This window comes from Eurosta solidaginis, chromosome X, assembly GCF_040869045.1.
Source record: "Eurosta solidaginis isolate ZX-2024a chromosome X, ASM4086904v1, whole genome shotgun sequence".
Lineage (NCBI taxonomy): Eukaryota > Metazoa > Arthropoda > Insecta > Diptera > Tephritidae > Eurosta > Eurosta solidaginis.
In genome coordinates this window covers 84,725,187-84,797,275 of record NC_090324.1, presented here as the reverse complement: position 1 = coordinate 84,797,275, position 72,089 = coordinate 84,725,187, and positions in this window count along the sequence as shown.

Below are 72,089 nucleotides of genomic sequence, written 5' to 3'. Positions count from 1 at the left end.
GACTCTAGAATGTTTGTACGATATGGGTATCAAACGAAAGGTGTTACTGAGCATTTTAAGAGGGAGTGGGCATTAGGTCTATAAGTGGACGCCTTTTCGAGATATCGTCATTAGGGTGGGCCAGGGGTGACTCTAGAATGTGTTTGTACGATATGGGTATCAAACGAAAGGTGTTACTGAGCATTTTAAGAGGGAGTGGGCATTAGGTCTATAGGTGGACGTCTTTTCGAGATATCGCCATTAGTGTGGGCCAGGGGTGACTCTATAATGTTTGTGCGATATGGGTATCAAACGAAAGGTGTTACTGAGCATTTTAAGAGGGAGTGGGCATTAGGTCTATAGGTGGACGCCTTTTCGAGATATCGCCATTAGGGTGGGCCAGGGGTGACTCTAGAATGTGTTTGTACGATATGGGTATCAAATGAAAGCTGGTAATGAGTATTTTAAAAGGGAGTAATCCTTAGTTCTATATGCGGACGCCTTTTCGAGATATCGCCATAAAGGTGGACCAAGGGTGACTCTAGAATGTTTGTACGATATGGGTATCAAACGAAAGGTGTTACTGAGCATTTTAAGAGGGAGTGGGCATTAGGTCTATAGGTGGACGCCTTTTCGAGATATCGCCATAAAGGTGGACCAAGGGTGACTCTAGAATGTTTGTACGATATGGGTATCAAACGAAAGGTGTGACTGAGCATTTTAAGAGGGAGTGGGCATTAGGTCTATAGGTGGACGCCTTTTCGAGATATCGCCATTAGGGTGGGCCACGGGGACTCTAGAATGTTTGTACGATATGGGTATCAAACGAAATGTGTTACTGAGCATTTTAAGAGGGAGTGGGCATTAGGTCTATAGGTGGCCTTTTCGAGACATCGCCAATAGGGTGGGCCAGGGGTGACTCTAGAATGTTTGTACGATATGGGTATCAAACGAAAGGTGTTACTGAGCATTTTAAGAGGGAGTGGACATTAGGTCTATAGGTGGACGCCTTTTCGAGATATCGCCATTAGGGTGGGCCAGAGGTGACTCTAGAATGTTTGTACGATATGGGTATCAAACGAAAGGTGTTACTGAGCATTTTAAGAGGGAGTGGGCATTAGGTCTATAGGTGGACGCCTTTTCGAGATATCGCCATTAGGGTGGGCCAGGGGTGACTCTAGAATGTGTTTGTACGATATGGATATCAAATTAAAGGTATTAATGAGGGTTTTAAAAGCGAGTGGCCCTTAGATGTATATGTGAAGGTGTTCTCGCGATATCGACCAAAATGTGGACCAGGTGATCCAGAAAATCATCTGTCGGGTACTGCTAATTTATTTATATATGCAATACCACTAACAGTATTCCTGCCAAGATTCCAAGGGCTGTTGATTTTGCCTTGTAGAACTTTTTCATTTTCTTCTACTTAATATGGTAGGTGTCACACCCATTTTACAAAATTTTTTCCAAAGTTATATTTTGCGTCAATAAACCAATCCAGTTACCATGTTTCATCCCTTTTTTCGTATTTGGTATAGAATTATGGCATTTTTTTTCATTTTTCGTAATTTTCGATATCGATAAAGTGGGCGTGGTTATGGTCGGATTTCGGCTATTTTTTATACCGAGATAAAGTGAGTTCAGATAAGTAGGTGGGCTAAGTTTAGTAAAGATATATCGGTCTTTGCTCAAGTTATTGTGTTAACAGCCGAGCGGAAGGACAGATGGTGGGCTGTGTATAAAAACTGGGCGTGGCTTCCACCGATTTCGGCCATTTTCACAGAGAACAGTTACCGTCATAGAATCTATGTACCTACCAAATTTGAGAAGGATTGGTAAATTTTTGTTCGACTTATGGCATTAAAAGTATTCTAGACAAACTAAATGAAAATGGGCGGAGCCACGCCCATTTTGAAATTTTCTTTTATTTTTGTATTTTGTTGCATCATATCATTATAGGAGTTGAATTTTGACTTAATTTACTTATATACAGTAAAGATATTAAATTTTTTGTTAAAATTTGAATTAAAAAATTTTTTTTTTTAAAAAGTGGGCGTGTTCTTCATCCAATTTTGCTAATTTTTATTTAGCACATATATAGTAATAGTAGCAGCGTTCCTGCCAAATTTCATCATGATATCTTCAACGACTGCCAAATTACAGCTTGCAAAACTTTTAAATTACCTTCTTGTAAAAGTGGGCGGTGCCACGCCCATTGTCCAAAATCTTACTAATTTTCTATTCTGCGTCATAACGTCAACCCATCTGCCAAGTTTCATCGCTTTAATTGCCTTTGGCAATGAATTATCGCATTTTTTCGGTTTTTCGAAATTTTCGATATCGAAAAAGTGGGCGTGGTTATAGTCCGATATCGTTCATTTTAAATAGCGATCTGAGATGAGTGCCCAGGAATCTACATACCAAATTTCATCAAGATAGCTCAAAATTTACTCAAGTTATCGTGTTAACGGACGGACGGACGGACGGACGGACGGACATGGCTCAATCAAATTTTTTTTCGATCCTGATTATTTTGATATATGGAAGTCTATATCTATCTCGATTCCTTTATATATGTACAACCAACCGTTATCCAATCAAACTTAATATACTCTGTGAGCTCTGCTCAACTGAGTATAAAAATAGGTAGGTAATCTGTGTGAGGATGCAAAGCTTCACGTTTTTTGTGGTCTGCATGTAAAAAACTATGGCTACGAATCACGTATTTCAAAAATATATGACGTAAACTTAACTATTTGATGAAATTTAATGAATCTTGAAGCTTCTAGCCGTAAAAAAGGGGTCAATATGACAGTTTATATAAAGTATATAATATATATACCACCGATCTCTATGATTTTTTCAGACAACAATATATGCTATATACGAAAGCATTTTGTGAAATTTGAAGCTTCTAACTGTTAAAACGGGGCAGAAATTGCGCAAAGTTTCTTATCTGAACAATCGGTTGTATGAGATATATACTATGTATATGACCGATCTCAATGATTTTTTCAGACATCAATATATGCTATACACGTAAGCAGTTGGTGAAATTTGAAGCTTCTAGCTGTTAAAATGGGGTAGAAATTGCGAAAAGTTTCTTATCTGAACAATCGGTTGTATGAGATATATACTATATATACAACCGATCTCTATGATTTTTTCAGACAACAATATATGCTATATAAGTAAATATTCGGTGAAATTTGAAGCTTATAGCCGTAAAAAAGGGGTCAATATGACAGTTTATATAAAGTATATAATATATATACCACCGATCTCTATGATTTTTTCAGACAACAATATATGCTATATACGTAAGCAATCGGTGAAATTTGAAGCTTATAGCTGTTAAAATGGGGTAGAAATTGCGAAAAGTTTCTTATCTGAACAATCGGTTGTATGAGATATATACTATATATACAACCGATCTCTATGATTTTTTCAGACAACAATATATGCTATATAAGTAAATATTCGGTGAAATTTGAAGCTTATAGCTGTTAAAATGGGGTAGAAATTGCGAAAAGTTTCTTATCTGAACAATCGGTTGTATGAGATATATACTATATATACAACCGATCTCTATGATTTTTTCAGACAACAATATATGCTATATACGTAAGCAGTTGGTGAAATTTGAAGCTTCTAGCTGTTAAAATGGGGTAGAAATTGCGAAAAGTTCCTTATCTGAACAATCGGTTGTGGGGGATATATACTATATATACGACCGATCTCATAAATTTTTTCAGGCAACAATATGTTCAATATACGAAAGTATATGGTGAAGTTTGAAGCTTCAATCTGTTAAATTGGGTAAAATCCTCTTTTTCTGAAAAATCGGTTGTATGGAGGATATATGCTATAGTGGTCCGATCCGGTCGGTTCCGACAAATGTCTAATCGGACACCCAAATACACCTGCTCACCAAATTTTATCAATATATCTCAAAAATTGAGGGACTAGTTTGCATACAAACAGACAGACGGACAGACGGACAGACGGACATGGCTAAAACAACTCAGCTCTTCAACCTGATTATTTCGGTATACTTAATGGTGGGTCTATCTATTTTCCTTTAAGGACTTACAATTTTCGGTTTCGTGACGAAATTAATATACCATTTCATTTTCATGAAAGGTATAAAAACGGGTAGGTACTTTGTGTGAGGATGCAAAGTTTCAGGTTTTTTGTGGTCTGCGTGTAAAAACTATGACTACGAATCACGTATTTGACACAACAATACATACTATATACGTAAGCAATCGGTGAAATTTGAAGCTTATATACTGTTAAAATGGGGAAGAAATTGCGCAAAGTTTCTTATCTGAACAATCGGTTGTATGGGATATATATTATATATACCACCGGTATCTATGATTTTCTCAGACAACAATATATGCTATACACGTAAGCATTTGGTGAAATTTGAACATATCTAAACGATTTTTAAGATAAATATAAAATAAACAAGTAAGAACGGGACTGTCTTCGGCTGTGCCGAAGACTTCATACCTTTCATGAATGGGGCTGAACAATAATCTTATCCCGTTCGTAATCTCCGAATAATCGGATGTATAAGATAAGAAATATATAGTGAACAGATCTACATACCTTAACGATTTTTAAGATAAATATAAAATAAAAAACGGGTAGGTACTTTGTGTGAGGATGCAAAGTTTCAGGTTTTTTGTGGTCTGCGTGTAAAAACTATGACTACGAATCACGTATTTCAAAAATATATGACGAAAACGTAACTATTTGATGAAATTTGATGAGTTTTGAAGATTCTAGCCGTAAAAAAGGGGTCAAAATGACAGTTTATATGAAGTATATAATATATATACGACCGATCTCTATGATTTTTTCAGACAACAATATATGCTATATACGTACGCATTTTGTGAAATTTGAAGCTTCTAACTGTTAAAACGGGGCAGAAATTGCGCAAAGTTTCTTATCTGAACAATCGGTTGTATGAGATATATACTATGTGTACCACCGATCTCAATGATTTTTTCAGACATCAATATATGCTATACACGTAAGCAGTTGGTGAAATTTGAAGCTTCTAGCTGTTAAAATGGGGCCGAAATCGTAAAAAAAATATATATATACTATATATATATACTATATATACCATCATATATATATTATATATATCACCGATCTCTATGATTTTTTGACACAACAATACATACTATATACGTAAGCAGTCGGTGAAATTTGAAGCTTATAACTGTTAAAATGGGGAAGAAATTGCGCAAAGTTTCTTATCTGAACAATCGGTTGTATGGGATATATACTATATATACCACCGGTATCTATGATTTTCTCAGACAACAATATATGCTATACACGTAAGCATTTGGTGAAATTTGAACATATCTAAACGATTTTTAAGATAAATATAAAATAAACAAGTAAGAACGGGACTGTCTTCGGCTGTGCCGAAGACTTCATACCTTTCATGAATGGGGCTGAACAATAATCTTATCCCGTTCGTGATCTCCGAATAATCGGATGTATAAGATAAGAAATATATAGTGAACAGTTCTACATACCTTAACGATTTTTAAGATAAATATAAAATAAAAAACGGGTAGGTACTTTGTGTGAGGATGCAAAGTTTCAGGTTTTTTGTGGTCTGCGTGTAAAAACTATGACTACGAATCACGTATTTCAAAAATATATGACGAAAACGTAACTATTTGATGAAATTTGATGAATTTTGAAGATTCTAGCCGTAAAAAAGGGGTCAAAATGACAGTTTATATGAAGTATATAATATATATACGACCGATCTCTATGATTTTTTCAGACAACAATATATGCTATATACGTAAGCATTTTGTGAAATTTGAAGCTTCTAGCTGTTAAAACGGGGCAGAAATTGCGCAAAGTTTCTTATCTGAACAATCGGTTGTATGAGATATATACTATGTGTACCACCGATCTCAATGATTTTTTCAGACATCAATATATGCTATACACGTAAGCAGTTGGTGAAATTTGAAGCTTCTAACTGTTAAAATGGGGCCGAAATCGTAAAAAAAATATATATATACTATATATATATACTATATATACCATCATATATATATTATATATATCACCGATCTCTATGATTTTTTGACACAACAATACATACTATATACGTAAGCAATCGGTGAAATTTGAAGCTTATAACTGTTAAAATGGGGAAGAAATTGCGCAAAGTTTCTTATCTGAACAATCGGTTGTATGGGATATATACTATATATACCACCGGTATCTATGATTTTCTCAGACAACAATATATGCTATACACGTAAGCATTTGGTGAAATTTGAACATATCTAAACGATTTTTAAGATAAATATAAAATAAAAAATAGGTAGGTAATCTGTGTGAGGATGCAAAGCTTCACGTTTTTTGTGGTCTGCATGTAAAAACTATGGCTACGAATCACGTATTTCAAAAATATATGACGTAAACGTAACTATTTGATGAAATTTGATGAATCTTGAAGCTTCTAGCCGTAAAAAAGGGGTCAATATGACAGTTTATATGAAGTATATAATATATATACCACCGATCTCTATGATTTTTTCAGACAACAATATATGCTATATACGAAAGCATTTTGTGAAATTTGAAGCTTCTAACTGTTAAAACGGGGCAGAAATTGCGTAAAGTTTCTTATCTGAACAATCGGTTGTATGAGATATATACTATGTATATAACCGATCTCAATGATTTTTTCAGACATCAATATATGCTATACACGTAAGCTGTTGGTGAAATTTGAAGCTTCTAGCTGTTAAAATGGGGTAGAAATTGCGAAAAGTTTCTTATCTGAACAATCGGTTGTATGAGATATATACTATATATAGAACCGATCTCTATGATTTTTTCAGACAACAATATATGCTATATGCGTAAGCAATCAGTGAAATTTGAAACTTATGGCTGTTAAAATGGGGTAGAAATTGCGAAAAGTTTCTTATCTGAACAATCGGTTGTATGAGATATATACTATATATACAACCGATCTCTATGATTTTTTCAGACAACAATATATGCTATATACGTAAGCAGTCGGTGAAATTTGAAGCTTATAGCTGTTAAAATGGGGTAGAAATTGCGAAAAGTTTCTTATCTGAACAATCGGTTGTATGAGATATATACTATATATACAACCGATCTCTATGATTTTTTCAGACAACAATATATGCTATATAGGTAAATATTCGGTGAAATTTGAAGCTTCTAGCTGTTAAAATGGGGTTAAAATATGCGAAAATATATATATATATACTATATATATATACTATATATACCACCATATATATACTATATATACCACCGATCTTTATGATTTTTCCAGACAACAATATATGCCATATACGTAAGCATTCGCTGAAATTTGAAGCCTCTAGCTCTTAAAATAGGGCAGTAATTACGAAAAGTTCCTTATCTGAACAATCGGTTGTGAGGGATATATACTATATATACGACCGATCTCATAAATTTTTTCAGGCAACAATATGTTCAATATACGAAAGTATATGGTGAAGTTTGAAGCTTGAATCTGTCAAATTGGGTAAGATATTACAAAAATCCTCGTTTTCTGAAAAATCGGTTGTATGGAGGATATATGCTATAGTGGTCCGATCCGGTCGGTTCCGACAAATGTCTAATCGGACACCCATATACACCTGCTCACCAAATTTTATCAAGATATCTCAAAAATTGAGGGACTAGTTTGCATACAAACAGACAGACGGACAGACGGACAGACGGACATGTCTAAAACAACTCAGCCCTTCAACCTGATTATTTCGGTATACTTTATGGTGGGTCTATCTATTTTCCTTTAAGGACTTACAATTTTCGGTTTCGTGACGAAATTAATATACCATTTCATTTTCATGAAAGGTATAAAAACAGGTAGGTACTTTGTGTGAGGATGCAAAGTTTCAGGTTTTTTGTGGTCTGCGTTTAAAAACTATGACTACGAATCACGTATTTCAAAAATATATGACGAAAACGTAACTATTTGATGAAATTTGATGAATTCTGAAGATTCTAGCCGTAAAAAAGGGGTCAAAATGACAGTTTATATGAAGTATATAATATATATACGACCGATCTCTATGATTTTTTCAGACAACAATATATGCTATATACGTAAGCATTTTGTGAAATTTAAAGCTTCTAACTGTTAAAACGGTGCAGAAATTGCGCAAAGTTTCTTATCTGAACAATCGGTTGTATAAGATATATACAATGTGTACCACCGATCTCAATGATTTTTTCAGACATCAATATATGCTATACACGTAAACAGTTGGTGAAATTTGAAGCTTCTAGCTGTTAAAATGGGGCCGAAATCGTAAAAAAAATATATATATACTATATATATATACTATATATACCATCATATATATATTATCTATATCACCGATCTCTATGATTTTTTGACACAACAATACATACTATATACGTAAGCAATCTGTGAAATTTGAAGCTTATAACTGTTAAAATGGGGAAGAAATTGCGCAAAGTTTCTTATCTGAACAATCGGTTGTATGGGATATATACTATATATACCACCGGTATCTATGATTTTCTCAGACAACAATATATGCTATACACGTAAGCATTTGGTGAAATTTGAACATATCTAAACGATTTTTAAGATAAATATAAAATAAAAAATAGGTAGGTAATCTGTGTGAGGATGCAAAGCTTCACGTTTTTTGTGGTCTGCATGTAAAAACTATGGCTACGAATCACGTATTTCAAAAATATATGACGTAAGCTTAACTATTTGATACAATTTGATGAATCTTGAAGCTTTTAGCCGTAAAAAAGGGGTCAATATGACAGTTTATATGAAGTATATAATATATATACCACCGATCTCTATGATTTTTTCAGACAACAATATATGCTATATACGAAAGCATTTTGTGAAATTTGAAGCTTCTAACTGTTAAAACGGGGCAGAAATTGCGCAAAGTTTCTTATCTGAACAATCGGTTGTATGAGATATATACTATGTATATCACCGATCTCAATGATTTTTCCAGACATCAATATATGCTATACACGTAAGCAGTTGGTGAAATTTGAAGCTTCTAGCTGTTAAAATGGGGTAGAAATTGCGAAAAGTTTCTTATCTGAACAAACGGTTTTATGAGATATATACTATATATAGAACCGATCTATATGATTTTTTCAGAAAACAATATATGCTATATACGTAAGCAATCAGTGAAATTTGAAGCTTATAGCTGTTAAAATGGGGTAGAAATTGCGAAAAGTTTCTTATCTGAACAATCGGTTGTATGAGATATATACTATATATACAACCGATCTCTATGATTTTTTCAGACAACAATATATGCTATATACGTAAGCAATCGGTGAAATTTGAAGCTTATAGCTGTTAAAATGGAGTAGAAATTGCGAAAAGTTTCTTATCTGAACAATCGGTTGTATGAGATATATACTATATATACAACCGATCTCTATGATTTTTTCAGACATCAATATATGCTATATAAGTAAATATTCGGTGAAATTGGAAGCTTCTAGCTGTTAAAATGGGGCTAAAATTTGCGAAAATATATATATATATACTATATATATATACTATATATACCACCATATATATACTATATATACCACCGATCTTTATGATTTTTTCAGACAACAATATATGCTATATACGTAAGCATTCGCTGAAATTTGAAGCCTCTAGCTCTTAAAATAGGGCAGTAATTACGAAAAGTTCCTTATCTGAACAATCGGTTGTGGGGGATATATACTATATATACGACCGATCTCATAAATTTTTTCAGGCAACAATATGTTCAATATACGAAAGTATATGGTGAAGTTTGAAGCTTCAATCTGTTAAATTGGGTAAGATATTACAAAAATCCTCTTTTTCTGAAAAATCGGTTGTATGGAGGATATATGCTATGGTGGTCCGATCCGGTCGGTTCCGACAAATGTCTAATCGGACACCCAAATACACCTGCTCACCAAATTTTATCAAGATATCTCAAAAATTGAGGGACTAGTTTGCATACAAACAGACAGACGGACAGACGGACAGACGGACATAGCTAAAACAACTCAGCTCTTCAACCTGATTATTTCGGTATACTTAATGGTGGGTCTATCTATTTTCCTTTAAGGACTTACAATTTTCGGTTTCGTGACGAAATTAATATACCATTTCATTTTCATGAAAGGTATAAAAACAGGTAGGTACTTTGTGTGAGGATGCAAAGTTTCAGGTTTTTTGTGGTCTGCGTGTAAAAACTATGACTACGAATCACGTATTTGACACAACAATACATACTATATACGTAAGCAATCGGTGAAATTTGAGGCTTATAACTGTTAAAATGGGGAAGAAATTGCGCAAAGTTTCTTATCTGAACAATCGGTTGTATGGGATATATACTATATATACCACCGGTATCTATGATTTTCTCAGACAACAATATATGCTATACACGTAAGCATTTGGTGAAATTTGAACATATCTAAACGATTTTTAAGATAAATATAAAATAAACAAGTAAGAACGGGACTGTCTTCGGCTGTGCCGAAGACTTCATACCTTTCATGAATGGGGCTGAACAATAATCTTATCCCGTTCGTAATCTCCGAACAATCGGATGTATAAGATAAGAAATATATAGTGAACAGATCTACATACCTTAACGATTTTTAAAATAAATATAAAATAAAAAACGGGTAGGTACTTTGTGTGAGGATGCAAAGTTTCAGGTTTTTTGTGGTCTGCGTGTAAAAACTATGACTACGAATCACGTATTTCAAAAATATATGACGAAAACGTAACCATTTGATGAAATTTGATGAATTTTGAAGATTCTAGCCGTAAAAAAGGGGTCAAAATGACAGTTTATATGAAGTATATAATATATATACGACCGATCTCTATGATTTTTTCAGTCAACAATATATGCTATATACGTAAGCATTTTGTGAAATTTGAAGCTTCTAACTGTTAAAACGGGGCAGAAATTGCGCAAAGTTTCTTATCTGAACAATCGGTTGTATGAGATATATACTATGTGTACCACCGATCTCAATGATTTTTTCAGACATCAATATATGCTATACACGTAAGCAGTTGGTGAAATTTGAAGCTTCTAACTGTTAAAATGGGGCCGGAATCGTAAAAAAAATATATATATACTATATATATATACTATATATACCATCATACATATATTATATATATCACCGATCTCTATGATTTTTTGACACAACAATACATACTATATACGTAAGCAATCGGTGAAATTTGAAGCTTATAACTGTTAAAATGGGGAAGAAATTGCGCAAAGTTTCTTATCTGAACAATCGGTTGTATGGGATATATACTATATATACCACCGGTATCTATGATTTTCTCAGACAACAATATATGCTATACACGTAAGCATTTGGTGAAATTTGAACATATCTAAACGATTTTTAAGATAAATATAAAATAAACAAGTAAGGAAGGCTAAGTTCGGGTGTAACCGAACATAACATACTCAGTTGAGAGCTATGGAGACAAAATAAGGAAAATCAATCTGGAGTAACCCTGGAATGTGGTTGTATAACATGTGTATCAAATGAAAGGTATTAAAGAGTATTTTAAGAGAGAATAGGCCATAGTTCTATGGATGAACGCCATTTAGGGATATCGCCATAAAGGTAGACCAGGGCTGACTCTAGAATTTGTTTGTACGATATGGGTATCAAATGAAAGGTGTTACTGAGCATTTTAAGAGGGAGTGGGCCTTAGGTCTATCGGTGGACGCCTTTTCGAGATGTCCCCATTAAGGTGGACCAGGGGTGATTCTATAATGTGTTTGTACGATATGGGTATCAAATGAAAGCTGTTAATGAGTATTTTGAAAAGGAGTGATCCTTAGTTCCATAGGTGGACGCCGTTTCGAGATATCGCCATAAAGGTGGACCAGGGGTGTCTCTAGAATGTGTTTGTACGATATGGGAATCAAATGAAAAGTGTTACTGAGCATTTTAAGAGGGAGTGGGCATTAGGTCTATAGGTGGACGCCTTTTCGAGATATCGCCATTAGGGTGGGCCAGGGGTGACTCTAGAATGTTTGTACGGTATGGGTAGCAAACGAAAGGTGTTACTGAGCATTTTAAGAGGGAGTGGGCATGAGGTCTATAGGTGGACGCCTTTTCGAGATATCGTCATTAGGGTGGGCCAGGGGTGACTCTAGAATGTGTTTGTACGATATGTGTATCAAATGAAAGGTGGTAAGGAGTATTTTAAAAGGGAGTAATCCTTAGTTCTATAGGTGGACGCCTTTTCGAGATATCGTCATTAGGGTGGGCCAGGGGTGACTCTAGAATGTGTTTGTACGATATGGGTATCAAATGAAAGGTGGTAAGGAGTATTTTAAAAGGGAGTAATCCTTAGTTCTATAGGTGGACGCCTTTTCGAGATATCGCCATAAAGGTGGACCAAGGGTGACTCTAAAATGTTTGTACGATATGGGTATCAAACGAAAGGTGTTACTGAGCATTTTAAGAGGGAGTGGGCATTAGGTCTATAGGTGGACGCCTTTTCGAGATATCGCCATTAGGGTGGGCCAGGGTGACTCTAGAATGTGTTTGTACGATATGGGTATCAAATGAAAGGTGGTAATGAGTATTTTAAAAGGGAGTAATCCTTAGTTCTATAGGTGGACGCCTTTTCGAGATATCGCCATAAAGCTGGACCAAGGGTGACTCTAGAATGTTTGTACGGTATGGGTATCAAACGAAAGGTGTTACTGAGCATTTTAAGAGGGAGTGGGCATTAGGTCTATAGGTGGACGCCTTTTCGAGATATCGCCATTAGGGTGGGCCAGGGTGACTCTAGAATGTGTTTGTACGATATGGGTATCAAATGAAAGGTGGTAATGAGTATTTTAAAAGGGAGTAATCCTTAGTTCTATAGGTGGACGCCTTTTCGAGATATCGCCATAAAGCTGGACCAAGGGTGACTCTAGAATGTTTGTACGGTATGGGTATCAAACGAAAGGTGTTACTGAGCATTTTAAGAGGGAGTGGGCATTAGGTCTATAGGTGGACGCCTTTTCGAGATATCGCCATTAGGGTGGGACAGGGGTGACTCTAGAATGTTTGTATGATATGGGTATCAAACGAAAGGTGTTACTGAGCATTTTAAGAGGGAGTGTACATTAGGTCTATAGGTGGACGCCTTTTCGAGATATCGCCATTAGGGTGGGTCAGGGGTGACTCTAGAATGTTTGTACGATATGGGTATCAAACGAAAGGTGTTACTGAGCATTTTAAGAGGGAGTGGACATTAGGTCTATAGGTGGACGCCTTTTCGAGTTATCGCCATTAGGGTGGGCCAGGGTGACTCTAGAATGTGTTTGTACGATATGGGTATCAAATGAAAGGTGGTAATGAGTATTTTAAAAGGGAGTAATCCTTTGTTCTATAGGTGGACGCCTTTTCGAAATATCGCCATTAGGGTGGGCCAGGTGTGACTCTAGAATGTTTGTACGATATGGGTATCAAACGAAAGCTGTTACTGAGCATTTTAAGAGGGAGTGGGCAATAGGTCTATAGGTGGACGCCTTTTCGAGATATTGCCATTAGGGTGGGCCAGGGGTGACTCTAGAATGTTTGTACGATATGGGTATCAAACGAAAGGTGTTACTGAGCATTTTAAGAGGGAGTGGACACTAGGTCTATAGGTGGACGCCTTTTCGAGATATCGCCATTAGGGTGGGCCAGGGGTTACTCTAGAATGTTTGTACGATATGGGTATCAAACGAAAGGTGTTACTGAGCATTTTAAGAGAGAGGGGGCATTAGTTCTATAGGTGGACGCCTTTTCGAGATATCGCCATTAGGGTGGGACAGGGGTGACTCTGGTATGTTTTTGTACGATATGGATATCAAATTAAAGGTATTAATGAGGGTTTTAAAAGCGAGTGGCCCTTAGATGTATATGTGAAGGCGTTCTCGTGATATCCACCAAAATGTGGACCAGGTGATCCAGAAAATCATCTGTCGGGTACTGCTAATTTATTTATATATGCAATACCACTAACAGTATTCCTGCCAAGATTCCAAGGGCTGTTGATTTCGCCTTGTAGAACTTTTTCATTTTCTTCTACTTAATATGGTAGGTGTCACACCCATTTTACAAAGATTTTTCCAAAGTTATATTTTGCGTCAACAAACCAATCCAGTTACCATGTTTCATCCCTTTTTTCGTATTTGGTATAGAATTATGGCATTTTTTTCATTTTTCGTAATTTTCGATATCGATAAAGTGGGCGTGGTTATGGTCAGATTTCGCCCATTTTTTATACCAAGAAAAAGTGAGCTCAGGTAAGTACGTGGGCTAAGTTTAGTAAAGATATATCGGATTTTGCTCAAGTTATTGTGTTAATGGCCGAGCGGAAGGACAGACGGTGGACTGTGTATAAAAACTGGGCGTGGCTTCCACCGATTTCGCCCATTTTCACAGAGAACAGTTACCGTCATAGAATCTATGCTCCTACCAAATTTGAGAAGGATTGGTAAATTTTTGTTCGACTTATGGCAATAAAAGTATTCTAGACAAACTAAATGAAAATGGGCGGAGCCACGCCCATTTTGAAATTTTCTTTTATTTTTGTATTTTGTTGCATCATATCATTACTGGAGTTGAATTTTGACTTAATTTACTTATATACAGTAAAGATATTAAATTTTTTGTTAAAATTTGAATTTAAAAACATTTTTTTTTAAAAAGTGGGCGTGTTCTTAATCCAATTTTGCTAATTTTTATTTAGCACATATAGAGTAATAGTAGTAACGTTCCTGCCAAATTTCATCATGATATCTTCAACGACTGCCAAATTACAGCTTGCAAAACTTTTAAATTACCTTCTTGTAAAAGTGGGCGGGGCCACGCCCATTGTCCAAAATCTTACTAATTTTCTATTCTGCGTCATAACGTCAACCCATCTACCAAGTTTTGTCGCTTTATCTGTCTTTTGTAATGAGTTATCGCACTTTTTCGGTTTTTCGAAATTTTCGATATCGAAAAAGTGGGCGTGGTTATAGTCCGATATCGTTCATTTTAAATAGCGATCTGAGATGAGTGCTCAGGAACCTACATACCAAATTTCATCAAGATACCTCAAAATTTACTCAAGTTATCGTGTTAACGGACGGACGGACGGACGGACGGACGGACGGACGGACATGGCTCAATCAAATTTTTTTTCGATCCTGATTATTTTGATATATGGAAGTCTATATCTATCTCGATTCCTTTATATATGTACAACCAACCGTTATCCAATCAAACTTAATATACTCTGTGAGCTCTGCTCAGGTAGGTAATCTGTGTGAGGATGCAAAGCTTCACGTTTTTTGTGGTCTGCATGTAAAAACTATGGCTACGAATCACGTATTTCAAAAATATATGACGTAAACGTAACTATTTGATGAAATTTGATGAATCTTGAAGCTTCTAGCCGTAAAAAAGGGGTCAATATGACAGTTTATATGAAGTATATAATATATATACCACCGATCTCTATGATTTTTTCAGACAACAATATATGCTATATACGTAAGCATTTTGTGAAATTTGAAGCTTCTAACTGTTAAAACGGGGCAGAAATTGCGCAAAGTTTCTTATCTGAACAATCGGTTGTATGAGATATATACTATGTATATCACCGATCTCAATGATTTTTTCAGACATCAATATATGCTATACACGTAAGGAGTTGGTGAAATTTGAAGCTTCTAGCTGTTAAAATGGGGTAGAAATTGCGAAAAGTTTCTTATCTGAACAATCGGTTGTATGAGATATATACTATATATAGAACCGATCTCTATGATTTTTTCAGACAACAATATATGCTATATAAGTAAATATTCGGTGAAATTGGAAGCTTCTAGCTGTTAAAATGGGGCTAAAATTTGCGAAAATATATATATATATACTATATATATATATTATATATACCACCATATATATACTATATATACCACCGATCTTTATGATTTTTTCAGACAACAATATATGCTATATACGTAGCCTCTAGCTCTTAAAATAGGGCAGTAATTACGAAAAGTTCCTTATCTGAACAATCGGTTGTGGGGGATATACACTATATATACGACCGATCTCATAAATTGTTTCAGGCAACAATATGTTCAATATACGAAAGTATATGGTGAAGTTTGAAGCTTCAATCTGTTAAATTGGGTAAGATATTACAAAAATCCTCTTTTTCTGAAAAATCGGTTGTATGGAGGATATATGCTATAGTGGTCCGATCCGGTCGGTTCCGACAAATGTCTAATCGGACACCCAAATACACCTGCTCACCAAATTTTATCAAGATATCTCAAAAATTGAGGGACTAGTTTGCATACAAACAGACAGACGGACAGACGGACAGACGGACATGGCTAAAACAACTCAGCTCTTCAACCTGATTATTTCGGTATACTTAATGGTTCCTTTTCCTTTAAGGACTTACAATTTTCGGTTTCGTGACGAAATTAATATACCATTTCATTTTCATGAAAGGTATAAAAAAGGGTAGGTACTTTGTGTGAGGATGCAAAGTTTCAGGTTTTTTGTGGTCTGCGTGTAAAAACTATGACTACGAATCACGTGTTTCAAAAATATATGACGAAAACGTAACTATTTGATGAAATTTGATGAATTTTGAAGATTCTAGCCGTAAAAAAGGGGTCAAAATGACAGTTTATATGAAGTATATAATATATATACGACCGATCTCTATGATTTTTTTAGACAACAATATATGCTATATACGTAAGCATTTTGTGAAATTTGAAGCTTCTAACTGTTAAAACGGGGCAGAAATTGCGCAAAGTTTCTTATCTGAACAATCGGTTGTATGAGATATATACTATGTGTACCACCGATCTCAATGATTTTTTCAGACATCAATATATGCTATACACGTAAGCAGTTGGTGAAATTTGAAGCTTCTAGCTGTTAAAATGGGGCCGAAATCGTAAAAAAAATATATATATACTATATATATATACTATATATACCATCATATATATATTATATATATCACCGATCTCTATGATTTTTTGACACAACAATACATGCTATATACGTAAGCAATCGGTGAAATTTGAAGCTTATAACTGTTAAAATGGGGAAGAAATTGCGCAAAGTTTCTTATCTGAACAATCGGTTGTATGGGATATATACTATATATACCACCGGTATCTATGATTTTCTCAGACAACAATATATGCTATACACGTAAGCATTTGGTGAAATTTGAACATATCTAAACGATTTTTAAGATAAATATAAAATAAACAAGTAAGGAAGGCTAAGTTCGGGTGTAACCGAACATAACATACTCAGTTGAGAGCTATGGAGACAAAATAAGGAAAATCAATCTGGGGTAACCCTGGAATGTGGTTGTATAACATGTGTATCAAATGAAAGGTATTAAAGAGTATTTTAAGAGAGAATAGGCCATAGTTCTATGGATGAACGCCATTTAGGGATATCGCCATAAAGGTAGACCAGGGCTGACTCTAGAATTTGTTTGTACGATATGGGTATCAAATGAAAGGTGTTACTGAGCATTTTAAGAGGGAGTGGGCCTTAGGTCTATCGGTGGACGCCTTTTCGAGATGTCCCCATTAAGGTGGACCAGGGGTGATTCTATAATGTGTTTGTACGATATGGGTATCAAATGAAAGCTGTTAATGAGTATTTTGAAAAGGAGTGATCCTTAGTTCCATAGGTGGACGCCGTTTCGAGATATCGCCATAAAGGTGGACCAGGGGTGTCTCTAGAATGTGTTTGTACGATATGGGAATCAAATGAAAGGTGTTACTGAGCATTTTAAGAGGGAGTGGGCATTAGGTCTATAGGTGGACGCCTTTTCGAGATATCGCCATTAGGGTGGGCCAGGGGTGACTCTAGAATGTTTGTACGGTATGGGTAGCAAACGAAAGGTGTTACTGAGCATTTTAAGAGGGAGTGGGCATGAGGTCTATAGGTGGACGCCTTTTCGAGATATCGTCATTAGGGTGGGCCAGGGGTGACTCTAGAATGTGTTTGTACGATATGGGTATCAAATGAAAGGTGGTAAGGAGTATTTTAAAAGGGAGTAATCCTTAGTTCTATAGGTGGACGCCTTTTCGAGATATCGTCATTAGGGTGGGCCAGGGGTGACTCTAGAATGTGTTTGTACGATATGGGTATCAAATGAAAGGTGGTAAGGAGTATTTTAAAAGGGAGTAATCCTTAGTTCTATAGGTGGACGCCTTTTCGAGATATCGCCATAAAGGTGGACCAAGGGTGACTCTAGAATGTTTGTACGATATGGGTATCAAACGAAAGGTGTTACTGAGCATTTTAAGAGGGAGTGGGCATTAGGTCTATAGGTGGACGCCTTTTCGAGATATCGCCATTAGGGTGGGCCAGGGTGACTCTAGAATGTGTTTGTACGATATGGGTATCAAATGAAAGGTGGTAATGAGTATTTTAAAAGGGAGTAATCCTTAGTTCTATAGGTGGACGCCTTTTCGAGATATCGCCATAAAGCTGGACCAAGGGTGACTCTAGAATGTTTGTACGGTATGGGTATCAAACGAAAGGTGTTACTGAGCATTTTAAGAGGGAGTGGGCATTAGGTCTATAGGTGGACGCCTTTTCGAGATATCGCCATTAGGGTGGGCCAGGGTGACTCTAGAATGTGTTTGTACGATATGGGTATCAAATGAAAGGTGGTAATGAGTATTTTAAAAGGGAGTAATCCTTAGTTCTATAGGTGGACGCCTTTTCGAGATATCGCCATAAAGCTGGACCAAGGGTGACTCTAGAATGTTTGTACGGTATGGGTATCAAACGAAAGGTGTTACTGAGCATTTTAAGAGGGAGTGGGCATTAGGTCTATAGGTGGACGCCTTTTCGAGATATCGCCATTAGGGTGGGACAGGGGTGACTCTAGAATGTTTGTATGATATGGGTATCAAACGAAAGGTGTTACTGAGCATTTTAAGAGGGAGTGTACATTAGGTCTATAGGTGGACGCCTTTTCGAGATATCGCCATTAGGGTGGGTCAGGGGTGACTCTAGAATGTTTGTACGATATGGGTATCAAACGAAAGGTGTTACTGAGCATTTTAAGAGGGAGTGGACATTAGGTGTATAGGTGGACGCCTTTTCGAGTTATCGCCATTAGGGTGGGCCAGCGTGACTCTAGAATGTGTTTGTACGATATGGGTATCAAATGAAAGGTGGTAATGAGTATTTTAAAAGGGAGTAATCCTTAGTTCTATAGGTGGACGCCTTTTCGAAATATCGCCATTAGGGTGGGCCAGGTGTGACTCTAGAATGTTTGTACGATATGGTTATCAAACGAAAGCTGTTACTGAGCATTTTAAGAGGGAGTGGGCATTAGGTCTATAGGTGGACGCCTTTTCGAGATATTGCCATTAGGGTGGGCCAGGGGTGACTCTAGAATGTTTGTACGATATGGGTATCAAACGAAAGGTGTTACTGAGCATTTTAAGAGGGAGTGGACACTAGGTCTATAGGTGGACGCCTTTTCGAGATATCGCCATTAGGGTGGGCCAGGGGTTACTCTAGAATGTTTGTACGATATGGGTATCAAACGAAAGGTGTTACTGAGCATTTTAAGAGAGAGGGGACATTAGTTCTATAGGTGGACGCCTTTTCGAGATATCGCCATTAGGGTGGGACAGGGGTGACTCTGGTATGTTTTTGTACGATATGGATATCAAATTAAAGGTATTAATGAGGGTTTTAAAAGCGAGTGGCCCTTAGATGTATATGTGAAGGCGTTCTCGTGATATCCACCAAAATGTGGACCAGGTGATCCAGAAAATCATCTGTCGGGTACTGCTAATTTATTTATATATGCAATACCACTAACAGTATTCCTGCCAAGATTCCAAGGGCTGTTGATTTCGCCTTGTAGAACTTTTTCATTTTCTTCTACTTAATATGGTAGGTGTCACACCCATTTTACAAAGATTTTTCCAAAGTTATATTTTGCGTCAACAAACCAATCCAGTTACCATGTTTCATCCCTTTTTTCGTATTTGGTATAGAATTATGGCATTTTTTTCATTTTTCGTAATTTTCGATATCGATAAAGTGGGCGTGGTTATGGTCAGATTTCGCCCATTTTTTATACCAAGAAAAAGTGAGCTCAGGTAAGTATGTGGGCTAAGTTTAGTAAAGATATATCGGATTTTGCTCAAGTTATTGTGTTAATGGCCGAGCGGAAGGACAGACGGTGGACTGTGTACAAAAACTGGGCGTGGCTTCCACCGATTTCGCCCATTTTCACAGAGAACAGTTACCGTCATAGAATCTATGCTCCTACCAAATTTGAGAAGGATTGGTAAATTTTTGTTCGACTTATGGCAATAAAAGTATTCTAGACAAACTAAATGAAAATGGGCGGAGCCACGCCCATTTTGAAATTTTCTTTTATTTTTGTATTTTGTTGCATCATATCATTACTGGAGTTGAATTTTGACTTAATTTACTTATATACAGTAAAGATATTAAATTTTTTGTTAAAATTTGAATTTAAAAACATTTTTTTTTAAAAAGTGGGCGTGTTCTTAATCCAATTTTGCTAATTTTTATTTAGCACATATAGAGTAATAGTAGTAACGTTCCTGCCAAATTTCATCATGATATCTTCAACGACTGCCAAATTACAGCTTGCAAAACTTTTAAATTACCTTCTTGTAAAAGTGGGCGGGGCCACGCCCATTGTCCAAAATCTTACTAATTTTCTATTCTGCGTCATAACGTCAACCCATCTACCAAGTTTCGTCGCTTTATCTGTCTTTTGTAATGAGTTATCGCACTTTTTCGATTTTTCGAAATTTTCGATATCGAAAAAGTGGGCGTGGTTATAGTCCGATATCGTTCATTTTAAATAGCGATCTGAGATGAGTACTCAGGAACCTACATACCAAATTTCATCAAGATACCTCAAAATTTACTCAAGTTATCGTGTTAACGGACGGACGGACGGACGGACGGACGGACATGGCTCAATCAAATTTTTTTTCGATTCTGATTATTTTGATATATGGAAGTCTATATCTATCTCGATTCCTTTATATATGTACAACCAACCGTTATCCAATCAAACTTAATATACTCTGTGAGCTCTGCTCAACTGAGTATAAAAATAGGTAGGTAATCTGTGTGAGGATGCAAAGCTTCACGTTTTTTGTGGTCTGCATGTAAAAACTATGGCTACGAATCACGTATTTCAAAAATATATGACGTAAACGTAACTATTTGATGAAATTTGATGAATCTTGAAGCTTCTAGCCGTAAAAAAGGGGTCAATATGACAGTTTATATGAAGTATATAATATATACCACCGATCTCTATGATTTTTTCAGACAACAATATATGCTATATACGAAAGCATTTTGTGAAATTTGAAGCTTCTAACTGTTAAAACGGGGCAGAAATTGCGCAAAGTTTCTTATCTGAACAATCGGTTGTATGAGATATATACTATGTATATCACCGATCTCAATGATTTTTTCAGACATCAATATATGCTATACACGTAAGCAGTTGGTGAAATTTGAAGCTTCTAGCTGTTAAAATGGGGTAGAAATTGCGAAAAGTTTCTTATCTGAACAATCGGTTGTATGAGATATATACTATATATAGAACCGATCTCTATGATTTTTTCAGACAACAATATATGCTATATACGTAAGCAATCAGTGAAATTTGAAGCTTATAGCTGTTAAAATGGGGTAGAAATTGCGAAAAGTTTCTTATCTGAACAATCGGTTGTATGAGATATATACTATATATACAACCGATCTCTATGATTTTTTCAGACAACAATATATGCTATATACGTAAGCAATCGGTGAAATTTGAAGCTTATAGCTGTTAAAATGGGGTAGAAATTGCGAAAAGTTTCTTATCTGAACAATCGGTTGTATGAGATATATACTATATATACAACCGATCTCTATGAATTTTTCAGACAACAATATATGCTATATAAGTAAATATTCGGTGAAATTTGAAGCTTCTAGCTGTTAAAATGGCGCTAAAATTTGCGAAAATATATATATATATACTATATATATATACTATATATACCACCATATATATACTATATATACCACCGATCTTTATGATTTTTTCAGACAACAATATATGCTATATACGTAAGCATTCGCTGAAATTTGAAGCCTCTAGTTCTTAAAATAGGGCAGTAATTACGAAAAGTTCCTTATCTGAACAATCGGTTGTGGGGGATATTTACTATATATACGACCGATCTCATAAATTTTTTCAGGCAACAATATGTTCAATATACGAAAGTATATGGTGAAGTTTGAAGCTTCAATCTGTTAAATTGCGTAAGATATTACAAAAATCCTCTTTTTCTGAAAAATCGGTTGTATGGAGGATATATGCTATAGTGGTCCGATCCGGTCGGTTCCGACAAATGTCTAATCGGACACCCAAATACACCTGCTCACCAAATTTTATCAAGATATCTCAAAAATTGAGGGACTAGTTTGCATACAAACAGACAGACGGACAGACGGACATGGCTAAAACAACTCAGCTCTTCAACCTGATTATTTCGGTATACTTAATGGTGGGTCTATCTATTTTCCTTTAAGGACTTACAATTTTCGGTTTCGTGACGAAATTAATATACCATTTCATTTTCATGAAAGGTATAAAAACAGGTAGGTACTTTGTGTGAGGATGCAAAGTTTCAGGTTTTTTGTGGTCTGCGTGTAAAAACTATGACTACGAATCACGTATTTCAAAAATATATGACGAAAACGTAACTATTTGATGAAATTTGATGAATTTTGAAGATTCTAGCCGTAAAAAAGGGGTCAAAATGACAGTTTATATGAAGTATATAATATATATACGACCGATCTCTATGATTTTTTCAGACAACAATATATGCTATATACGTAAGCATTTTGTGAAATTTGAAGCTTCTAACTGTTAAAACGGGGCAGAGATTGTGCAAAGTTTCTTATCGTTGTATGAGATATACACTATGTGTATCACCGATCTCAATGATTTTTTCAGACATCAATATATGCTATACACGTAAACAGTTGGTGAAATTTGAAGCTTCTAGCTGTTAAAATGGGGCCGAAATCGTAAAAAAAATATATATATACTATATATATACTATATATACCATCATATATATATTATCTATATCACCGATCTCTATGATTTTTTGACACAACAATACATACTATATACGTAAGCAATCGGTGAAATTTGAAGCTTATAACTGTTAAAATGGGGAAGAAATTGCGCAAAGTTTCTTATCTGAACAATCGGTTGTATGGGATATATACTATATATACCACCGGTATCTATGATTTTCTCAGACAACAATATATGCTATACACGTAAGCATTTGGTGAAATTTGAACATATCTAAACGATTTTTAAGATAAATATAAAATAAACAAGTAAGGAAGGCTAAGTTCGGGTGTAACCGAACATAACATACTCAGTTGAGAGCTATGGAGACAAAATAAGGAAAATCAATCTGGGGTAACCCTGGAATGTGGTTGTATAACATGTGTATCAAATGAAAGGTATTAAAGAGTATTTTAAGAGAGAATAGGCCATAGTTCTATGGATGAACGCCATTTAGGGATATCGCCATAAAGGTAGACCAGGGCTGACTCTAGAATTTGTTTGTACGATATGGGTATCAAATGAAAGGTGTTACTGAGCATTTTAAGAGGGAGTGGGCCTTAGGTCTATCGGTGGACGCCTTTTCGAGATGTCCCCATTAAGGTGGACCAGGGGTGATTCTATAATGTGTTTGTACGATATGGGTATCAAATGAAAGCTGTTAATGAGTATTTTGAAAAGGAGTGATCCTTAGTTCCATAGGTGGACGCCGTTTCGAGATATCGCCATAAAGGTGGACCAGGGGTGTCTCTAGAATGTGTTTGTACGATATGGGAATCAAATGAAAGGTGTTACTGAGCATTTTAAGAGGGAGTGGGAATTAGGTCTATAGGTGGACGCCTTTTCGAGATATCGCCATTAGGGTGGGCCAGGGGTGACTCTAGAATGTTTGTACGGTATGGGTATCAAACGAAAGGTGTTACTGAGCATTTTAAGAGGGAGTGGGCATGAGGTCTATAGGTGGACGCCTTTTCGAGATATCGTCATTAGGGTGGGCCAGGGGTGACTCTAGAATGTGTTTGTACGATATGGGTATCAAATGAAAGGTGGTAAGGAGTATTTTAAAAGGGAGTAATCCTTAGTTCTATAGGTGGACGCCTTTTCGAGATATCGTCATTAGGGTGGGCCAGGGGTGACTCTAGAATGTGTTTGTACGATATGGGTATCAAATGAAAGGTGGTAAGGAGTATTTTAAAAGGGAGTAATCCTTAGTTCTATAGGTGGACGCCTTTTCGAGATATCGCCATAAAGCTGGACCAAGGGTGACTCTAGAATGTTTGTACGGTATGGGTATCAAACGAAAGGTGTTACTGAGCATTTTAAGAGGGAGTGGGCATTAGGTCTATAGGTGGACGCCTTTTCGAGATATCGCCATTAGGGTGGGCCAGGGTGACTCTAGAATGTGTTTGTACGATATGGGTATCAAATGAAAGGTGGTAATGAGTATTTTAAAAGGGAGTAATCCTTAGTTCTATAGGTGGACGCCTTTTCGAGATATCGCCATAAAGCTGGACCAAGGGTGACTCTAGAATGTTTGTACGGTATGGGTATCAAACGAAAGGTGTTACTGAGCATTTTAAGAGGGAGTGGGCATTAGGTCTATAGGTGGACGCCTTTTCGAGATATCGCCATTAGGGTGGGCCAGGTGTGACTCTAGAATGTTTGTACGATATGGGTATCAAACGAAAGGTGTTACTGAGCATTTTAAGAGCGAGTGGGCATTAGGTCTATAGGTGGACGCCTTTTCGAGATATCGCCATTAGGGTGGGACAGGGGTGACTCTAGAATGTTTGTATGATATGGGTATCAAACGAAAGGTGTTACTGAGCATTTTAAGAGGGAGTGTACATTAGGTCTATAGGTGGACGCCTTTTCGAGATATCGCCATTAGGGTGGGTCAGGGGTGACTCTAGAATGTTTGTACGATATGGGTATCAAACGAAAGGTGTTACTGAGCATTTTAAGAGGGAGTGGACATTAGGTCTATAGGTGGACGCCTTTTCGAGTTATCGCCATTAGGGTGGGCCAGGGTGACTCTAGAATGTGTTTGTACGATATGGGTATCAAATGAAAAGGTGGTAATGAGTATTTTTAAAAGGGAGTAATCCTTAGTTCTATAGGTGGACGCCTTTTCGAAATATCGCCATTAGGGTGGGCCAGGTGTGACTCTAGAATGTTTGTACGATATGGGTATCAAACGAAAGCTGTTACTGAGCATTTTAAGAGGGAGTGGGCATTAGGGTCTATAGGTGGACGCCTTTTCGAGATATTGCCATTAGGGTGGGCCAGGGGTGACTCTAGAATGTTTGTACGATATGGGTATCAAACGAAAGGTGTTACTGAGCATTTTAAGAGGGAGTGGACACTAGGTCTATAGGTGGACGCCTTTTCGAGATATCGCCATTAGGGTGGGCCAGGGGTTACTCTAGAATGTTTGTACGATATGGGTATCAAAACGAAAGGTGTTACTGGAGCATTTTAAGAGAGAGGGGGCATTAGTTCTATAGGTGGACGCCCTTTTCGAGATATCGCCATTAGGGTGGGACAGGGGTGACTCTGGTATGTTTTTGTACGATATGGATATCAAATTAAAGGTATTAATGAGGGTTTTAAAAGCGAGTGGCCCTTAGATGTATATGTGAAGGCGTTCTCGTGATATCCACCAAAATGTGGACCAGGTGATCCAGAAAATCATCTGTCGGGTACTGCTAATTTATTTATATATGCAATACCACTAACAGTATTCCTGCCAAGATTCCAAGGGCTGTTGATTTCGCCTTGTAGAACTTTTTCATTTTCTCCTACTTAATATGGTAGGTGTCACACCCATTTTTACAAAGATTTTTCCAAAGTTATATTTTGCGTCAACAAACCAATCCAGTTACCATGTTTCATCCCTTTTTTCGTATTTGGTATAGAATTATGGCATTTTTTTCATTTTTCGTAATTTTCGATATCGATAAAGTGGGCGTGGTTATGGTCAGATTTCGCCCATTTTTTTATACCAAGAAAAAGTGAGCTCAGGTAAGTACGTGGGCTAAGTTTAGTAAAGATATATCGGATTTTGCTCAAGTTATTGTGTTAATGGCCGAGCGGAAGGACAGACGGTGGACTGTGTATAAAAACTGGGCGTGGCTTCCACCGATTTCGCCCATTTTCACAAAGAACAGTTACCGTCATAAAATCTATGCTCCTACCAAATTTGAGAAGGTTTGGTGAATTTTTGTTCGACTTATGGCAATAAAAGTATTCTAGACAAACTAAATGAAAATGGGCGGAGCCACGCCCATTTTGAAATTTTCTTTTATTTTTGTATTTTGTTGCATCATATCATTACTGGAGTTGAATTTTGACTTAATTTACTTATATACAGTAAAGATATTAAATTTTTTGTTAAAATTTGAATTTAAAAAAATTTTTTTTTAAAAAGTGGGCGTGTTCTTAATCCAATTTTGCTAATTTTTATTTAGCACATATAGAGTAATAGTAGTAACGTTCCTGCCAAATTTCATCATGATATCTTCAACGACTGCCAAATTACAGCTTGCAAAACTTTTAAATTACCTTCTTGTAAAAGTGGGCGGGGCCACGCCCATTGTCCAAAATCTTACTAATTTTCTATTCTGCGTCATAACGTCAACCCATCTACCAAGTTTCGTCGCTTTATCTGTCTTTTGTAATGAGTTATCGCACTTTTTCGGTTTTTCGAAATATTCGATATCGAAAAAGTGGGCGTGGTTATAGTCCGATATCGTTCATTTTAAATAGCGATCTGAGATGAGTGCTCAGGAACTTACATACCAAATTTCATCAAGATACCTCAAAATTTACTCAAGTTATCGTGTTAACGGACGGACGGACGGACGGACGGACATGGCTCAATCAAATTTTTTTTCGATCCTGATTATTTTGATATATGGAAGTCTATATCTATCTCGATTCCTTTATATATGTACAACCAACCGTTATCCAATCAAACTTAATATACTCTGTGAGCTCTGCTCAACTGAGTATAAAAATAGGTAGGTAATCTGTGTGAGGATGCAAAGCTTCACGTTTTTTGTGGTCTGCATGTAAAAACTATGGCTACGAATCACGTATTTCAAAAATATATGACGTAAACGTAACTATTTGATGAAATTTGATGAATCTTTAAGCTTCTAGCCGTAAAAAAGGGGTCAATATGACAGTTTATATGAAGTATATAATATATATACCACCGATCTCTATGATTTTTTCAGACAACAATATATGCTATATACGAAAGCATTTTGTGAAATTTGAAGCTTCTAACTGTTAAAACGGGGCAGAAATTGCGCAAAGTTTCTTATCTGAACAATCGGTTGTATGAGATATATACTATGTATATCACCGATCTCAATGATTTTTTCAGACATCAATATATGCTATACACGTAAGCAGTTGGTGGAAATTTGAAGCTTCTAGCTGTTAAAATGGGGTAGAAATTGCGAAAAGTTTCTTATCTGAACAATCGGTTTTATGAGATATATACTATATATAGAACCGATCTCTATGATTTTTTCAGACAACAATATATGCTATATACGTAAGCAATCAGTGAAATTTGAAGCTTATAGCTGTTAAAATGGGGTAGAAATTGCGAAAAGTTTCTTATCTGAACAATCGGTTGTATGAGATATATACTATATATACAACCGATCTCTATGATTTTTTGAGACAACAATATATGCTATATACGTAAGCAATCGGTGAAATTTGAAGCTTATAGCTGTTAAAATGGAGTAGAAATTGCGAAAAGTTTCTTATCTGAACAATCGGTTGTATGAGATATATACTATATATACAACCGATCTCTATGATTTTTTCAGACAACAATATATGCTATATAAGTAAATATTCGGTGAAATTTGAAGCATCTAGCTGTTAAAATGGGGCTAAAATTTGCGAAAATATATATATATATACTATATATATATACTATATATACCACCATATATATACTATATATACCACCGATCTTTATGATTTTTTCAGACAACAATATATGCTATATACGTAAGCATTCGCTGAAATTTGAAGCCTCTAGCTCTTAAAATAGGGCAGTAATTACGAAAAGTTCCTTATCTGAACAATCGGTTGTGGGGGATATATACTATATATACGACCGATCTCATAAATTTTTTCAGGCAACAATGTGTTCAATATACGAAAGTATATGGTGAAGTTTGAAGCTTCAATCTGTTAAATTGGGTAAGATATTACAAAAATCCTCTTTTTCTGAAAAATCGGTTGTATGGAGGATATATGCTATAGTGGTCCGATCCGGTCGGTTCCGACAAATGTCTAATCGGACACCCAAATACACCTGCTCACCAAATTTTATCAAGATATCTCAAAAATTGAGGGACTAGTTTGCATACAAGCAGACAGACGGACAGACGGACAGACGGACATGGCTAAAACAACTCAGCTCTTCAACCTGATTATTTCGGTATACTTAATGGTGGGTCTATCTATTTTCCTTTAAGGACTTACAATTTTCGGTTTCGTGACGAAATTAATATACCATTTCATTTTCATGAAAGGTATAAAAATAGGTAGGTAATCTGTGTGAGGATGCAAAGCTTCACGTTTTTTGTGGTCTGCATGTAAAAACTATGGCTACGAATCACGTATTTCAAAAATATATGACGTAAACGTAACTATTTGATGAAATTTGATGAATCTTGAAGCTTCTAGCCATAAAAAAGGGGTCAATATGACAGTTTATATGAAGTATATAATATATATACCACCGATCTCTATGATTTTTTCAGACAACAATATATGCTATATACGAAAGCATTTTGTGAAATTTGAAGCTTCTAACTGTTAAAACGGGGCAGAAATTGCGCAAAGTTTCTTATCTGAACAATCGGTTGTATGAGATATATACTATGTATATCACCGATCTCAATGATTTTTTCAGACATCAATATATGCTATACACGTAATCTGTTGGTGAAATTTGAAGCTTCTAGCTGTTAAAATGGGGTAGAAATTGCGAAAAGTTTCTTATCTGAACAATCGGTTGTATGAGATATATACTATATATAGAACCGATCTCTATGATTTTTTCAGACAACAATATATGCTATATACGTAAGCAATCAGTGAAATTTGAAGCTTATAGCTGTTAAAATGGGGTAGAAATTGCGAAAAGTTTCTTATCTGAACAATCGGTTGTATGAGATATATACTATATATACAACCGATCTCTATGATTTTTTCAGACAACAATATATGCTATATACGTAAGCAATCGGTGAAATTTGAAGCTTATAGCTGTTAAAATGGGGTAGAAATTGCGAAAAGTTTCTTATCTGAACAATCGGTTGTATGAGATATATACTATATATACAACCGATCTCTATGATTTTTTCAGACAACAATATATACTATATAAGTAAGTATTCGGTGAAATTTGAAGCTTCTAGCTGTTAAAATGGGGCTAAAATTTGCGAAAATATATATATATATACTATATATATATACTATATATACCACCATATATATACTATATATACCACCGATCTTTATGATTTTTTCAGACAACAATATATGCTATATACGTAAGCATTCGCTGAAATTTGAAGCCTCTAGCTCTTAAAATAGGGCAGTAATTACGAAAAGTTCCTTATCTGAACAATCGGTTGTGGGGGATATATACTATATATACGACCGATCTCATAAATTTTTTCAGGCAACAATATGTTCAATATACGAAAGTATATGGTGAAGTTTGAAGCTTCAATCTGTTAAATTGGGTAAGATATTACAAAAATCCTCTTTTTCTGAAAAATCGGTTGTATGGAGGATATATGCTATAGTGGTCCGATCCGGTCGGTTCCGACAAATGTCTAATCGGACACCCAAATACACCTGCTCACCAAATTTTATCAAGATATGTCAAAAATTGAGGGACTAGTTTGCATACAATCAGACAGACGGACAGACGGACAGACGGACATGGCTAAAACAACTCAGCTCTTCAACCTGATTATTTCGGTATACTTAATGGTGGGTCTATCTATTTTCCTTTAAGGACTTACAATTTTCGGTTTCGTGGCGAAATTAATATACCATTTCATTTTCATGAAAGGTATAAAAACAGGTAGGTACTTTGTGTGAGGATGCAAAGTTTCAGGTTTTTTGTGGTCTGCGTGTAAAAACTATGACTACGAATCACGTATTTCAAAAATATATGACGAAAACGTAACTATTTGATGAAATTTGATGAATTTTGAAGATTCTAGCCGTAAAAAAGGGGTCAAAATGACAGTTTATATGAAGTATATAACATATATACGACCGATCTCTATGATTTTTTCAGACAACAATATATGCTATATACGTAAGCATTTTGTGAAATTTGAAGCTTCTAACTGTTAAAACGGGGCAGAAATTGCGCAAAGTTTCTGATCTGAACAATCGGTTGTATGAGATATATACTATGTGTACCACCGATCTCAATGATTTTTTCAGATATCAATATATGCTATACACGTAAACAGTTGGTGAAATTTGAAGCTTCTAGCTGTTAAAATGGGGCCGAAATCGTAAAAAAAATATATATATACTATATATATATACTATATATACCATCATATATATATTATCTATATCACCGATCTCTATGATTTTTTGACACAACAATACATACTATATACGTAAGCAATCGGTGAAATTTGAAGCTTATAACTGTTAAAATGGGGAAGAAATTGCGCAAAGTTTCTTATCTAAACAATCGGTTGTATGGGATATATACTATATATACCACCGGTATCTATGATTTTCTCAGACAACAATATATGCTATACACGTAAGCATTTGGTGAAATTTGAACATATCTAAACGATTTTTAAGATAAATATAAAATAAACAAGTAAGGAAGGCTAAGTTCGGGTGTAACCGAACATAACATACTCAGTTGAGAGCTATGGAGACAAAATAAGGAAAATCAAACTGGGGTAACCCTGGAATGTGGTTGTATAACATGTGTATCAAATGAAAAGTATTAAAGAGTATTTTAAGAGAGAATAGGCCATAGTTCTATGGATGAACGCCATTTAGGGATATCGCCATAAAGGTAGACCAGGGCTGACTCTAGAATTTGTTTGTACGATATGGGTATCAAATGAAAGGTGTTACTGAGCATTTTAAGAGGGAGTGGGCCTTAGGTCTATCGGTGGACGCCTTTTCGAGATGTCCCCATTAAGGTGGACCAGTGGTGATTCTATAATGTGTTTGTACGATATGGGTATCAAATGAAAGCTGTTAATGAGTATTTTGAAAAGGAGTGATCCTTAGTTCCATAGGTGGACGCCGTTTCGAGATATCGCCATAAAGGTGGACCAGGGGTGTCTCTAGAATGTGTTTGTACGATATGGGAATCAAATGAAAGGTGTTACTGAGCATTTTAAGAGGGAGTGGGCATTAGGTCTATAGGTGGACGCCTTTTCGAGATATCGCCATTAGGGTGGGCCAGGGGTGACTCTAGAATGTTTGTACGGTATGGGTATCAAACGAAAGGTGTTACTGAGCATTTTAAGAGGGAGTGGGCATGAGGTCTATAGGTGGACGCCTTTTCGAGATATCGTCATTAGGGTGGGCCAGGGGTGACTCTAGAATGTGTTTGTACGATATGGGTATCAAATGAAAGGTGGTAAGGAGTATTTTAAAAGGGAGTAATCCTTAGTTCTATAGGTGGACGCCTTTTCGAGATATCGTCATTAGGGTGGGCCAGGGGTGACTCTAGAATGTGTTTGTACGATATGGGTATCAAATGAAAGGTGGTAAGGAGTATTTTAAAATGGAGTAATCCTTAGTTCTATAGGTGGACGCCTTTTCGAGATATCGCCATAAAGGTGGACCAAGGGTGACTCTAGAATGTTTGTACGATATGGGTATCAAACGAAAGGTGTTACTGAGCATTTTAAGAGGGAGTGGGCATTAGGTCTATAGGTGGACGCCTTTTCGAGATATCGCCATTAGGGTGGGCCAGGGTGACTCTAGAATGTGTTTGTACGATATGGGTATCAAATGAAAGGTGGTAATGAGTATTTTAAAAGGGAGTAATCCTTAGTTCTATAGGTGGACGCCTTTTCGAGATATCGCCATAAAGCTGGACCAAGGGTGACTCTAGAATGTTTGTACGGTATGGGTATCAAACGAAAGGTGTTGCTGAGCATTTTAAGAGGGAGTGGGCATTAGGTCTATAGGTGGACGCCTTTTCGAGATATCGCCATTAGGGTGGGCCAGGGTGACTCTAGAATGTGTTTGTGCGATATGGGTATCAAATGAAAGGTGGTAATGAGTATTTTAAAAGGGAGTAATCCTTAGTTCTATAGGTGGACGCCTTTTCGAGATATCGCCATAAAGCTGGACCAAGGGTGACTCTAGAATGTTTGTACGGTATGGGTATCAAACGAAAGGTGTTACTGAGCATTTTAAGAGGGAGTGGGCATTAGGTCTATAGGTGGACGCCTTTTCGAGATATCGCCATTAGGGTGGGCCAGGTGTGACTCTAGAATGTTTGTACGATATGGGTATCAAACGAAAGGTGTTACTGAGCATTTTAAGAGCGAGTGGGCATTAGGTCTATAGGTGGACGCCTTTTCGAGATATCGCCATTAGGGTGGGACAGGGGTGACTCTAGAATGTTTGTATGATATGGGTATCAAACGAAAGGTGTTACTGAGCATTTTAAGAGGGAGTGTACATTAGGTCTATAGGTGGACGCCTTTTCGAGATATCGCCATTAGGGTGGGTCAGGGGTGACTCTAGAATGTTTGTACGATATGGGTATCAAACGAAAGGTGTTACTGAGCATTTTAAGAGGGAGTGGACATTAGGTCTATAGGTGGACGCCTTTTCGAGTTATCGCCATTAGGGTGGGCCAGGGTGACTCTAGAATGTGTTTGTACGATATGGGTATCAAATGAAAGGTGGTAATGAGTATTTTAAAAGGGAGTAATCCTTAGTTCTATAGGTGGACGCCTTTTCGAAATATCGCCATTAGGGTGGGCCAGGTGTGACTCTAGAATGTTTGTACGATATGGGTATCAAACGAAAGCTGTTACTGAGCATTTTAAGAGGGAGTGGGCATTAGGTCTATAGGTGGACGCCTTTTCGAGATATTGCCATTAGGGTGGGCCAGGGGTGACTCTAGAATGTTTGTACGATATGGGTATCAAACGAAAGGTGTTACTGAGCATTTTAAGAGGGAGTGGACACTAGGTCTATAGGTGGACGCCTTTTCGAGATATCGCCATTAGGGTGGGCCAGGGGTTACTCTAGAATGTTTGTACGATATGGGTATCAAACGAAAGGTGTTACTGAGCATTTTAAGAGAGAGGGGGCATTAGTTCTATAGGTGGACGCCTTTTCGAGATATCGCCATTAGGGTGGGACAGGGGTGACTCTGGTATGTTTTTGTACGATATGGATATCAAATTAAAGGTATTAATGAGGGTTTTAAAAGCGAGTGGCCCTTAGATGTATATGTGAAGGCGTTCTCGTGATATCCACCAAAATGTGGACCAGGTGATCCAGAAAATCATCTGTCGGGTACTGCTAATTTATTTATATATGCAATACCACTAACAGTATTCCTGCCAAGATTCCAAGGGCTGTTGATTTCGCCTTGTAGAACTTTTTCATTTTCTTCTACTTAATATGGTAGGTGTCACACCCATTTTACAAAGATTTTTCCAAAGTTATATTTTGCGTCAACAAACCAATCCAGTTACCATGTTTCATCCCTTTTTTCGTATTTGGTATAGAATTATGGCATTTTTTTCATTTTTCGTAATTTTCGATATCGATAAAGTGGGCGTGGTTATGGTCAGATTTCGCCCATTTTTTATACCAAGAAAAAGTGAGCTCAGGTAAGTACGTGGGCTAAGTTTAGTAAAGATATATCGGATTTTGCTCAAGTTATTGTGTTAATGGCCGAGCGGAAGGACAGACGGTGGACTGTGTATAAAAACTGGGCGTGGCTTCCACCGATTTCGCCCATTTTCACAGAGAACAGTTACCGTCATAGAATCTATGCTCCTACCAAATTTGAGAAGGATTGGTAAATTTTTGTTCGACTTATGGCAATAAAAGTATTCTAGACAAACTAAATGAAAATGGGCGGAGCCACGCCCATTTTGAAATTTTCTTTTATTTTTGTATTTTGTTGCATCATATCATTACTGGAGTTGAATTTTGACTTAATTTACTTATATACAGTAAAGATATTAAATTTTTTGTTAAAATTTGAATTTAAAAAAATTTTTTTTTAAAAAGTGGGCGTGTTCTTAATCCAATTTTGCTAATTTTTATTTAGCACATATAGAGTAATAGTAGTAACGTTCCTGCCAAATTTCATCATGATATCTTCAACGACTGCCAAATTACAGCTTGCAAAACTTTTAAATTACCTTCTTGTAAAAGTGGGCGGGGCCACGCCCATTGTCCAAAATCTTACTAATTTTCTATTCTGCGTCATAACGTCAACCCATCTACCAAGCTTCGTCGCTTTATCTGTCTTTTGTAATGAGTTATCGCACTTTTTCGGTTTTTCGAAATTTTCGATATCGAAAAAGTGGGCGTGGTTATAGTCCGATATCGTTCATTTTAAATAGCGATCTGAGATGAGTGCTCAGGAACCTACATACCAAATTTCATCAAGATACCTCAAAATTTACTCAAGTTATCGTGTTAACGGACGGACGGACGGACGGACGGACGGACGGACGGACGGACATGGCTCAATCAAATTTTTTTTCGATCCTGATTATTTTGATATATGGAAGTCTATATCTATCTCGATTCCTTTATATATGTACAACCAACCGTTATCCAATCAAACTTAATATACTCTGTGAGCTCTGCTCAACTGAGTATAAAAATAGGTAGGTAATCTGTGTGAGGATGCAAAGCTTCACGTTTTTTGTGGTCTGCATGTAAAAACTATGGCTACGAATCACGTATTTCAAAAATATATGACGTAAACGTAACTATTTGATGAAATTTGATGAATCTTGAAGCTTCTAGCCGTAAAAAAGGGGTCAATATGACAGTTTATATGAAGTATATAATATATATGCCACCGATCTCTATGATTTTTTCAGACAACAATATATGCTATATACGAAAGCATTTTGTGAAATTTGTAGCTTCTAACTGTTAAAACGGGGCAGAAATTGCGCAAAGTTTCTTATCTGAACAATCGGTTGTATGAGATATATACTATGTATATCACCGATCTCAATGATTTTTTCAGACATCAATATATGCTATACACGTAAGCAGTTGGTGAAATTTGAAGCTTCTAGCTGTTAAAATGGGGTAGAAATTGCGAAAAGTTTCTTATCTGAACAATCGGTTTTATGAGATATATACTATATATAGAACCGATCTATATGATTTTTTCAGACAACAATATATGCTATATACGTAAGCAATCAGTGAAATTTGAAGCTTATAGCTGTTAAAATGGAGCAGAAATTGCGAAAAGTTTCTTATCTGAACAATCGGTTGTATGAGATATATACTATATATACAACCGATCTCTATGATTTTTTCAGACAACAATATATGCTATATACGTAAGCAATCGGTGAAATTTGAAGCTTATATCTGTTAAAATGGAGTAGAAATTGCGAAAAGTTTCTTATCTGAACAATCGGTTGTATGAGATATATACTATATATATAACCGATCTCTATGATTTTTTCAGAAAACAATATATGCTATATAAGTAAATATTCGGTGAAATTTGAAGCTTCTAGCTGTTAAAATGGGGCTAAAATTTGCGAAAATATATATATATATATACTATATATATATACTATATATACCACCATATATATACTATATATATACCACCGATCTTTATGATTTTTTCAGACAACAATATATGCTATATACGTAAGCATTCGCTGAAATTTGAAGCCTCTAGCTCTTAAAATAGGGCAGTAATTACGAAAAGTTCCTTATCTGAACAATCGGTTGTGGGGGATATATACTATATATACGACCGATCTAATAAATTTTTTCAGGCAACAATATGTTCAATATACGAAAGTATATGGTGAAGCTTGAAGCTTCAATCTGTTAAATTGGGTAAGATATTACAAAAATCCTCTTTTTCTGAAAAATCGGTTGTATGGAGGATATATGCTATAGTGGTCCGATCCGGTCGGTTCCGACAAATGTCTAATCGGACACCCAAATACACCTGCTCACCAAATTTTATCAAGATATCTCAAAAATTGAGGGACTAGTTTGCATACAAACAGACAGACGGACAGACGGACATGGCTAAAACAACTCAGCTCTTCAACCTGATTATTTCGGTATATTTAATGGTGGGTCGATCTATTTTCCTTTAAGGACTTACAATTTTCGGTTTCGTGACGAAATTAATATACCATTTCATTTTCATGAAAGGTATAAAAACGGGTAGGTACTTTGTGTGAGGATGCAAAGTTTCAGGTTTTTTGTGGTCTGCGTGTAAAAACTATGACTACGAATCACGTATTTCAAAAATATATGACGAAAACGTAACTATTTGATGAAATTTGATTAATTTTGAAGATTCTAGCCGTAAAAAAGGGGTCAAAATGACAGTTTATATGAAGTATATAATATATATACGACCGATCTCTATGATTTTTTCAGACAACAATATATGCTATATACGTAAGCATTTTGTGAAATTTGAAGCTTCTAACTGTTAAAACGGGGCAGAAATTGCGCAAAGTTTCTTATCTGAACAATCGGTTGTATGAGATATATACTATGTGTACCACCGATCTCAATGATTTTTCCAGACATCAATATATGTTATACACGTAAGCAGTTGGTGAAATTTGAAGCTTCTAGCTGTTAAAATGGGGCCGAAATCGTAAAAAAATATATATATACTATATATATATACTATATATACCATCATATATATATTATATATATCACCGTTCTCTATGATTTTTTGACACAACAATACATACTATATATGTAAGCAATCGGTGAAATTTGAAGCTTATAACTGTTAAAATGGGGAAGAAATTGCGCAAAGTTTCTTATCTGAACAATCGGTTGTATGGGATATATACTATATATACCGGTATCTATGATTTTCTCAGACAACAATATATGCTATACACGTAAGCATTTGGTGAAATTTGAACATATTAAACGATTTTTAAGATAAATATAAAATAAAAAATAGGTAGGTAATCTGTGTGAGGATGCAAAGCTTCACGTTTTTTGTGGTCTGCATGTAAAAACTATGGCTAGGAATCACGTATTTCAAAAATATATGACGTAAACGTAACTATTTGATGAAATTTGATGAATCTTGAAGCTTCTAGCCGTAAAAAAGGGGTCAATATGACAGTTTATATGAAGTATATAATATATATACCACCGATCTCTATGATTTTTTCAGACAACAATATATGCTATATACGAAAGCATTTTGTGAAATTTGAAGCTTCTAACTGTTAAAACGGGGCAGAAATTGCGCAAAGTTTCTTATCTGAACAATCGGTTGTATGAGATATATACTATGTATATCACCGATCTCAATGATTTTTTCAGACATCAATATATGCTATACACGTAAGCAGTTGGTGAAATTTGAAGCTTCTAGCTGTTAAAATGGGGTAGAAATTGCGAAAAGTTTCTTATCTGAACAATCGGTTGTATGAGATATATACTATATATAGAACCGATCTCTATGATTTTTTCAGACAACAATATATGCTATATACGTAAGAAATCAGTGAAATTTGAAGCTTATAGCTGTTAAAATGGGGTAGAAATTGCGAAAAGTTTCTTATCTGAACAATCGGTTGTATGAGATATATACTATATATACAACCGATCTCTATAATTTTTTCAGACAACAATATATGCTATATACGTAAGCAATCGGTGAAATTTGAAGCTTATAGCTGTTAAAATGGGGTAGAAATTGCGAAAAGTTTCTTATCTGAACAATCGGTTGTATGAGATATATACTATATATACAACCGATCTCTATGATTTTTTCAGACAACAATATATGCTATATACGTAAGCAATCGGTGAAATTTGAAGCTTATATCTGTTAAAATCGAGTAGAAATTGCGAAAAGTTTCTTATCTGAACAATCGGTTGTATGAGATATATACTATATATATAACCGATCTCTATGATTTTTTCAGAAAACAATATATGCCATATAAGTAAATATTCGGTGAAATTTGAAGCTTCTAGCTGTTAAAATGGGGCTAAAATTTGCGAAAATATATATATATATACTATATATATATACTATATATACCACCATATATATACTATATATATACCACCGATCTTTATGATTTTTTCAGACAACAATATATGCTATATACGTAAGCATTCGCTGAAATTTGAAGCCTCTAGCTCTTAAAATAGGGCAGTAATTACGAAAAGTTCCTTATCTGAACAATCGGTTGTGGGGGATATATACTATATATACGACCGATCTCATAAATTTTTTTAGGCAACAATATGTTCAATATACGAAAGTATATGGTGAAGCTTGAAGCTTCAATCTGTTAAATTGGGTAAGATATTACAAAAATCCTCTTTTTCTGAAAAATCGGTTGTATGGAGGATATATGCTATAGTGGTCCGATCCGGTCGGTTCTGACAAATGTCTAATCGGACACCCAAATACACCTGCTCACCAAATTTTGTCAAGATATCTCAAAAATTGTGGGACTAGTTTGCATACAAACAGACAGACGGACAGACGGACAGACGGACAGACGGACATGGCTAAAACAACTCAGCTCTTCAACCTGATTATTTCGGTATACTTAATGGTGGGTCTATCTATTTTCCTTTAAGGACTTACAATTTTCGGTTTCGTGACGAAATTAATATACCATTTCATTTTCATGAAAGGTATAAAAACGGGTAGGTACTTTGTGTGAGGATGCAAAGTTTCAGGTTTTTTGTGGTCTGCGTGTAAAAACTATGACTACGAATCACGTATTTCAAAAATATATGACGAAAACGTAACTATTTGATGAAATTTGATGAATTTTGAAGATTCTAGCCGTAAAAAAGGGGTCAAAATGACAGTTTATATGAAGTATATAATATATATATGACCGACCTCTATGATTTTTTCAGACAACAATATATGCTATATACGTAAGCATTTTGTGAAATTTGAAGCTTCTAACTGTTAAAACGGGGCAGAAATTGCGCAAAGTTTCTTATCTGAACAATCGGTTGTATGAGATATATACTATGTGTACCACCGATCTCAATGATTTTTTCAGACATCAATATATGCTATACACGTAAGCAGTTGGTGAAATTTGAAGCTTCTAGCTGTTAAAATGGGGCCGAAATCGTAAAAAAAATATATATATACTATATATATATACTATATATACCATCATATATATATTATATATATCACCGATCTCTATGATTTTTTGACACAACAATACATACTATATATGTAAGCAATCGGTGAAATTTGAAGCTTATAACTGTTAAAATGGGGAAGAAATTGCGCAAAGTTTCTTATCTGAACAATCGGTTGTATGGGATATATACTATATATACCACCGGTATCTATGATTTTCTCAGACAACAATATATGCTATACACGTAAGCATTTGGTGAAATTTGAACATATTAAACGATTTTTAAGATAAATATAAAATAAAAAATAGGTAGGTAATCTGTGTGAGGATGCAAAGCTTCACGTTTTTTGTGGTCTGCATGTAAAAACTATGGCTAGGAATCACGTATTTCAAAAATATATGACGTAAACGTAACTATTTGATGAAATTTGATGAATCTTGAAGCTTCTAGCCGTAAAAAAGGGGTCAATATGACAGTTTATATGAAGTATATAATATATATACCACCGATCTCTATGATTTTTTCAGACAACAATATATGCTATATACGAAAGCATTTTGTGAAATTTGAAGCTTCTAACTGTTAAAACGGGGCAGAAATTGCGCAAAGTTTCTTATCTGAACAATCGGTTGTATGAGATATATACTATGTATATCACCGATCTCAATGATTTTTTCAGACATCAATATATGCTATACACGTAAGCAGTTGGTGAAATTTGAAGCTTCTAGCTGTTAAAATGGGGTAGAAATTGCGAAAAGTTTCTTATCTGAACAATCGGTTGTATGAGATATATACTATATATAGAACCGATCTCTATGATTTTTTCAGACAACAATATATGCTATATACGTAAGAAATCAGTGAAATTTGAAGCTTATAGCTGTTAAAATGGGGTAGAAATTGCGAAAAGTTTCTTATCTGAACAATCGGTTGTATGAGATATATACTATATATACAACCGATCTCTATAATTTTTTCAGACAACAATATATGCTATATACGTAAGCAATCGGTGAAATTTGAAGCTTATAGCTGTTAAAATGGGGTAGAAATTGCGAAAAGTTTCTTATCTGAACAATCGGTTGTATGAGATATATACTATATATACAACCGATCTCTATGATTTTTTCAGACAACAATATATGCTATATACGTAAGCAATCGGTGAAATTTGAAGCTTATATCTGTTAAAATGGAGTAGAAATTGCGAAAAGTTTCTTATCTGAACAATCGGTTGTATGAGATATATACTATATATATAACCGATCTCTATGATTTTTTCAGAAAACAATATATGCTGTATAAGTAAATATTCGGTGAAATTTGAAGCTTCTAGCTGTTAAAATGGGGCTAAAATTTGCGAAAATATATATATATATACTATATATATATACTATATATACCACCATATATATACTATATATATACCACCGATCTTTATGATTTTTTCAGACAACAATATATGCTATATACGTAAGCATTCGCTGAAATTTGAAGCCTCTAGCTCTTAAAATAGGGCAGTAATTACGAAAAGTTCCTTATCTGAACAATCGGTTGTGGGGGATATATACTATATATACGACCGATCTCATAAATTTTTTCAGGCAACAATATGTTCAATATACGAAAGTATATGGTGAAGCTTGAAGCTTCAATCTGTTAAATTGGGTAAGATATTACAAAAATCCTCTTTTTCTGAAAAATCGGTTGTATGGAGGATATATGCTATAGTGGTCCGATCCGGTCGGTTCTGACAAATGTCTAATCGGACACCCAAATACACCTGCTCACCAAATTTTGTCAAGATATCTCAAAAATTGTGGGACTAGTTTGCATACAAACAGACAGACGGACAGACGGACAGACGGACAGACGGACATGGCTAAAACAACTCAGCTCTTCAACCTGATTATTTCGGTATACTTAATGGTGGGTCTATCTATTTTCCTTTAAGGACTTACAATTTTCGGTTTCGTGACGAAATTAATATACCATTTCATTTTCATGAAAGGTATAAAAACGGGTAGGTACTTTGTGTGAGGATGCAAAGTTTCAGGTTTTTTGTGGTCTGCGTGTAAAAACTATGACTACGAATCACGTATTTCAAAAATATATGACGAAAACGTAACTATTTGATGAAATTTGATGAATTTTGAAGATTCTAGCCGTAAAAAAGGGGTCAAAATGACAGTTTATATGAAGTATATAATATATATATGACCGATCTCTATGATTTTTTCAGACAACAATATATGCTATATACGTAAGCATTTTGTGAAATTTGAAGCTTCTAACTGTTAAAACGGGGCAGAAATTGCGCAAAGTTTCTTATCTGAACAATCGGTTGTATGAGATATATACTATGTGTACCACCGATCTCAATGATTTTTTCAGACATCAATATATGCTATACACGTAAGCAGTTGGTGAAATTTGAAGCTTCTAGCTGTTAAAATGGGGCCGAAATCGTAAAAAAAATATATATATACTATATATATATACTATATATACCATCATATATATATTATATATATCACCGATCTCTATGATTTTTTGACACAACAATACATACTATATATGTAAGCAATCGGTGAAATTTGAAGCTTATAACTGTTAAAATGGGGAAGAAATTGCGCAAAGTTTCTTATCTGAACAATCGGTTGTATGGGATATATACTATATATACCACCGGTATCTATGATTTTCTCAGACAACAATATATGCTATACACGTAAGCATTTGGTGAAATTTGAACATATTAAACGATTTTTAAGATAAATATAAAATAAAAAATAGGTAGGTAATCTGTGTGAGGATGCAAAGCTTCACGTTTTTTGAGGTCTGCATGTAAAAACTATGGCTAGGAATCACGTATTTCAAAAATATATGACGTAAACGTAACTATTTGATGAAATTTGATGAATCTTGAAGCTTCTAGCCGTAAAAAAGGGGTCAATATGACAGTTTATATGAAGTATATAATATATATACCACCGATCTCTATGATTTTTTCAGACAACAATATATGCTATATACGTAAGCAATCAGTGAAATTTGAAGCTTCTAACTGTTAAAACGGGGCAGAAATTGCGCAAAGTTTCTTATCTGAACAATCGGTTGTATGAGATATATACTATGTATATCACCGATCTCAATGATTTTTTCAGACATCAATATATGCTATACACGTAAGCAGTTGGTGAAATTTGAAGCTTCTAGCTGTTAAAATGGGGTAGAAATTGCGAAAAGTTTCTTATCTGAACAATCGGTTGTATAAGATATCTACTATATATAGAACCGATCTCTATAATTTTTTCAGACAACAATATATGCTATATACGTAAGCAATCAGTGAAATTTGAAGCTTATAGCTGTTAAAATGGGGTAGAAATTGCGAAAAGTTTCTTATCTGAACAATCGGTTGTATGAGATATATACTATATATACAACCGATCTCTATAATTTTTTCAGACAACAATATATGCTATATACGTAAGCAATCGGTGAAATTTGAAGCTTATAGCTGTTAAAATGGGGTAGAAATTGCGAAAAGTTTCTTATCTGAACAATCGGTTGTATGAGATATATACTATATATACAACCGATCTCTATGATTTTTTCAGACAACAATATATGCTATATACGTAAGCAATCGGTGAAATTTGAAGCTTATATCTGTTAAAATGGAGTAGAAATTGCGAAAAGTTTCTTATCTGAACAATCGGTTGTATGAGATATATACTATATATATAACCGATCTCTATGATTTTTTCAGAAAACAATATATGCTATATAAGTAAATATTCGGTGAAATTTGAAGCTTCTAGCTGTTAAAATGGGGCTAAAATTTGCGAAAATATATATATATATACTATATATATATACTATATATACCACCATATATATACTATATATATACCACCGATCTTTATGATTTTTTCAGACAACAATATATGCTATATACGTAAGCATTCGCTGAAATTTGAAGCCTCTAGCTCTTAAAATAGGGCAGTAATTACGAAAAGTTCCTTATCTGAACAATCGGTTGTGGGGGATATATACTATATATACGACCGATCTCATAAATTTTTTCAGGCAACAATATGTTCAATATACGAAAGTATATGGTGAAGCTTGAAGCTTCAATCTGTTAAATTGGGTAAGATATTACAAAAATCCTCTTTTTCTGAAAAATCGGTTGTATGGAGGATATATGCTATAGTGGTCCGATCCGGTCGGTTCCGACAAATGTCTAATCGGACACCCAAATACACCTGCTCACCAAATTTTATCAAGATATCTCAAAAATTGAGGGACTAGTTTGCATACAAACAGACAGACGGTCAGACGGACAGACGGACAGACGGACATGGCTAAAACAACTCAGCTCTTCAACCTGATTATTTCGGTATACTTAATGGTGGGTCTATCTGTTTTCCTTTAAGGACTTACAATTTTCGGTTTCGTGACGAAATTAATATACCATTTCATTTTCATGAAAGGTATAAAAACGGGTAGGTACTTTGTGTGAGGATGCAAAGTTTCAGGTTTTTTGTGGTCTGCGTGTAAAAACTATGACTACGAATCACGTATTTCAAAAATATATAACGAAAACGTAACTATTTGATGAAATTTGATGAATTTTGAAGATTCTAGCCGTAAAAAAGGGGTCAAAATGACAGTTTATATGAATTATATAATATATATATGACCGATCTCTATGATTTTTTCAGACAACAATATATGCTATATACGTAAGCATTTTGTGAAATTTGAAGCTTCTAACTGTTAAAACGGGGCAGAAATTGCGCAAAGTTTCTTATCTGAACAATCGGTTGTATGAGATATATACTATGTGTACCACCGATCTCAATGATTTTTTCAGACATCAATATATGCTATACACGTAAGCAGTTGGTGAAATTTGAAGCTTCTAGCTGTTAAAATGGGGCCGAAATCGTAAAAAAAATATATATATACTATATATATATACTATATATACCATCATATATATATTATATATATCACCGATCTCTATGATTTTTTGACACAACAATACATCTATATATGTAAGCAATCGGTGAAATTTGAAGCTTATAACTGTTAAAATGGGGAAGAAATTGCGCAAAGTTTCTTATCTGAACAATCGGTTGTATGGGATATATACTATATATACCACCGGTATCTATGATTTTCTCAGACAACAATATATGCTATACACGTAAGCATTTGGTGAAATTTGAACATATTAAACGATTTTTAAGATAAATATAAAATAAAAAATAGGTAGGTAATCTGTGTGAGGATGCAAAGCTTCACGTTTTTTGTGGTCTGCATGTAAAAACTATGGCTAGGAATCACGTATTTCAAAAATATATGACGTAAACGTAACTATTTGATGAAATTTGATGAATCTTGAAGCTTCTAGCCGTAAAAAAGGGGTCAATATGACAGTTTATATGAAGTATATAATATATATACCACCGATCTCTATGATTTTTTCAGACAACAATATATGCTATATACGAAAGCATTTTGTGAAATTTGAAGCTTCTAACTGTTAAAACGGGGCAGAAATTGCGCAAAGTTTCTTATCTGAACAATCGGTTGTATGAGATATATACTATGTATATCACCGATCTCAATGATTTTTTCAGACATCAATATATGCTATACGCGTAAGCAGTTGGTGAAATTTGAAGCTTCTAGCTGTTAAAATGGGGTAGAAATTGCGAAAAGTTTCTTATCTGAACAATCGGTTGTATGAGATATATACTATATATAGAACCGATCTCTATGATTTTTTCAGACAACAATATATGCTATATACGTAAGCAATCAGTGAAATTTGAAGCTTATAGCTGTTAAAATGGGGTAGAAATTGCGAAAAGTTTCTTATCTGAACAATCGGTTGTATGAGATATATACTATATATACAACCGATCTCTATAATTTTTTCAGACAACAATATATGCTATATACGTAAGCAATCGGTGAAATTTGAAGCTTATAGCTGTTAAAATGGGGTAGAAATTGCGAAAAGTTTCTTATCTGAACAATCGGTTGTATGAGATATATACTATATATACAACCGATCTCTATGATTTTTTCAGACAACAATATATGCTATATAAGTAAATATTCGGTGAAATTTGAAGCTTCTAGCTGTTAAAATGGGGCTAAAATTTGCGAAAATATATATATATATACTATATATATATACTATATATACCACCATATATATACTATATATACCACCGATCTTTATGATTTTTTCAGACAACAATATATGCTATATACGTAAGCATTCGCTGAAATTTGAAGCCTCTAGCTCTTAAAATAGGGCAGTAATTACGAAAAGTTCCTTATCTGAACAATCGGTTGTGGGGGATATATACTATATATACGACCGATCTCATAAATTTTTTCAGGCAACAATATGTTCAATATACGAAAGTATATGGTGAAGTTTGAAGCTTCAATCTGTTAAATTGGGTAAGATATTACAAAAATCCTCTTTTTCTGAAAAATCGGTTGTATGGAGGATATATGCTATAGTGGTCCGATCCGGTCGGTTCCGACAAATGTCTAATCGGACACCCAAATACACCTGCTCACCAAATTTTATTAAGATATCTCAAAAATTGAGGGACTAGTTTGCATACAAACAGACAGACGGACAGACGGACAGACGGACATGGCTAAAACAACTCAGCTCTTCAACCTGATTATTTCGGTATACTTAATGGTGGGTCTATCTATTTTCCTTTAAGGACTTACAATTTTCGGTTTCGTGACGAAATTAATATACCATTTCATTTTCATGAAAGGTATAAAAATAGGTAGGTAATCTGTGTGAGGATGCAAAGCTTCACGTTTTTTGTGGTCTGCATGTAAAAACTATGGCTACGAATCACGTATTTCAAAAATATATGACGTAAACGTAACTATTTGATGAAATTTGATGAATCTTGAAGCTTCTAGCCGTAAAAAAGGGGTCAATATGACAGTTTATATGAAGTATATAATATATATACCACCGATCTCTATGATTTTTTCAGACAACAATATATGCTATATACGAAAGCATTTTGTGAAATTTGGAGCTTCTAACTGTTCAAACGGGGCAGAAATTGCGCAAAGTTTCTTATCTGAACAATCGGTTGTATGAGATATATACTATGTATATCACCGATCTCAATGATTTTTTCAGACATCAATATATGTTATACACGTAAGCAGTTGGTGAAATTTGAAGCTTCTAGCTGTTAAAATGGGGTAGAAATTGCGAAAAGTTTCTTATCTGAACAATCGGTTGTATGAGATATATACTATATATAGAACCGATCTCTATGATTTTTTCAGACAACAATATATGCTATATACGTAAGCAATCAGTGAAATTTGAAGCTTATGGCCGTTAAAATGGGGTAGAAATTGCGAAAAGTTTCTTATCTGAACAATCGGTTGTATGAGATATATACTATATATACAACCGATCTCTATGATTTTTTCAGACAACAATATATGCTATATACGTAAGCAATCGGTGAAATTTGAAGCTTATAGCTGTTAAAATGGGGTAGAAATTGCGAAAAGTTTCTTATCTGAACAATCGGTTGTATGAGATATATACTATATATACAACCGATCTCTATGATTTTTTCAGACAACAATATATGCTATATAAGTAAATATTCGGTGAAATTTGAAGCTTCTAGCTGTTAAAATGGGGCTAAAATTTGCGAAAATATATATATATATATACTATATATATATACTATATATACCACCGATCTTTATGATTTTTTCAGACAACAATATATGCTATATACGTAAGCGTTCGCTGAAATTTGAAGCCTCTAGCTCTTAAAATAGGGCAGTAATTACGAAAAGTTCCTTATCTGAACAATCGGTTGTGGGGGATATATACTATATATATGACCGATCTCATAAATTTTTTCAGGCAACAATATGTTCAATATACGAAAGTATATAGTGAAGTTTGAAGCTTCAATCTGTTAAATTGGGTAAGATATTACAAAAATCCTCTTTTTCTGAAAAATCGGTTGTATGGAGGATATATGCTATAGTGGTCCGATCTGGTCGGTTCCGACAAATGTCTAATCGGACACCCAAATACACCTGCTCACCAAATTTTATCAAGATATCTCAAAAATTGAGGGACTAGTTTGCATACAAACAGACAGACGGACAGACGGACAGACGGACATGGCTAAAACAACTCAGCTCTTCAACCTGATTATTTCGGTATACTTAATGGTGGGTCTATCTATTTTCCTTTAAGGACTTACAATTTTCGGTTTCGTGACGAAATTAATATACCATTTCATTTTCATGAAAGGTATAAAAACAGGTAGGTACTTTGTGTGAGGATGCAAAGTTTCAGGTTTTTTGTGGTCTGCGTGTAAAAACTATGACTACGAATCACGTATTTCAAAAATATATGACGAAAACGTAACTATTTGATGAAATTTGATGAATTTTGAAGATTCTAGCCGTAAAAAAGGGGTCAAAATGACAGTTTATATGAAGTATATAATATATATACGACCGATCTCTATGATTTTTTCAGACAACAATATATGCTATATACGTAAGCATTTTGTGAAATTTGAAGCTTCTAACTGTTAAAACCGGGCAGAAATTGCGCAAAGTTTCTTATCTGAACAATCGGTTGTATGAGATATATACTATGTGTACCACCGATCTCAATGATTTTTTCAGACATCAATATATGCTATACACGTAAGCAGTTGGTGAAATTTGAAGCTTCTAGCTGTTAAAATGGGGCCGAAATCGTAAAAAAAATATATATATCCTATATATATATACTATATATACCATCATATATATATTATATATATCACCGATCTCTATGATTTTTTGACACAACAATACATACTATATACGTAAGCAATCGGTGAAATTTGAAGCTTATAACTGTTAAAATGGGGAAGAAATTGCGCAAAGTTTCTTATCTGAACAATCGGTTGTATGGAATATATACTATATATACCACCGGTATCTATGATTTTCTCAGACAACAATATATGCTATACACGTAAGCATTTGGTGAAATTTGAACATATCTAAACGATTTTTAAGATAAATATAAAATAAACAAGTAAGAACGGGACTGTCTTCGGCTGTGCCGAAGACTTCATACCTTTCATGAATGGGGCTGAACAATAATCTTATCCCGTTCGTAATCTCCGAATAATCGGATGTATAAGATAAGAAATATATAGTGAACAGATCTACATACCTTAACGATTTTTAAGATAAATATAAAATAAACAAGTAAGGAAGGCTAAGTTCGGGTGTAACCGAACATTACATACTCAGTTGAGAGCTATGGAGACAAAATAAGGAAAATCACCATGTAGGAAAATGAACTTAGGGTAACCTTGGAATGTGGTTGTATGACATGTGTATCAAATGGAAGGTATTAAAGAGTATTTTAAGAGAGAGTAGGCCATAGTTCTATGGATGGACGCCATTTAGGAATATCGCCATAAAGGTGGACCAGGGCTGACTCTAGAATTTGTTTGTACGATATGGGTATCAAATGAAAGGTGTTACTGAGCATTTTAAGAGGGAGTGGGCCTTAGGTCTATCGGTGGACGCCCTTTCGAGATATCGCCATTAAGGTGGACCAGGGGTGACTCTAGAATGTGTTTGTACGATATGGGTATCAAATGAAAGGTGGTAATGAGTATTTTAAAAGGGAATGGGCTTTAGTTCTATAGGTGAACGCCTTTTCGAGAAATCGCCATAAAGGTGGACCAGGGGTGACTCTAGAATATGTTTGTACGATATGGGTATCAAAGGAAAACTGTTAATGAGTATTTTGAAAAGGAGTGATCCTTAGTCCATAGGTGGCCGCCGTTTCGAGATATCGCCATAAAGGTGGACCAGGGGTGTCTCTAGAATGTGTTTGTACGATATGGGAATCAAATGAAAGATGTTTCTGAGCATTTTAAGAGGGAGTGGGCATTAGGTCTATAGGTGGACGCCTTTTCGAGATATTGCCATTAGGGTGGGCCAGGGGTGACTCTAGAATGTTTGTACGATATGGGTATAAAACGAAAAGTGTTACTGAGCATTTTAAGAGGGAGTGGGCAATAGGTCTATAGGTGGACGCCTTTTCGAAATGTCGCCATTAGGGTGGGCCAGGGGTGACTCTAGAATGTGTTTGTATGATATGGGTATCAAATGAAAGATGGTAATGAGTATCTTAAAAGGGAGTAATCCTTAGTTCTATAGGTGGACGCCTTTTCGATATATCGCCATAAAGGTGGACCAAGGGTGACTCTAGAATGTTTGTACGATATGGGTATCAAACGAAAGGTGTTACTGAGCATTTTAAGAGGGAGTGGGCATTAGGTCTATAAGTGGACGCCTTTTCGAGATATCGTCATTAGGGTGGGCCAGGGGTGACTCTAGAATGTGTTTGTACGATATGGGTATCAAACGAAAGGTGTTACTGAGCATTTTAAGAGGGAGTGGGCATTAGGTCTATAGGTGGACGTCTTTTCGAGATATCGCCATTAGTGTGGGCCAGGGGTGACTCTATAATGTTTGTGCGATATGGGTATCAAACGAAAGGTGTTACTGAGCATTTTAAGAGGGAGTGGGCATTAGGTCTATAGGTGGACGCCTTTTCGAGATATCGCCATTAGGGTGGGCCAGGGGTGACTCTAGAATGTGTTTGTACGATATGGGTATCAAATGAAAGGTGGTAATGAGTATTTTAAAAGGGAGTAATCCTTAGTTCTATATGTGGACGCCTTTTCGAGATATCGCCATAAAGGTGGACCAAGGGTGACTCTAGAATGTTTGTACGATATGGGTATCAAACGAAAGGTGTTACTGAGCATTTTAAGAGGGAGTGGGCATTAGGTCTTTAGGTGGACGCCTTTTCGAGATATCGCCATAAAGGTGGACCAAGGGTGACTCTAGAATGTTTGTACGATATGGGTATCAAACGAAAGGTGTGACTGAGCATTTTAAGAGGGAGTGGGCATTAGGTCTATAGGTGGACGCCTTTTCGAGATATCGCCATTAGGGTGGGCCAGGGGGACTCTAGAATGTTTGTACGATATGGGTATCAAACGAAATGTTTTACTGAGCATTTTAAGAGGGAGTGGGCATTAGGTCTATAGGTGGCCTTTTCGAGACATCGCCAATAGGGTGGGCCAGGGGTGACTCTAGAATTTTTGTACGATATGGGTATCAAACGAAAGGTGTTACTGAGCATTTTAAGAGGGAGTGGACATTAGGTCTATAGGTGGACGCCTTTTCGAGATATCGCCATTAGGGTGGGCCAGAGGTGACTCTAGAATGTTTGTACGATATGGGTATCAAACGAAAGGTGTTACTGAGCATTTTAAGAGGGAGTGGGCATTAGGTCTATAGGTGGACGCCTTTTCGAGATATCGCCATTAGGGTGGGCCAGGGGTGACTCTAGAATGTGTTTGTACGATATGGATATCAAATTAAAGGTATTAATGAGGGTTTTAAAAGCGAGTGACCCTTAGATGTATATGTGAAGGTGTTCTCGCGATATCGACCAAAATGTGGACCAGGTGATCCAGAAAATCATCTGTCGGATACTGCTAATTTATTTATATATGCAATACCACTAACAGTATTCCTGCCAAGATTCCAAGGGCTGTTGATTTTGCCTTGTAGAACTTTTTCATTTTCTTCTACTTAATATGGTAGGTGTCACACCCATTTTACAAAATTTTTTCCAAAGTTATATTTTGCGTCAATAAACCAATCCAGTTACCATGTTTCATCCCTTTTTTCGTATTTGGTATAGAATTATGGCATTTTTTTCATTTTTCGTAATTTTCGATATCGATAAAGTGGGCGTGGTTATGGTCGGATTTCGGCTATTTTTTATACCGAGATAAAGTGAGTTCAGATAAGTAGGTGGGCTAAGTTTAGTAAAGATATATCGGTTTTTGCTCAAGTTATTGTGTTAACAGCCGAGCGGAAGGACAGACGGTGGACTGTGTATAAAAACTGGGCGTGGCTTCCACCGATTTTTTGTTAAAATTTGAATTTAACAATTTTTTTTTTAAAAAGTGGGCGTGTTCTTCATCCAATTTTGCTAATTTTTATTTAGCACATATATAGTAATAGTAGCAGCGTTCCTGCCAAATTTCATCATGATATCTTCAACGACTGCCAAATTACAGCTTGCAAAACTTTTAAATTACCTTCTTGTAAAAGTGGGCGGTGCCACGCCCATTGTCCAAAATCTTACTAATTTTCTATTCTGCGTCATAACGCCAACCCATCTGCCAAGCTTCATCGCTTTAATTGCCTTTGGCAATGAATTATCGCATTTTTTCGGTTTTTCGAAATTTTCGATATCGAAAAAGTGGGCGTGGTTATAGTCCGATATCGTTCATTTTAAATAGCGATCTGAGATGAGTGCCCAGGAATCTACATACCAAATTTCATCAAGATAGCTCAAAATTTACTCAAGTTATCGTGTTAACGGACGGACGGACGGACGGACGGACGGACATGGCTCAATCAAATTCTTTTTCGATCCTGATTATTTTGATATATGGAAGTCTATATCTATCTTGATTCCTATATATATGTACAACCAACCGTTATCCAATCAAACTTAATATACTCTGTGAGCTCTGCTCAACTGAGTATAAAAACGGGTAGGTACTTTGTGTGAGGATGCAAAGTTTCAGGTTTTTTGTGGTCTGCGTGTAAAAACTATGACTACGAATCACGTATTTCAAAAATATATGACGAAAACGTAACTATTTGATGAAATTTGATGAATTTTGAAGATTCTAGCCGTAAAAAAGGGGTCAAAATGACAGTTTATATGAAGTATATAATATATATACGACCGATCTCTATGATTTTTTCAGACAACAATATATGCTATATACGTAAGCATTTTGTGAAATTTGAAGCTTCTAACTGTTAAAACGGGGCAGAAATTGCGCAAAGTTTCTTATCTGAACAATCGGTTGTATGAGATATATACTATGTGTACCACCGATCTCAATGATTTTTTCAGACATCAATATATGCTATACACGTAAGCAGTTGGTGAAATTTGAAGCTTCTAGCTGTTAAAATGGGGCCGAAATCGTAAAAAAAATATATATATACTATATATATATACTATATATCCCATCATATATATATTATATATATCACCGATCTGTATGATTTTTTGACACAACAATACATACTATATACGTAAGCAATCGGTGAAATTTGAAGCTTATAACTGTTAAAATGGGGAAGAAATTGCGCAAAGTTTCTTATCTGAACAATCGGTTGTATGGGATATATACTATATATACCACCGGTATCTATGATTTTCTCAGACAACAATATATGCTATACACGTAAGCATTTAGTGGGCTAAGTTTAGTAAAGATATATCGGTTTTTGCTCAAGTTATTGTGTTAACAGCCGAGCGGAAGGACAGACGGTGGACTGTGTATAAAAACTGGGCGTGGCTTCCACCGATTTCGGCCATTTTCACAGAGAACAGTTACCGTCATAGAATCTATGTACCTACCAAATTTGAGAAGGATTGGTAAATTTTTGTTCGACTTATGGCATTAAAAGTATTCTAGACAAACTAAATGAAAATGGGCTGAGCCACGCCCATTTTGAAATTTTCTTTTATTTTTGTATTTTGTTGCATCATATCATTACAGGAGTTGAATTTTGACTTAATTTACTTATATACAGTAAAGATATTAAATTTTTTGTTAAAATTTGAATTAAAAAATTTTTTTTTTTTAAAAGTGGGCGTGTTCTTCATCCAATTTTGCTAATTTTTATTTAGCACATATATAGTAATAGTAGCAGCGTTCCTGCCAAATTTCATCATGATATCTTCAACGACTGCCAAATTACAGCTTGCAAAACTTTTAAATTACCTTCTTGTAAAAGTGGGCGGTGCCACGCCCATTGTCCAAAATCTTACTAATTTTCTATTCTACGTCACAACGTCAACCCATCTGCCAAGTTTCATCGCTTTAATTGCCTTTGGCAATGAATTATCGCATTTTTTCGGTTTTTTGAAATTTTCGATATCGAAAAAGTGGGCGTGGTTATAGTCCGATATCGTTCATTTTAAATAGCGATCTGAGATGAGTGCCCAGGAATCTACATACCAAATTTCATCAAGATAGCTCAAAATTTACTCAAGTTATCGTGTTAACGGACGGACGGACGGACGGACGGACGGACGGACGGACATGGCTCAATCAAATTTTTTTTCGATCCTGATTATTTTGATATATGGAAGTCTATATCTATCTCGATTCCTTTATATATGTACAACCAACCGTTATCCAATCAAACTTAATATACTCTGTGAGCTCTGCTCAACTGAGTATAAAAACGGGTAGGTACTTTGTGTGAGGATGCGAAGTTTCAGGTTTTTTGTGGTCTGCGTGTAAAAACTATGACTACGAATCACGTATTTCAAAAATATATGACGAAAACGTAACTATTTGATGAATTTTGAAGATTCTAGCCGTAAAAAAGGGGTCAAAATGACAGTTTATATGAAGTATATAATATATATACGACCGATCTCTATGATTTTTTCAGACAACAATATATGCTATATACGTAAGCATTTTGTGAAATTTGAAGCTTCTAACTGTTAAAACGGGGCAGAAATTGCGCAAAGTTTCTTATCTGAACAATCGGTTGTATGAGATATATACTATGTGTACCACCGATCTCGATGATTTTTTCAGACATCAATATATGCTATACACGTAAGCAGTTGGTGAAATTTGAAGCTTCTAGCTGTTAAAATGGGGCCGAAATCGTAAAAAATATATATATATACTATATATATATACTATATATACCATCATATATATATTATATATATCACCGATCTCTATGATTTTTTGACACAACAATACATACTATATACGTAAGCAATCGGTGAAATTTGAAGCTTATAACTGTTAAAATGGGGAAGAAATTGCGCAAAGTTTCTTATCTGAACAATCGGTTGTATGGGATATATACTATATATACCACCGATCTTTATGATTTTTTCAGACAACAATATATGCTATGTACGTAAGCATTCGCTGAAATTTGAAGCCTCTAGCTCTTAAAATAGGGCAGTATTTACGAAAAGTTCCTAATCTGAACAATCGGTTGTGGGGGATATATACTATATATACGACCGATCTCATAAATTTTTTCAGGCAACAATATGTTCAATATACGAAAGTATATGGTGAAGTTTCAAGCTTCAATCTGTTAAATTGGGTAAGATATTACAAAAATCCTCTTTTTCTGAAAAATCGGTTGTATGGAGGATATATGCTATAGTGGTCCGATCCGGTCGGTTCCGACAAATGTTTAATCGGACACCCAAATACATCTGCTCACCAAATTTTATCAAGATATCTCAAAAATTGAGGGACTAGTTTGCATACAAACAGACAGACGGACAGACGGACATGGCTAAAACAACTCAGCTCTTCAACCTGATTATTTCGGTATACTTAATGGTGGGTCTATCTATTTTCCTTTAAGGACTTACAATTTTCGGTTTCGTGACGAAATTAATATACCATTTCATTTTCATGAAAGGTATAAAAATAGGTAGGTAATCTGTGTGAGGATGCAAAGCTTCACGTTTTTTGTGGTCTGCATGTAAAAACTATGGCTACGAATCACGTATTTCAAAAATATATGACGTAAACGTAACTATTTGATGAAATTTGATGAATCTTGAAGCTTCTAGCCGTAAAAAAGGGGTCAATATGACAGTTTATATGAAGTATATAATATATATACCACCGATCTCTATGATTTTTTCAGACAACAATATATGCTATATACGAAAGCATTTTGTTTAATTTGAAGCTTCTAACTGTTAAAACGGGGCAGAAATTGCGCAAAGTTTCTTATCTGAACAATCGGTTGTATGAGATATATACTATGTATATCACCGATCTCAATGATTTTTTCAGACATCAATATATGCTATACACGTAAGCAGTTGGTGAAATTTGAAGCTTCTAGCTGTTAAAATGGGGTAGAAATTGCGAAAAGTTTCTTATCTGAACAATCGGTTGTATGAGATATATACTATATATAGAACCGATCTCTATGATTTTTTCAGACAACAATATATGCTATATACGTAAGCAATCAGTGACATTTGAAGCTTATGGCTGTTAAAATGGGGTAGAAATTGCGAAAAGTTTCTTATCTGAACAATCGGTTGTATGAGATATATACTATATATACAACCGATCTCTATGATTTTTTCAGACAACAATATATGCTATATACGTAAGCAATCGGTGAAATTTGAAGCTTATAGCTGTTAAAATGGGGTAGAAATTGCGAAAAGTTTCTTATCTGAACAATCGGTTGTATGAGATATATACTATATATACAACCGATCTCTATGATTTTTTCAGACAACAATATATGCTATATAGGTAAATATTCGGTGAAATTTGAAGCTTCTAGCTGTTAAAATGGGGCTAAAATTTGCGAAAATATATATATATATATATACTATATATATACTATATATACCACCATATATATACTATATATACCACCGATCTTTATGATTTTTTCAGACAACAATATATGCTATATACGTAAGCATTCGCTGAAATTTGAAGCCTCTAGCTCTTAAAATAGGGCAGTAATTACGAAAAGTTCCTTATCTGAACAATCGGTTGTGGGGGATATATACTATATATACGACCGATCTCATAAATTTTTTCAGGCAACAATATGTTCAATATACGAAAGTATATGGTGAAGTTTGAAGCTTCAATCTGTTAAATTGGGTAAGATATTACAAAAATCCTCTTTTTCTGAAAAATCGGTTGTATGGAGGATATATGCTATAGTGGTCCGATCTGCTCGGTTCCGACAAATGTCTAATCGGACACCCAAATACACCTGCTCACCAAATTTTATCAAGATATCTCAAAAATTGAGGGACTAGTTTGCATACAAACAGACAGACGGACAGACGGACAGACGGACATGGCTAAAACAACTCAGCTCTTCAACCTGATTATTTCGGTATACTTAATGGTGGGTCTATCTATTTTCCTTTAAGGACTTACAATTTTCGGTTTCGTGACGAAATTAATATACCATTTCATTTTCATGAAAGGTATAAAAACAGGTAGGTACTTTGTGTGAGGATGCAAAGTTTCAGGTTTTTTGTGGTCTGCGTGTAAAAACTATGACTACGAATCACGTATTTCAAAAATATATGACGAAAACGTAACTATTTGATGAAATTTGATGAATTTTGAAGATTCTAGCCGTAAAAAAGGGGTCAAAATGACAGTTTATATGAAGTATATAATATATATACGACCGATCTCTATGATTTTTGAGACAACAATATATGCTATATACGTAAGCATTTTGTGAAATTTGAAGCTTCTAACTGTTAAAACGGGGCAGAAATTGCGCAAAGTTTCTTATCTGAACAATCGGTTGTATGAGATATATACTATGTGTACCACCGATCTCAATGATTTTTTCAGACATCAATATATGTTATACACGTAAGCAGTTGGTGAAATTTGAAGCTTCTAGCTGTTAAAATGGGGCCGAAATCGTAAAAAAAATATATATATACTATATATATATACTATATATACCATCATATATATATTATATATATCACCGATCTCTATGATTTTTTGACACAACAATACATACTATATACGTAAGCAATCGGTGAAATTTGAAGCTTATAACTGTTAAAATGGGGAAGAAATTGCGCAAAGTTTCTTATCTGAACAATCGGTTGTATGGGATATATCCTATATATACCACCGGTATCTATGATTTTCTCAGACAACAATATATGCTATACACATAAGCATTTGGTGAAATTTGAACATATCTAAACGATTTTTAAGATAAATATAAAATAAACAAGTAAGAACGGGACTGTCTTCGGCTGTGCCGAAGACTTCATACCTTTCATGAATGGGGCTGAACAATAATCTTATCCCGTTCGTAATCTCCGAATAATCGGATGTATAAGATAAGAAATATATAGTGAACAGATCTACATACCTTAACGATTTTTAAGATAAATATAAAATAAAAAACGGGTAGGTACTTTGTGTGAGGATGCAAAGTTTTAGGTTTTTTGTGGTCTGCGTGTAAAAACTATGACTACGAATCACGTATTTCAAAAATATATGACGAAAACGTAACTATTTGATGAAATTTGATGAATTTTGAAGATTCTAGCCGTAAAAAAGGGGTCAAAATGACAGTTTATATGAAGTATATAATATATATACGACCGATCTCTATGATTTTTTCAGACAACAATATATGCTTTATACGTAAGCATTTTGTGAAATTTGAAGCTTCTAACTGTTAAAACGGGGCAGAAATTGCGCAAAGTTTCTTATCTGAACAATCGGTTGTATGAGATATATACTATGTGTACCACCGATCTCAATGATTTTTTCAGACATCAATATATGCTATACACGTAAGCAGTTGGTGAAATTTGAAGCTTCTAGCTGTTAAAATGGGGCCGAAATCGTAAAAAAAATATATATATACTATATATATATACTATATATCCCATCATATATATATTATATATATCACCGATCTGTATGATTTTTTGACACAACAATACATACTATATACGTAAGCAATCGGTGAAATTTGAAGCTTATAACTGTTAAAATGGGGAAGAAATTGCGCAAAGTTTCTTATCTGAACAATCGGTTGTATGGGATATATACTATATATACCACCGGTATCTATGATTTTCTCAGACAACAATATATGCTATACACGTAAGCATTTGGTGAAATTTGAACATATCTAAACGATTTTTAAGATAAATATAAAATAAACAAGTAAGAACGGGACTGTCTTCGGCTGTGCCGAAAACTTCATACCTTTCATGAATGGGGCTGAACAATAATCTTATCCCGTTCGTAATCTCCGAATAATCGGATGTATAAGATAAGAAATATATAGTGAACAGATCTACATACCTTAACGATTTTTAAGATAAATATAAAATAAACAAGTAAGGAAGGCTAAGTTCGGTTGTAACCGAACATTACATACTCAGTTGAGAGCTATGGAGACAAAATAAGGAAAATCACCATGTAGGAAAATGAACCTAGGGTAACCTTGGAATGTAGTTGTATGACATGTGTATCAAATGGAAGGTATTAAAGAGTATTTTAAGAGAGAGTAGGCCATAGTTCTATGGATGGACGCCATTTAGGAATATCGCCATAAAGGTGGACCAGGGCTGACTCTAGAATTTGTTTGTACGATATGGGTATCAAATGAAAGGTGTTACTGAGCATTTTAAGAGGGAGTGGGCCTTAGGTCTATCGGTGGACGCCCTTTCGAGATATCGCCATTAAGGTGGACCAGGGGTGACTCTAGAATGTGTTTGTACGATATGGGTATCAAATGAAAGGTGTTACTGAGCATTTTAAGAGGGAGTGGGCCTTAGGTCTATCGGTGGACGCCCTTTCGAGATATCGCCATAAAGGTGGACCAGGGGCGTCTCTAGAATGTGTTTGTACGATATGGGAATCAAATGAAAGGTGTTACTGAGCATTTTAAGAGGGAGTGGGCATTAGGTCTATAGGTGGACGCCTTTCCGAGATATTGCCATTAGGGTGGGCCAGGGGTGACTCTAGAATGTTTGTACGATATGGGTATAAAACGAAAAGTGTTACTGAGCATTTTAAGAGGGAGTGGGCAATAGGTCTATAGGTGGACGCCTTTTCGAAATGTCGCCATTAGGGTGGGCCAGGGGTGACTCTAGAATGTGTTTGTATGATATGGGTATCAAATGAAAGATGGTAATGAGTATCTTAAAAGGGAGTAATCCTTAGTTCTATAGGTGGACGCCTTTTCGATATATCGCCATAAAGGTGGACCAAGGGTGACTCTAGAATGTTTGTACGATATGGGTATCAAACGAAAGGTGTTACTGAGCATTTTAAGAGGGAGTGGGCATTAGGTCTATAAGTGGACGCCTTTTCGAGATATCGTCATTAGGGTGGGCCAGGGGTGACTCTAGAATGTGTTTGTACGATATGGGTATCAAACGAAAGGTGTTACTGAGCATTTTAAGAGGGAGTGGGCATTAGGTCTATAGGTGGACGTCTTTTCGAGATATCGCCATTAGTGTGGGCCAGGCGTGACTCTATAATGTTTGTGCGATATGGGTATCAAACGAAAGGTGTTACTGAGCATTTTAAGAGGGAGTGGGCATTAGGTCTATAGGTGGACGCCTTTTCGAGATATCGCCATTAGGGTGGGCCAGGGGTGACTCTAGAATGTGTTTGTACGATATGGGTATCAAATGAAAGGTGGTAATGAGTATTTTAAAAGGGAGTAATCCTTAGTTCTATATGTGGACGCCTTTTCGAGATATCGCCATAAAGGTGGACCAAGGGTGACTCTAGAATGTTTGTACGATATGGGTATCAAACGAAAGGTGTTACTGAGCATTTTAAGAGGGGGTTGGGCATTAGGTCTATAGGTGGACGCCTTTTCGAGATATCGCCATAAAGGTGGACCAAGGGTGACTCTAGAATGTTTGTACGATATGGGTATCAAACGAAAGGTGTGACTGAGCATTTTAAGAGGGAGTGGGCATTAGGTCTATAGGTGGACGCCTTTTCGAGATATCGCCATTAGGGTGGGCCAGGGGGACTCTAGAATGTTTGTACGATATGGGTATCAAACGAAATGTGTTACTGAGCATTTTAAGAGGGAGTGGGCATTAGGTCTATAGGTGGCCTTTTCGAGACATCGCCAATAGGGTGGGCCAGGGGTGACTCTAGAATTTTTGTACGATATGGGTATCAAACGAAAGGTGTTACTGAGCATTTTAAGAGGGAGTGGATATTAGGTCTATAGGTGGACGCCTTTTCGAGATATCGCCATTAGGGTGGGGCCAGAGGTGACTCTAGAATGTTTGTACGATATGGGTATCAAACGAAAGGTGTTACTGAGCATTTTAAGAGGGAGTGGGCATTAGGTCTATAGGTGGACGCCTTTTCGAGATATCGCCATTAGGGTGGGCCAGGGGTGACTCTAGAATGTGTTTGTACGATATGGATATCAAATTAAAGGTATTAATGAGGGTTTTAAAAGCGAGTGGCCCTTAGATGTATATGTGAAGGTGTTCTCGCGATATCGACCAAAATGTGGACCAGGGTGATCCAGAAAATCATCTGTCGGGTACTGCTAATTTATTTATATATGCAATACCACTAACAGTATTCCTGCCAAGATTCCAAGGGCTGTTGATTTTGCCTTGTAGAACTTTTTCATTTTCTTCTACTTAATATGGTAGGTGTCACACCCATTTTACAAAATTTTTTCCAAAGTTATATTTTGAGTCAATAAACCAATCCAGTTACCATGTTTCATCCCTTTTTTCGTATTTGGTATAGAATTATGGCATTTTTTTCATTTTTCGAAATTCTCGATATCGATAAAGTGGGCGTGGTTATGGTCGGATTTCGGCTATTTTTTATACCGAGATAAAGTGAGTTCAGATAAGTAGGTGGGCTAAGTTTAGTAAAGATATATCGGTTTTTGCTCAAGTTATTGTGTTAACAGCCGAGCGGAAGGACAGACGGTGGACTGTGTATAAAAACTGGGCGTGGCTTCCACCGATTTCGGCCATTTTCACAGAGAACAGTTACCGTCATAGAATCTATGTACCTACCAAATTTGAGAAGGATTGGTAAATTTTTGTTCGACTTATGGCATTAAAAGTATTCTAGACAAACTAAATGAAAATGGGCTGAGCCACGCCCATTTTGAAATTTTCTTTTATTTTTGTATTTTGTTGCATCATATCATTACAGGAGTTGAATTTTGACTTAATTTACTTATATACAGTAAAGATATTAAATTTTTTGTTAAAATTTGAATTAAAAAATTTTTTTTTTTAAAAAGTGGGCGTGTTCTTCATCCAATTTTGCTAATTTTTATTTAGCACATATATAGTAATAGTAGCAGCGTTCCTGCCAAATTTCATCATGATATCTTCAACGACTGCCAAATTACAGCTTGCAAAACTTTTAAATTACCTTCTTGTAAAAGTGGGCGGTGCCACGCCCATTGTCCAAAATCTTACTAATTTTCTATTCTACGTCACAACGTCAACCCATCTGCCAAGTTTCATCGCTTTAATTGCCTTTGGCAATGAATTATCGCATTTTTTCGGTTTTTTGAAATTTTCGATATCGAAAAAGTGGGCGTGGTTATAGTCCGATATCGTTCATTTTAAATAGCGATCTGAGATGAGTGCCCAGGAATCTACATACCAAATTTCATCAAGATAGCTCAAAATTTACTCAAGTTATCGTGTTAACGGACGGACGGACGGACGGACGGACGGACATGGCTCAATCAAATTTTTTTTCGATCCTGATTATTTTGATATATGGAAGTCTATATCTATCTCGATTCCTTTATATATGTACAACCAACCGTTATCCAATCAAACTTAATATACTCTGTGAGCTCTGCTCAACTGAGTATAAAAACGGGTAGGTACTTTGTGTGAGGATGCAAAGTTTCAGGTTTTTTGTGGTCTGCGTGTAAAAACTATGACTACGAATCACGTATTTCAAAAATATATGACGAAAACGTAACTATTTGATGAATTTTGAAGATTCTAGCCGTAAAAAAGGGGTCAAAATGACAGTTTATATGAAGTATATAATATATATACGACCTATCTCTATGATTTTTTCAGACAACAATATATGCTATATACGTAAGCATTTTGTGAAATTTGAAGCTTCTAACTGTTAAAACGGGGCAGAAATTGCGCAAAGTTTCTTATCTGAACAATCGGTTGTATGAGATATATACTATGTGTACCACCGATCTCAATGATTTTTTCAGACATCAATATATGCTATACACGTAAGCAGTTGGTGAAATTTGAAGCTTCTAGCTGTTAAAATGGGGCCGAAATCGTAAAAAAAATATATATATACTATATATATATACTATATATACCATCATATATATATTATATATATCACCGATCTCTATGATTTTTTGACACAACAATACATACTATATACGTAAGCAATCGGTGAAATTTGAAGCTTATAACTGTTAAAATGGGGAAGAAATTGCGCAAAGTTTCTTATCTGAACAATCGGTTGTATGGGATATATACTATATATACCACCGATCTTTATGATTTTTTCAGACAACAATATATGCTATGTACGTAAGCATTCGCTGAAATTTGAAGCCTCTAGCTCTTAAAATAGGGCAGTATTTACGAAAAGTTCCTAATCTGAACAATCGGTTGTGGGGGATATATACTATATATACGACCGATCTCATAAATTTTTTCAGGCAACAATATGTTCAATATACGAAAGTATATGGTGAAGTTTCAAGCTTCAATCTGTTAAATTGGGTAAGATATTACAAAAATCCTCTTTTTCTGAAAAATCGGTTGTATGGAGGATATATGCTATAGTGGTCCGATCCGGTCGGTTCCGACAAATGTTTAATCGGACACCCAAATACATCTGCTCACCAAATTTTATCAAGATATCTCAAAAATTGAGGGACTAGTTTGCATACAAACAGACAGACGGACAGACGGACATGGCTAAAACAACTCAGCTCTTCAACCTGATTATTTCGGTATACTTAATGGTGGGTCTATCTATTTTCCTTTAAGGACTTACAATTTTCGGTTTCGTGACGAAATTAATATACCATTTCATTTTCATGAAAGGTATAAAAATAGGTAGGTAATCTGTGTGAGGATGCAAAGCTTCACGTTTTTTGTGGTCTGCATGTAAAAACTATGGCTACGAATCACGTATTTCAAAAATATATGACGTAAACGTAACTATTTGATGAAATTTGATGAATCTTGAAGCTTCTAGCCGTAAAAAAGGGGTCAATATGACAGTTTATATGAAGTATATAATATATATACCACCGATCTCTATGATTTTTTCAGACAACAATATATGCTATATACGAAAGCATTTTGTTTAATTTGAAGCTTCTAACTGTTAAAACGGGGCAGAAATTGCGCAAAGTTTCTTATCTGAACAATCGGTTGTATGAGATATATACTATGTATATCACCGATCTCAATGATTTTTTCAGACATCAATATATGCTATACACGTAAGCAGTTGGTGAAATTTGAAGCTTCTAGCTGTTAAAATGGGGTAGAAATTGCGAAAAGTTTCTTATCTGAACAATCGGTTGTATGAGATATATACTATATATAGAACCGATCTCTATGATTTTTTCAGACAACAATATATGCTATATACGTAAGCAATCAGTGACATTTGAAGCTTATGGCTGTTAAAATGGGGTAGAAATTGCGAAAAGTTTCTTATCTGAACAATCGGTTGTATGAGATATATACTATATATACAACCGATCTCTATGATTTTTTCAGACAACAATATATGCTATATACGTAAGCAATCGGTGAAATTTGAAGCTTATAGCTGTTAAAATGGGGTAGAAATTGCGAAAAGTTTCTTATCTGAACAATCGGTTGTATGAGATATATACTATATATACAACCGATCTCTATGATTTTTTCAGACAACAATATATGCTATATAAGTAAATATTCGGTGAAATTTGAAGCTTCTAGCTGTTAAAATGGGGCTAAAATTTGCGAAAATATATATATATATATACTATATATATATACTATATATACCACCATATATATACTATATATACCACCGATCTTTATGATTTTTTCAGACAACAATATATGCTATATACGTAAGCATTCGCTGAAATTTGAAGCCTCTAGCTCTTAAAATAGGGCAGTAATTACGAAAAGTTCCTTATCTGAACAATCGGTTGTGGGGGATATATACTATATATACGACCGATCTCATAAATTTTTTCAGGCAACAATATGTTCAATATACGAAAGTATATGGTGAAGTTTGAAGCTTCAATCTGTTAAATTGGGTAAGATATTACAAAAATCCTCTTTTTCTGAAAAATCGGTTGTATGGAGGATATATGCTATAGTGGTCCGATCTGGTCGGTTCCGACAAATGTCTAATCGGACACCCAAATACACCTGCTCACCAAATTTTATCAAGATATCTCAAAAATTGAGGGACTAGTTTGCATACAAACAGACAGACGGACAGACGGACAGACGGACATGGCTAAAACAACTCAGCTCTTCAACCTGATTATTTCGGTATACTTAATGGTGGGTCTATCTATTTTCCTTTAAGGACTTACAATTTTCGGTTTCGTGACGAAATTAATATACCATTTCATTTTCATGAAAGGTATAAAAACAGGTAGGTACTTTGTGTGAGGATGCAAAGTTTCAGGTTTTTTGTGGTCTGCGTGTAAAAACTATGACTACGAATCACGTATTTCAAAAATATATGACGAAAACGTAACTATTTGATGAAATTTGATGAATTTTGAAGATTCTAGCCGTAAAAAAGGGGTCAAAATGACAGTTTATATGAAGTATATAATATATATACGACCGATCTCTATGATTTTTTCAGACAACAATATATGCTATATACGTAAGCATTTTGTGAAATTTGAAGCTTCTAACTGTTAAAACGGGGCAGAAATTGCGCAAAGTTTCTTATCTGAACAATCGGTTGTATGAGATATATACTATGTGTACCACCGATCTCAATGATTTTTTCAGACATCAATATATGCTATACACGTAAGCAGTTGGTGAAATTTGAAGCTTCTAGCTGTTAAAATGGGGCCGAAATCGTAAAAAAAAATATATATATACTATATATATATACTATATATACCATCATATATATATTATATATATCACCGATCTCTATGATTTTTTGACACAACAATACATACTATATACGTAAGCAATCGGTGAAATTTGAAGCTTATAACTGTTAAAATGGGGAAGAAATTGCGCAAAGTTTCTTATCTGAACAATCGGTTGTATGGGATATATCCTATATATACCACCGGTATCTATGATTTTCTCAGACAACAATATATGCTATACACATAAGCATTTGGTGAAATTTGAACATATCTAAACGATTTTTAAGATAAATATAAAATAAACAAGTAAGAACGGGACTGTCTTCGGCTGTGCCGAAGACTTCATACCTTTCATGAATGGGGCTGAACAATAATCTTATCCCGTTCGTAATCTCCGAATAATCGGATGTATAAGATAAGAAATATATAGTGAACAGATCTACATACCTTAACGATTTTTAAGATAAATATAAAATAAAAAACGGGTAGGTACTTTGTGTGAGGATGCAAAGTTTCAGGTTTTTTGTGGTCTGCGTGTAAAAACTATGACTGCGAATCACGTATTTCAAAAATATATGACGAAAACGTAACTATTTGATGAAATTGGATGAATTTTGAAGATTCTAGCCGTAAAAAAGGGGTCAAAATGACAGTTTATATTAAGTATATAATATATATACGACCGATCTCTATGATTTTTTCAGACAACAATATATGCTATATACGTAAGCATTTTGTGAAATTTGAAGCTTCTAACTGTTAAAACGGGGCAGAAATTGCGCAAAGTTTCTTATCTGAACAATCGGTTGTATGAGATATATACTATGTGTACCACCGATCTCAATGATTTTTTCAGACATCAATATATGCTATACACGTAAGCAGTTGGTGAAATTTGAAGCTTCTAGCTGTTAAAATGGGGCCGAAATCGTAAAAAAAATATATATATACTATATATATATACTATATATACCATCATATATATATTATATATATCACCGATCTCTATGATTTTTTGACACAACAATACATACTATATACGTAAGCAATCGGTGAAATTTGAAGCTTATAACTGTTAAAATGGGGAAGAAATTGCGCAAAGTTTCTTATCTGAACAATCGGTTGTATGGGATATATACTATATATACCACCGGTATCTATGATTTTCTCAGACAACAATATATGCTATACACGTAAGCATTTGTTGAAATTTGAACATATCTAAACGATTTTTAAGATAAATATAAAATAAACAAGTAAGGAAGGCTAAGTTCGGGTGTAACCGAACATTACATACTCAGTTGAGAGCTATGGAGACAAAATAAGGAAAATCACCATGTAGGAAAATGAACCTAGGGTAACCCTGGAATGTGGTTGTATGACATGTGTATCAAATGGAAGGTATTAAAGAGTATTTTAAGAGAGAGTAGGCCATAGTTCTATGGATGGACGCCATTTAGGGATATCGCCATAAAGGTGGACCAGGGCTGACTCTAGAATGTGTTTGTACGATATGGGTATCAAATAAAAGGTGATAATGAGTATTTTAAAAGGGAATGGGCTTTAGTTCTATAGGTGAACGCCTTTTCGAGAAATCCCCATAAAGGTGGACCAGGGGTGACTCTAGAATATGTTTGTACGATATGGGTATCAAATGAAAGCTGTTAATGAGTATTTTGAAAAGGAGTGATCCTTAGTTCCCTAGGTGGACGCCGTTTCGAGATATCGCCATAAAGGTGGACCAGGGGTGTCTCTAGTTGTACGATATGGGAATCAAATGAAAGGTGTTACTGAGCGTTTTAAGAGGGAGTGGGCATTAGGTCCATAGGTGGACGCCTTCTCGAGAAATCGCCATAAAGGTGGGCCAGGGGGACTCTAGAATGTTTGTACGATATGGGTATCAAACGAAATGTGTTACTGAGCATTTTAAGAGGGAGTGGGCATTAGGTCTATAGGTGGCCTTTTCGAGACATCGCCAATAGGGTGGGCCAGGGGTGACTCTAGAATGTTTGTACGATATGGGTATCAAACGAAAGTTGTTACTGAGCATTTTAAGAGGGAGTGGACATTAGGTCTATAGGTGGACGCCTTTTCGAGATATCGCCATTAGGGTGGGCCAGAGGTGACTCTAGAATGTTTGTACGATATGGGTATCAAACGAAAGGTGTTACTGAGCATTTTAAGAGGGAGTGGGCATTAGGTCTATAGGTGGACGCCTTTTCGAGATATCGCCATTAGGGTGGGCCAGGGGTGACTCTAGAATGTGTTTGTACGATATGGATATCAAATTAAAGGTATTAATGAGGGTTTTAAAAGCGAGTGGCCCTTAGATGTATATGTGAAGGTGTTCTCGCGATATCGACCAAAATGTGGACCAGGTGATCCAGAAAATCATCTGTCGGGTACTGCTAATTTATTTATATATGCGATACCACTAACAGTATTCCTGCCAAGATTCCAAGGGCTGTTGATTTTGCCTTGTAGAACTTTTTCATTTTCTTCTACTTAATATGGTAGGTGTCACACCCATTTTACAAAATTTTTTCCAAAGTTATATTTTGCGTCAATAAACCAATCCAGTTACCATGTTCATCCCTTTTTTCGTATTTGGTATAGAATTATGGCATTTTTTTCATTTTTCGTAATTTTCGATATCGATAAAGTGGGCGTGGTTATGGTCGGATTTCGGCTATTTTTTATACCGAGATAAAGTGAGTTCAGATAAATAGGTGGGCTAAGTTTAGTAAAGATATATCGGTTTTTGCTCAAGTTATTGTGTTAACAGCCGAGCGGAAGGACAGACGGTGGAATGTGTATAAAAACTGGGCGTGGCTTCCACCGATTTCGGCTATTTTCACAGAGAACAGTTACCGTCATAAAATCTATGTACCTACCAAATTTGAGAAGGATTGGTAAATTTTTGTTCGACTTATGGCATTAAAAGTATTCTAGACAAACTAAATGAAAATGGGCGGAGCCACGCCCATTTTGAAATTTTCTTTTATTTTTGTATTTTGTTGCATCATATCATTACGGGAGTTGAATTTTGACTTAATTTACTTATATACAGTAAAGATATTAAATTTTTTGTTAAAATTTGAATTTAAAAATTTTTTTTTTAAAAAGTGGGCGTGTTCTTTATCCAATTTTGCTAATTTTTATTTAGCACATATATAGTAATAGTAGCAGCGTTCCTGCTAAATTTCATCATGATATCTTCAACGACTGCCAAATTACAGCTTGCCAAACTTTTAAATTACCTTCTTGTAAAAGTGGGCGGTGCCACGCCCGTTGCCCAAAATCTTACTAATTTTCTATTCTGCGTCATAACGTCAACCCATCTGCCAAGTTTCATCGCTTTAATTGCCTTTGGCAATGAATTATCGCATTTTTTCGGTTTTTCGAAATTTTCGATATCGAAAAAGTGGGCGTGGTTATAGTCCGATATCGTTCATTTTAAATAGCGATCTGAGATGAGTGCCCAGGAATCTGCATACCAAATTTCATCAAGATAGCTCAAAATTTACTCAAGTTATCGTGTTAACGGACGGACGGACGGACGGACATGGCTCAATCAAATTTTTTTTCGATCCTGATTATTTTGATATATGGAAGTCTATATCTATCTCGATTCCTTTATATATGTACAACCAACCGTTATCCAATCAAACTTAATATACTCTGTGAGCTCTGCTCAACTGAGTATAAAATAGGTAGGTAATCTGTGTGAGGATGCAAAGCTTCACGTTTTTTGTGGTCTGCATGTAAAAACTATGGCTACGAATCACGTATTTCAAAAATATATGACGTAAACGTAACTATTTGATGAAATTTGATGAATCTTGAAGCTTCTCGCGGTAAAAAAGGGGTCAATATGACAGTTTATATGAAGTATATAATATATATACCACCGATCTCTATGATTTTTTCAGAACAACAATATATGCTATATACGAAAGCATTTTGTGAAATTTGAAGCTTCTAACTGTTAAAACGGGGCAGAAATTGCGCAAAGTTTCTTATCTGAACAATCGGTTGTATGAGATATATACTATGTATATCACCGATCTCAATGATTTTTTCAGACATCAATATATGCTATACACGTAAGCAGTTGGTGAAATTTGAAGCTTCTAGCTGTTAAAATGGGGTAGAAATTGCGAAAAGTTTCTTATCTGAACAATCGGTTTTATGAGATATATACTATATTTAGAACCGATCTATATGATTTTTTCAGACAACAATATATGCTATATACGTAAGCAATCAGTGAAATTTGAAGCTTATAGCTGTTAAAATGGGGTAGAAATTGCGAAAAGTTTCTTATCTGAACAATCGGTTTTATGAGATATATACTATATATAGAACCGATCTATATGATTTTTTCAGACAACAATATATGCTATATACGTAAGCAATCAGTGAAATTTGAAGCTTATAGCTGTTAAAATGGGGTAGAAATTGCGAAAAGTTTCTTATCTGAACAATCGGTTGTATGAGATATATACTATATATACAACCGATCTATATGATTTTTTCAGAAAACAATATATGCTATATAAGTAAATATTCCGTGAAATTTGAAGCTTCTAGCTGTTAAAATGGGGCTAAAATTTTCGAATATATATATATATATACTATATATATATACTATATATACCACCATATATATACTATATATACCACCGATCTTTATGATTTTTTCAGACAACAATATATGCTATATACGTAAGCATTCGCTGAAATTTGAAGCCTCTAGCTCTTAAAATAGGGCAGTAATTACAAAAAGTTCCTTATCTGAACAATCGGTTGTGGGGGATATATACTATATATACGACCGATCTCATAAATTTTTTCATGCAACAATATGTTCAATATACGAAAGTATATGGTGAAGTTTGAAGCTTCAATCTGTTAAATTGGGTAAGATATTACAAAAATCCTCTTTTTCTGAAAAATCGGTTGTATGGAGGATATATGCTATAGTGGTCCGATCCGGTCGGTTCCGACAAATGTCTAATCGGACACCCAAATACACCTGCTCACCAAATTTTATCAAGATATCTCAAAAATTGAGGGACTAGTTTGCATACAAACAGGCAGACAGACAGACGGACAGACGGACATGGCTAAAACAACTCAGCTCTTCAACCTGATTATTTCGGTATACTTAATGGTGGGTCTATCTATTTTCCTTTAAGGACTTACAATTTTCGGTTTCGTGACGAAATTAATATACCATTTCATTTTCATGAAAGGTATAAAAACGGGTAGGTACTTTGTGTGAGGATGCAAAGTTTCAGGTTTTTTGTGGTCTGCGTGTAAAAACTATGACTACGAATCACGTATTTCAAAAATATATGACGAAAACGTAACTATTTGATGAAATTTGATGAATTTTGAAGATTCTAGCCGTAAAAAAGGGGTCAAAATGACATTTTTTATGAAGTATATAATATATATACGACCGATCTCTATGATTTTTTCAGACAACAATATATGCTATATACGTAAGCATTTTGTGAAATTTGAAGCTTCTAACTGTTAAAACGGGGCAGAAATTGCGCAAAGTTTCTTATCTGAACAATCGGTTGTATGAGATATATACTATGTGTACCACCGATCTCAATGATTTTTTCAGACATCAATATATGCTATACACGTAAGCAATCAGTAAAATTTGAAGCTTATAGCTGTTAAAATGGGGCCGAAATCGTAAAAAAAATATATATATACTATATATATATACTATATATACCATCATATATATATTATATATATCACCGATCTCTATGATTTTTTGACACAACAATACATACTATATACGTAAGCAATCGGTGAAATTTGAAGCTTATAACTGTTAAAATGGGGAAGAAATTGCGCAAAGTTTCTTATCTGAACAATCGGTTGTATGGGATATATACTATATATACCACCGGTATCTATGATTTTCTCAGACAACAATATATGCTATACACGTAAGCATTTGGTGAAATTTGAACATATCTAAACGATTTTTAAGATAAATATAAAATAAAAAATAGGTAGGTAATCTGTGTGAGGATGCAAAGCTTCACGTTTTTTGTGGTCTGCATGTAAAAACTATGGCTACGAATCACGTATTTCAAAAATATATGACGTAAACGTAACTATTTGATGAAATTTGATGAATCTTGAAGCATCTAGCCGTAAAAAAGGGGTCAATATGACAGTTTATATGAAGTATATAATATATATACCACCGATCTCTATGATTTTTTCAGACAACAATATATGCTATATACGAAAGCATTTTGTGAAATTTGAAGCTTCTAACTGTTAAAACGGGGCAGAAATTGCGCAAAGTTTCTTATCTGAACAATCGGTTGTATGAGATATATACTATGTATATCACCGATCTCAATGATTTTTTCAGACATCAATATATGCTATACACGTAAGCAGTTGGTGAAATTTGAAGCTTCTAGCTGTTAAAATG